The following is a 70,501-nucleotide window of genomic DNA, read 5'->3' as shown; positions in this document are numbered from 1 at the left end:
CCAACAAACCCTCCATCCCAGGAAGGAGCACCCTGCGCCCATTTTTATTTCTTTTCCTTATCCAGATTGTTCAGCAGGAGAAATCTCCACCATTAATGTTGCGAAGTGGCTGATGCTGTGATGTGTCACATCCTGCAGGCTGGGCCAGGCAGGACACTGGGAGATGGAGACAATGAAGGCTCTCGGCTATGCTGGGTGAGGTGTGAGGAGCCACCTGGGACATGATGCTGTGAGTCACTGACTCCAGATCCCCACTTTGCTGTAGCGATCCTCCCAGGTGATTCCCCTTCTGACCCTACCAGGCCACATCTTACAAGGAGTTTGGGGCCTTTCACCCTGTTAGAGAGAGAAGGTCCAACTAAGTGCCTCCCTGATGTCTACAAACCCATTTCTAATTTGTTTGACGTGTATTCCTGGCCAAATGATCCCCATTTCTCCTTGGGTCAAAGTCTTCAGCTCTGAGAGGTTTCACCCCTCCCTGGTCTTTCCCAACATCACTCTCAGCCACCAGAGTGGCACTGAGCATCACTGAGCTGCTGAAGACATGTAGGTCCTGCAGGAGCTGCCTCCCTTGGGGTGAGAAAAGATCTGTCACATTGGGGACCTGTGAAGGTCTAATGGACCATGGACCAGGGCATTTCTCTTCCACAAGCTTCAGCCTCCCCTCTTGCTTTACACTAGCTGTTCCATTCCTATTCCTGAATCCTCTTCCTGTCTTTCTGTCCCAGGGCTTATTTTGGAGATTTCTGATACGAGTCAAACTGCACCCATTGCCTCATCAGGGAATGAAGTGATGTGCCAAGCAGACCCTCTCGTTTTTGACTCTCTGATGAAGTGTGTGGGTTTTTTTTTGCATTAGCCTATTAGTATTGAGTTGCTGGGTTGCATAAAGAGTCCGTGACGAAAACTGTTAGTTCCTTCTCAACGAGGAAGTTGTCTGGAGTAGGAATAAAAAGTCACAAGGCTGAATCAACCAGGAACCTTGATGTGAGGGTGACTGGGGATGCTGCAAACACCAGTTTTGGCCACAAGAAGGAACAGAAGGAACTCAAAGAGATGAAGTGGAAAACACTGATGCAAGGGGGGTTATGAACCACAATTTTTTATTGCCTCCACGTCTGCTGTGAAATAAGGAGATGAATAGCGCTTAATATTTCACAGAGTCAGTGGGTTACGCCTTCAAAGCACGTTACAAGCAAAATGACAGGAAGAGTGGAGACCCATGAGCGACGTGGGACGTGCCGCCCATCGGGGCAACATTGCGAGAGTGAGCAGTTTCCCCTATCCATCCCCACTCCTCGTGTCCTCTACTTTATCTTCCGCGCTGGCACTTTGCAGACCTGCTTTTGCTGCTGGCTGGGGACGCACTTCGCCGCGGGCACGCAGCCTTGCTGCACTGGAGGGGGACAGCTCTGTACGGGGCAGCACTGTGGGATGTGCTGTGTTGGTTTGCTGTAGCACGGCTTCCCCCCCTGGTACCCCGATCCGTGGCATCTCTCGGAGCAGACCGACCTGCCGTAGCTGTGGCATCCCCCCGATGACCCGTAGCTGTACGTGGGTCTTCTGACGCAGCTTGAACCACCTCCGTGGCATGAACCGGAGGACCCTTGGCATCTCTCGGAGCAGACCGACCTGCCGTAGCTGTGGCATCCCCCTGATGACCCGTAGCTGTACGTGGGCCTCCTGACGCAGCTCGAGCCCCCGCCTCCATGGCACGAATTAGCCGCAGCGTAGCCGTGGCATCTCTCAGAGCAGACTGGCTGCCGATAGCCATAATGCCGGTAGTTGTGCCCTCTCATGCCTTCAACGCCTTCACCCTCGCACCCCGAGGAGCAGGTGTTGTAGCCGTAGCGGAAAGGCGTGCGCCGGGTGTCCAGCCAGGACCCTGAGGGATCATACCAGGTGGAGTTCAAGTTGAAGTAAGATTCTCTTCCAGAAGAGTATATCATGTTTGAATTCTTGGAAGAAACCTGAAAAACACACGGCCAGATAAGCTTGCATTTCCACCTCCTCTCTTTTCACTTAATTTCCCATAAAACTGCTTTTGTGAGATATTCATAAGTCAACCTTGCTTATCCTGAAAGCTGGGATCTAAAGGAAATTCTTACAGTTGCCCAATACTGGTCATACTATATCCAAGCCCTCTTCCTGACCTTAGTCTTGATTTTTTTACCCTCCAAGAAGAGAAACAGCCATGGGGCACAGCAGTGTATCGTGGCATTGCTGTAAATCCCATACCCAGGTGCCCCAACAGCTTCTTTCTTGGCTTAGCCCACCACCCTCTAGCCCTTGCGTGTAGAGCATGGTCTGCAGGACAGTGCAAGTGCGCCTGGACCGTGACCTCCTGAATCCAGATACCCATCCAAAAATGAACCTGGCTGCTCCAGGATGTGTCTTACCCAATTCACGAGGGAAGGCAGATGCTGACCGGGAGAGCAGATTGTGAAAAGCAAAGGGACGGAGGCCTTTTATATGGTTCCAAGTCTTCCCCTTGTACATGAAACACGTTGCAGGAACGAGGACTAAATTATTTATTGGCAAAACATCTCCTCCATTTAGATGCTCTTCCCAGCGCTTGGCATGTTCTGCTTGACTCATGATTCCTGATAAGCATCTCTTAATTATAACGTAGTTACCGAGTGGTGCACATAAAGGACACATCGTTTAAGCCACACATTGGCTATGTGAGGCAGGTAATAATGTACTTATTCACCATCTCCAGAGGACCGAGACACTGAGTAGAGGCTGACGGGTGACCTGTGAGTCAGGAGCCGTGATGTGCATGGTGCTACTGTCCCGGCCTTCCCCTTCTCTTACCCATGAGGAGCATTTCCAGGTGCCTGAAGCACAAACAGGTGATTGGGAAGAGCCAGCTCAGAGTCACCAAAAGCAAATCATGCTGATGGGTTTCGGTGATGAAGAGGCCCGCTCTGTGGATGGTGGAACGTGATGGATGGTGCTCCATCAGCTTGTGTGAGCCTTTTGGCACAGTCTCCCATGGCAGCCTTGTAGTTAAACTGGTGGAGGTATGGACCAGATGGGTAAACTACATGGTAGGTGAAAAACTGGCTGATACTGATGCTGTTGAATGTCTTCATTAATGCCCTGGATAATGGGGTGCAATTGGAAAACCTACAGGTGGCACCAAGTTGGGGTGAGTGGCTGGAACTGCTGGAGGATGGGACCTGGGCAGGGTGGAGAAATGCTCCTGCGGCTGGGATGGAATAACTGGGGTGGGAAGGGTGGGAAGGCTGGTGAAAAACAGCTGGGAAGAAAAGATGGACCAAAGCTGACCTGGAAGAGCCAATGTGAGGGCTAAGTTGGCCCTCGGCCTGTGGGCTCTGAGTCAGCCCTTTGGGCACCACGCCGGGACGGTGCCTGGGAACTGCCTTCAGTGAGAAGAAGCTGGGAACAAAATCACAGAATCACAGAATCACAGAATGGTCAGGGTTGGAAGGGACCTCTGGAGATCCCCCAGTCCCACCTCCTGCCAGAGCAGGGGCATCTCTAGCAGTGGCACAGGACACGTCCAGGCGGGTTTGGAATGGCTCCAGAGGGGGAGACTCCCCCACCTCTCTGGGCAGCTGTCCCAGCGCTCTGCCACCCTCACAGGAAAGAAGTTCCCCCTCATGTTAAGGTGGAACTTCCGATGGTCACGTTTGTGCCCGTTCCCTCTTGTCCTGTCACTGGGCACCACTGAACAAAGACTGTTCCCATCCCCCCGGCACCCTCCCTTTGGGGATTTATAAGCATTGATGAGATCCCCCCTCAGCCTTCTCTTCTCCAGGCTAAAAAGCCCCACGTCCCTCAGCCTTTCCTCATAAGAAAGATGCTCCAGTCCCCTCATCATCTCTGTAGCCCTTTGCTGGACCCTCTCCAGCAGTTCCCTGTCCTTCTTGAACTGGAACTAATAAAATAAGGGATTTCTGAAGTTGAAGTTTGTATGTCAGTGGTTTTTCATTTGGTTAAAATTAGACAGGAGAAAAATAAGTTGTTGCATTTTTCTGCGTTAAGAAAACAAGAATGAATTTCTGTTTTCCTCTCTGGTTTTCCTCGGTGGTTGCTTGTGGCTGTGAGGACACTCCAGGGCTATCCTTAGGCAGTACAAAGAAAGAAAAACATATGTTTTAATGCACCTAGTGGAAGGCTTTTCTGGCAAAGTGAGAGAGAAACAGCACTTTATCAAGAGTGCCTGTGATAGCTGGGCAGTGGGGACTGCGGGGGAAGAGCCTGGCATGCATCTTCCTGCACCGAGTGAAAGGCATTCCTGGCATGCACAGACACGCCTCACGTGCTGGGGCGCACTCTTATTATCATAATTAACATTTATATGATGGATGGCCTCCTGGTGCAGCGTTACTACCTAGCTAATGAAGGTGATGGCACACATTATAGAACAAACTGTACCTAGATCACTCGCTGATGGACCATAGTGAAGTCCAACCATTGGTCCTGGAGTGGGTGACCACAGTGAAGAGGGTTTTGCAGCACATAGATGGAGTTCATCCTGGTGAAACCGCTACAGCCAGAGCTGAAATCCTTGTGTATGAACTCTAATTTTGATTCTAAACTTACGAGTTTCCTTTTGAGAATTTGAATGGCTTTTAACATCTTCTCATTGTAATGCTGGGGATATCTTTGGGGGTAAAAAAAAAAGGGAACCAAGTGTCAACTAAATTTTTTCAGTTTTATTCTTGAATACACAGGGAGGAAATAAAGTTACTGGAGTCCTTGATGCTCCTGCAGTCACAGTGTGTACTTTTTCCCCAGTAGAGTCCTGTCTCGGTTTTCCAGCGACCTTGAAATCACAGTCCGCTTAACCCATGGGAGAAGGCGAATCCAAGGCAGGTGGTTTCCCCATCCTTTCTGTTTGGTTTCTCCATCCCCGGGCTGCTCACCTTCTCAGAAGAGGGGAGAAGCAGCTGCTCTACCCTGAGGAGGAGCGAAGTGGGGTTTGGGTGATTAAAGTCTTTTCCCTGGTGGGGGAGGACGCTGGGAATTTAAAGTGCCGGTGCTGGGGTCGAGCAGGGTGCTGCAGACCCCGGATCCAGTGTGCAAAGAGCAGCAACGAGCCACCAACCGCAGTGGCGGCGCTGCCTCGTGCCGAAAGCGGAGGCGAGAGCGTCGGTTTGGGCGAAGAGCGAAGCATCCCCCACGCCGAGCGACGTGTGGGCACGTGCCCGGAGAGGGTGTCCCAGATCATTTCTTCTGCATACAGGGTGGCAAGAGAGGGACCTGCTTTTGCTGGTGCTGTATGGGATGCAGCGGCAGGGGCACAGCGACCGGGCAGCAGTGCTGGACCGGTGGGCGGCAGCTCGGGATGCAGGGGCAGCGATGCTGCGGCGGCCGGGGATGCAGTATCACCGGGGGACAGGCATCCTCCACGGGGCACTGGTCCACGCGCCGCCGGGGTTTGCCGCAGCAAGCCGGCTCCTCGCAGTGCACGGGCGGGCGGTACTGCTGCAGCGGCCGGCGATGGATTTTCACGGGTGCGGGGCAGACGGGTTGCACGTGGCTCACCTCCACCCGCCGCCGGGGCTTGCCGAAATCACAGCTTTGCGGTGCTGGGCAGCAGGTCCGGGGTGGGCACGGCTCCACGGGCTGGCAGCCTTGCGGCTCGCTCTGGCAGGACCCCTCAATGTCACGGCTGAGGCTGCCGGGGTCGTGGCAAGGGGGCAGCTGAGTGGTGGCCGCGGGGCTTTCATGACAACAACCCGTGGAACCATGCCACGTCCAGCCCTTCTCGCCACAGACCGAGCCGTCATGGCACAAGTCCTGGTCGTTGTCGCCTTTACGGTAGTGCATCCTGCGGCAGAGACGGCCAAGCCCTCGGGGATAAACAGTCTGGGAAAAAGAAAAATAATCCACTGATGATTTTTTTTTTCTTTTGCGCTGTTTCTATGAAAAAAACGCAAGGGATCCGCAAAAGCTGAGAGAATCCAACTCACCCTGCAACCGGTGAGGGACGGGCTGAGCAGAGAGTCTGAGTCCTGAGGACAGCGCTGGGGCCGAAAGCTTTTATATGCGGCCGGGCTCTCTTGGAAATGAGGCATGCCATGGGAATTAATAGCTGAGCCGTGAGTGCCACTTCTGTATGTATATTTTTTCTGGCACTTGCTATTGGATTAATCAGCTGCAATTAGCATCTCCCTCGATGTAATGTCAGCTTAGCTCTTTGCATATGCAGTGGCCATTATCTAATTAGTTCTCCCATCGGTCGCGTTCAAATACGCTGTTACCTAATGTTAGTCAGATGAGATCCTGGGATAAGGATACCTGGAATACCGTGATGCTGAGTGATGTGCCCAAAAGGAGTCTCTCGTGGCAGTGGGAAAACCACAAAAAGACCCCGGAGTCTGGGTGTCCGGTCCCATGTCCGGGCACCCAACAGCTCATGCCTTGAAACAGTGTGTTGGAGCGGGGGTACGCGAATGGCAATGGTTTTTCACAGGGTTGAAAGAAAACAAAAAAATCTATTATTAAAAACAAGCATGCTTCCGATCAGAATAAAGAGCAATTAAAAAAAACATTAGAAAAACAGTAAAATTCTGTTTTCAATAGGAAGGGATTGATTTTTCAACTCTATTTCAGCTTAACACCACCCTGACCAGCCCTAAACCAGGAATCGTGTTCGTGGTGTGCTCCACAGAGCTGGGGCTTTTTGCCCAAACTGCTCTGCGGGTGTTTTACCCACAGCTGGAAATCCAGCCTGATGCTGGATGGGATGAGATGAAATGATTTTGCTGCCTCTTCATGCCCCGTTCCTCACTTTGTGCCACGGTACCGTGGTCTGTGGCTGGATGTGCCCTGTGATGGAACAGGGGCTACACTGAGTCATCATCTCTGCATGAATAGAATTAGAAGTGGGAAAACCTCTTTTTATTATGCTAACTTTGTGAAACCGTGATTTTATCTTGTAAAGCAGGACTCCAGGTGGATTTTTGCTTATTGCATATAAAAAATTCTGAATTCTGTATTAGCAAAATTCAGAAAAAACATAGTTTTAAACTTATATTTTAATGCTTCTGTTCTTTAAAAACAGGCATCAGGTTCTAATTAACAATATTTTCCTGATACAATGACCTTTCTTTGTGGAGTACCTTAGCACTGAAGTGGCAGAAGGCATCTAAAAAAGCGTGGAGAGTACAATTAGTTCTTGAAAAACTGCAATTTCTGCCAACCCCCCCCATCTTCTGACACTGAAAATGTTATTAATCAATAGGGATTTTCTTTTTATTTTGTAAGCTTCCATCTGAAAAATCTTTGGCTTCTGGTTTCTTAGTGGAAAGTTGAAGTTTTCTGTGAGAAAACATGGGACGTTTTCCAGTTGGCTTTGTGGATGGGGCCGTTGGTTGGACCTTGTTTGTCAGAGAAGGTCTGTGATATCTGGACACGGTGCTCTTCACCTTCCAGAGCACCGAGAAACCTGACAGCCGGAGGGGTGGTGAGGGAATGAAGGGTGACCTCAGGACCATGATGAACGGCAGATGTTGGTGCCCTGTGTGTAGTACGGATGACTGGAAGAGATGAGATCCAAGTACAGGATCCCTATGGACACCAGCACGCCAGGGCTTGGGGGTGGACTACGTCAGGCTGTGGATGGGGTGTATATTCCTATATTCACCTATTTAAATGAATTAATTCCCTTCCAAGTGAGAAGCACCGTGGTGAAGTGAGTGGCTGCAATACCTAAAGCCCCTTTATGAGCTGCAAATCTGGACCGAGGAGACCACAGAGGAGCCCTGACCTCATGAGCTAACAATTTCAGGCTTTGCCAAGCGCCATATCCACCTTCCTGATATTTCTGCCTTGACTCATTTTCTGCGTAGCCGCTCCACTTTGCGTTGCTGTGGAAGGCCGAGGCATTTTTTAAGTAGCAGCAAAGTATCCCTCATGGCAGCCCCGGGCTGTCGGTGCAAAAGGTATTTCCATGCACTTGCTCCACAGCAGAGCCTCTGGAAGAGATGCTCAGAGGTTTGTCCAGTGGCATTTGGGTTTGAATCACTGGGGAAAGCATGTGCAGAATTCAGGGGTGTGACTCCAGGGCGCGCGCGTGCTTGGACCTGACTACTCTGCTGCCGCTGAGTCAATTTATTCTTTAGCTACAGGAAAAATGTAATTGCCTTGCAGGAAGCCATGGGACCTGCGTGTAAGGACGGAAAAGACCTTGGAATCTGTTAAGGGCCAACAAGGATTTTTGATTTATAACTCATTACTGCCGTCCCAAGATTACACTGGTTTTGGATTTATTTTTTTTTATGTTAGAAGAGATGTTTTGGAGTCACTTCCCTTCCTGAGGATTTTACAGATGACGAAGTGCAATTATTTAATTTCTGACTCTCATCTCTTTAAATTTGCCACATTTTAACAGAATTCCAGGTGAAATTAAATAATATTTCTGAATCCTTCAGGCTAGACTTATACCTCCACATTTTTCACTGTCTCTCTCTCTCCCTGCGCCACGCAGACCATGTGTGCTGGTCTATTTAATCTTACAGACAAGATATCAAGCCTTTTAAGAAGGCTGCTTTAAAGCTCAGCAAATTCGCTGGGAAGATTTCCATTAACAAAAAAAAAAAGACCTTTCGCTCCGGCTTTAGGACCACACAGATGTTTTGATTGCGAACTGTGTATTTTCAAAGTCATAAGCAGGGGAAAGATAGCATGAAACTGCACAGCCAAGCGGATACTCCCGCAGCTTAGATCACATACTGACACTAGCGAGCACTGTTTTTCCCCAGATGAAAGACTGCCCCAAGAAGTTTACTGCATGTGCTGGAGTGCTGTCATCATTAGCACGACAAATAGTTGAAAAAATTATATTGAGAAATTAAGCAAATGCTAAAAAAGTCCCAGATCAGAGCTACAGTTTAAAAGACAAAGATAAATGAATAAATGTATACCAGAAGTTTGCAGTGTCATAACTTGTAACTTTTATTGTCTTTCATGGCTAATTGGAGATTAAAGCAAGAAGAGGGTGTATGATACATCAACAGCATTAAACGTCCCACACACCAAGAGGAAAATTAACAGCAGGACTAGCGCTTACAAAGGAAAATCACACCGATCAACAGGCAGCAACTTCAAAGCACATTACAAGCAGTTGGTGATTAAAGGCAGAGAAAGAAGAAGAGAGATGATCTACAGTCTCTAAGCAAACGATGAAGAGTGTTCAGGGCCATATCCATATCCGTATCCATATCCGACACCGGATGAGCCAGGAGGGAAGCAGCCGGCGGTGCAGCCCTGCCTGCCGCTTTACCGCTTTGCCGAGTGGGTTTAGTTGCCGCAGCAGCCACCGCCGTTACCGCCGCAGCAGCCTCTGTTGTTATTGCTGATGGTGTAGCAGCAGGTCTGCATGGGCATGCAGCAGGTGGAGGGGCAGCAGCACTGCATGGGCGAGCAGCACATGGGCGTCTTGCAGCATTTCGGGCTGCTGTAGCAGCACACGGAGTAGTTATTTCCACCGCAGCATCCGCAACCTCCGTTGGGCATGTTGTTGGTAGTAGTGTAGGCAAAGCTGGAAGGAACAGAGAGAGACTGTCTGTGAGTGCGAGCAGGGTATTTGGAAATACAGAATTAATTCAAAGCTCTGTTTGGGCTAAATTTGGAAAGCGAGTGCTGTCTTGCTTGTACTAAATCTTGCTTGTAACCCTTCTCTCTGTCTTTTTCCTGCAGATACCCACCTACTCATACCAGAGCATCCCTAATGTCTTAGCAAGAATGACACAGAACAGTGCACACAGTCCTCGGTCTGGGCCCTCCTGAAATGTCCTCGGTCCCCTTGCTCTGCATGGCCCTGCTGATACTCCCGTCACGTCTCCATCCTTTAACCTGCTAGCTCACCCCCATAATTCCTAGTACAGAGCTCATAAATGCCCAGTTTCAGCCAAAGTGCCAGTCCAGATACCCACTTATATTTGGGTACTGTTATAAGATATCCATAGCATTTTCCTTTTGTGAAAAGGAAGGAAGATTTAGCTGTTCTCACTTACCCTGTTGAAGAGTGAGGAGAGGAGGAGAGGAGAGAAGATGAGCGAATGAAGTGAGCTGGGCCAGGAGACCTTTTATAGTCCTGGACACCTTCCTCCTGGAAGTGAGACAGCCATTGACCATTCAAGCTTCCCTGTTTACTAATCCAAACCCATACTTTTTAGCGATACGTGTCTTCTGGTATTTACTCTTTGCCTTATTATTTGTGATCACTACCTTTGTTTTGCCTCATAATTGTTTAGCCTGCAGATAATCAAAGGGCTTCTATGAATACTAATGAATTTGTCCTCTTTGCAACCTTGCAAGGGAGCCAAAAAAATGCGTCCTCGTATCTATTTGACAAATGCAGACAGTGACGGCCAAAGATGCTAAGGGACTTACTCAGCAGCGGCTGGTGCTGAATCAGTGTATAAGCCGAAACTGACCCCCTGGTTGTGTCTTTTGGACACGTGATGGGGTGTTTCATTGGACTGGTGTTTGAAACAAATATTTGGAAATTTTCATGAAAATAGGTATGTTCGTTCCCGCTCACAGGACATGCACGTGAGGATGGAGCAAGAAGACCATGAGACCATGTGTTTGGGATGTGTCGGGAGTCACACTGGCTCCTGCGTCTCAGTCATCTGCACGTGACTCCATGCAAGATCATCTTGCCCTCATGCATGCTAAGAACGTCTTTGTGATGCCAAAGTCATCTTTGTCTATTGGCTTGCACAAATTTTTGCAAATCATGCAATATGGGGCATGCGGGCATCACTAATGCAAGAGTGTTTCAGTTCCTGCTCTGTTTTCACAGAATCATGGAACGGTCAGGGGTGGAAGGGACCTCTGGAGATCCCCCAGTCCGACCCCTTTGCCAGAGCAGGGGCATCTCCAGCAGTGGCACAGGACAGCGTCCAGGTGGCTTTGGAATGGCTCCAGAGTGGGAGATTCCCCCACCTCTCTGGGCAGCCTGTGCCAGCGCTCTGCCACCCTCAAAGGAAAGAAGTTCCTCCTCATGTTAAGATGGAACTTCCTATGTTCAAGTTTGTGCCCATTACCTGTTGTCCTTTCACTGGGCATCACTCAAAAAAAAAAAAAGACTGGTCCCTTTGCTTGGACTGTTTTCCTAGAAATATTTTTGAAAACTCTGAATTGAATATCCTCTTCAGAATATTTGGCATTTTAACTAAATAGTTAAGGGGCAGCACTGCCTGTGCAAGCAGCAGTGCAAGGAGTCATGGCTCTGGGACTGGGCATGATGGGCAAGTCAACATGTCCCTCCTGCAGCCTCTCCTCACATCCAGCTGGAACCCTTGTATGCTGGAGCCCTGGCAGCCAGCAGGACCACCCCACCCAGCTCCTCAGCGGGGAGGGAAGGGGTGTTTAGGGTTGGAGGTCGTGCAGGACTCTTTGTGGGTGCTGGAAGTGGTAAATGCAGGAGCCTGGCATGGACCGAGAGGGTGAGAGGAAGACGAAGGTGGGAGAGATATGACAAGCACAGAAAACTGGTCCTAACTGGGGCCATGGAGCTAAGTGGGAGGCAGGGACTCAGAAGTGATGGAGGAAGAGACGTTGCTGAGGTGAAACCATTTTCTGGGAGGGAGAGAGGAAGGGAGGAAGGTCAAGGTAAGGCAGAGCCTTGGGCAACTGAGCCAGGGTGGATGAATGCTTATTTAACGCCAGCCACTGCCTCCAGTGCACTTTGCTGTGGGGCTGAATGCTGGCAGGAACACAGGGTGTTTGGGAGGAATTTTTTCCACGGCCTAAAATTGCAGGTCTCGTTTGAAGACCTCACTGCATTATCCTGAGAGGAGTGCTGCCTAATGAGAGGATGGTGGAGCCTGCCTGGTGAGTTCCCTGCCGGCTGCCTGACATCCCCCGGGATTCCATGGGTGCTCCAGAGAGGACTGCTCCTAGACGAGCTGCTACCAGCCCCAAGGATGCTAGTAGGGACCTTGGTTTGCTTTCTGCACAGTGCAAGGGTGGGGGGATATTGTGATTTTACTGCTGCTTCGCCCCTGCAATAAACGCAGCTGGCTCCTCTCCAGCTTTCCTGGGATGAGAGTAATTCCTTGAGCGAAATGCTGGAGAACCAACACATGTAATTGCAACTTCTCCAGGCGGGGTAGAAGGACATGCGTGGCATTTCCTTTCCATCAGGTCCCCTCTGTGGAGGCATACGCTTGCCTGCCCATGAGGAATGATTAATTTACAAGGAATTAACGGGGCAGAAGCAAAGGGCCACCCTTCACTTGTGCCTCCAGAGGCAAATTTCTCATTGGCAAATCCTGCAACTGCAAGAAGTTATGATCTAGGTGGGTATTTCCCACCCTTGATAGTCGTGTGCAGCCATTCGTGTCACCTAGGCACTCGAATGGTCTTTGGCGGGTGGGCTATGGGTCTTAATGCAAAGAAGGGACTGAAGTGGTGCAGAAACAGAGTCAGTAAAGGGCATTCGACACAGAAGGGGACTGTGGGGCAGACCTTGCGTGCTATGTTTTGGACAACTCTTGCTGACCCAGCTACTCCTTGAGGTTTCTTGCCATTCGTCCTAACACTTCAACTCGATATCTGCTAACCCACACATCTGAGCAGAGGCAAGACCTCCATGTCATAAACGTTAAACTATTTATGGGGACTGCCTGTAGGTTCTGAGGTAGACCTCTATGTGGCTGAAGTACATGGAGCTTTCCTAGTTGGGATGTGCCTGTCAAACTGCTTCAGAAGGAATTCATGTGCTTCGCAAGTTTATGTATACCTTTCTTCCTATTTCTTTGTGGTTTTATAGTGAGAGGAGAAATACTGCTCGCAGAGATGCCAGACACTCAGCTTGTCTTTGAACAGACTCATGCAGGAGCTCAGAACTGCATCAAGGATGCAATGATTTTCTTTGTGTAGGCAACCCCCTCCCCAGTTAGTGCCTTTTAGACAGCAATATCCCAACACTGGAAGAAAATGCAAAGAAACCAGGATAGGTGTGGTAACACACTCTGGATGCACCAGCTAGCAAATGGACAACCACCAGGAGTTGTGCAGGGTCATGAGCTACAGATTTTATTGTTTTTCAGACAGATCGAAGAAAAAAACCAGTGATGAAAAGCATTAAGCATCCCACATACCAAGAGGACAATTAACAGCAGGACTAAGGAAAATCACACTGATCAACAGGCAGCAACTTCAAAGTGCATTACAAGCAGTTGGTGATTAAAGGCAGAGAAAGAGGAAAGATGATCTACAGTCTCTAAGCAAAGGAGGAAGAGCATTTAGGTTGGTATCCATATCCTTATCCATATCCATATCCACATCCATATCCGACACCGGATGAGCCAGGAGGGAAGCAGCCAGCGGTGCAGCCCTGCCTGCCACTTTGTCGAGTGGGTTTAGTTGCCGCAGCAGCCACCGCCGTTACCGCCGCAGCAGCCTCTGTTGTTGTTCATGGTGTAGCAGCAGGTCTGCATGGGCATGCAGCAGGTCTGCATGGGCATGCAGCAGGTGGTGGGGCAGCAGCACTGCATGGGCGAGCAGCACATGGGCGTCTTGCAGCACGACTTCCTGGTGCTGTAGCAGCACACGGAGTAGTTATTTCCACCGCAGCATCCGCAACCTCCGTTGGGCATGTTGTTGGTAGTAGTGTAGGCAAAGCTGGAAGGAACAGAGTCTCTTTTTATGTGCCTGAATCTCCCAGTTGTTTAGGCAGCTTAAAGCACGCTTATCCCAAAGTCCATCCCACGCTGGTTGGGGAAGTCCCTACTGTCCAAAGTCCCACCACAGCCTGTCCCTTAGATCTCCACATTTTTGCCTTGGACACCGGTGCATTTGGCATATTGTCCAGCACTGGTTCCATCAGAAAGAAGCCACCCAGGTGGATCCCCAAACCAATATCCCAAAATTGGTCCCAAACCAGAAAGTACAGACAATCCTGGATGGCTTCCTGAAAAAGCACACAGAAGTACGGTAGAGTGCAAATGGAAAGTAAGCTCTGACTTACCCTGTTGACCAGTGAGGACAGGAGAGGAGAAGTCAAGGTGAGCGAATGAAGATCACTGGGCTGGGGAGCCTTTTATATGCTTCAAAGCTGCCCCCCTGGAAATGAGGCATTCTTTGGCAATTCTGACTTCGCTGTGTATCACCCAGTGTGTGCTGCTCACGTGTCTTCCGGTATTTAATCTTTACCTCTTTCTGGTTGCTCACCACCTCAATTCTGCACCCTAATTAGTTGCACATATGAACAACAGGTGCAAATTTTCTAATGAATTTGCATTAATGGGGACTGGAGGTAGCTGTAAGGTATTCCTATCCACCTCCCAAGGAATGACCTTGAGACACAGAGACACTTAACAATGTGCCTGGGGGAAGGTGGGTGCTGAAGCAGTGGAAGAACCATGCCTGGAACTTGGAAATGTCACCAATCATGTGTCCCCTCTGCACCTGGTTGGGATTTTGGGGCACCAGTGGAAACTATTGGTCACTGTGAATCCTTTTTTCCTGCCTCTGAGAGGTGGCCGTGTGGTCAAAGTTGAGACTGAAGAGTTCCTCCTTTCTCAGTCTTGTTCTTGGGTCTCCCTCTATGGTGTTTGGTCCTCACACCCCCTGCTTTTTATTTCTGCTAAACTATTAAGATTTTTATTTTTCATTTTCATCCATGGAAGAATCACAGAATCACAGAATTATCAGAGTTGGAAGGGATCTCTAGAGATCATCTAGTCTAAGGGAAGGGATGGATTAACTCTAAATTAAGCAACTTTCATAGCAGTAGTGCACACGTTATCTTTTTTCTCTGTTGTTTCTGTACGCTCCATTTTCTGAGGTTATTTCTAAGGTCTGTGAGACCAAGCCAGCTTGTATTTAATGATATTCATGATGATCCCATTTGAGTGTTTCACAGTAACAACTTGATTCTGTGTCACTGTAGGCAAGCATGAGGTTCAAGACTGGAAATCCAATCCTGAGTGCATTTCTCCATGCCTTCCCCCTGTACCTTGGGAGCCCACAGATGTTCTGAGTTCAGGCACCCAACAGGACTTCTCCAGCCATTGCTTATAATTGTTTTGTCTGCAGTGTGCTAAGGCCAAGGCTGCTGTGCATGCACAGCTTGACTGAACAGTCAGGAGACAATGGATAAGATGGTTGGAGTCAAGGCAGATGTTATGAAACAGGCTTGGGGATGGGGGAAAGAACTGTGGCCACGTGCAGAGCCAGGACAGCTCTGTGTGAGAAGAAGGTGGTGTTGATGGAGTTTTCATTTGATGAAAGGGGACACCAATGCAAGGTGACAGTCCCAAGATGCTGAGACAGCATCTATTCATGGTAAATAAAGTCTGCCATCATGTTCAGCAGACTCTCAGTGTGAGGCCGGAGTGGTGGCAGGTGATCCCTGGTGGTTGGGACACGTAGTTTCTTCCCAAGATGCGAATATGACCTCCTATGACGTTGGGTGTCTCTTCTGGAATTCTCCCTAGGGGAGCATTGTTTTGGTCACACAATAATAGTCAGATACCTTCCTGCAGGAAATAATGTCTTCTTTGTGTAAACCCTCAAACATGTCATCCACTGAATAAATCTTTCATTGCCTTTTTATCAGGCTTTATTGTCGCCATATTGGCCAAGATGATCCCTGTGTTATGATCATAGAATGGTTTGGGTTGGAAGACACCTTTAAAGGCCATCTAGTCCAACACCCCTGCAATATGCAGGGACATCTTCCACTAGATCAGGTTGCTCAGAGCCCCATCCCAGACTGACCTGGAACGTTTCAGGGATGAGACATCTCTGGGCAACCTGTTTCAGTATATCTCACCATCCTCATGGTGTAAAATATCTTCCTTCTATCTGGTCTGAATCTTCCTTCCTTTAGTTTAAAACCGTTCCCCCTTGTCCTATTGCTACAGGCCCTGTTGAAAAGTCTGTCCCCATCTTTCTTGTTAGCCCCCTTTAAGTATTGAAAGGCCACTATGAGGTCTCCCCGGAGCCTTCTCTTCTCCCGGCTGAACACCCCCAACTCTCTCAGCTTGTCCTCACAGCAGAGGGGCTCCAGCCCTTGGATCTTCTTGGTGGCCCTCCTCTGGCCCCACTCCACCACGTCCATGTCTTCCTTAGAAATGGATGTGAACCCTGCAAAGCTGTTGCTAATCTGGGTCTTATAGACATATTGAGGAGATACTGGAATTTCATGTATAGTTGGGTCAGAAATAACATCATTTACTCTAAACCCCTTTTATGTGACATGCCATGTTACGGTGTGATGACTTTGTAAACTTCCATGGTGGTTATGTGAATTTGAGAGCTGCAGCACCTTTGTGAGTGGGGAGGAATCTGTCATGGCAGCTTTTCTAGCACATGATGAAATTAATATGCACAAAATTTCCTTAACAGAATGCACTTCTGATGTAGTATGGTCTGGTCTGGTCTGGTCTGGTTGGTATTGGATATCCTTCTGCCAGTGTATGGTACCTGATTTACCTACTAATAAAAAACCCCTGAAGACCTGAGTGATGTTTTCAGAAGAGTCTAACGTGGTAGAGAAGATTATTCTAATGCAGACTCTGTGTATGCGTTGAAGATTTGGTTGAGGGAAGCAATCAAGACAGTGCTCAAGGCATTTTCCTGAGACATGCAATTCAGAGCTGAGTCCTGAATTTTAATACTAAAGGAAGTCCCAGCCAGGTAGAAAAGGTATTGTTGACTCATGGGTGTGCTATTTTAGGAATGAAGCTTTTAAGTTGTATGCTAACATCTGGGTTTCATTCCACTGCTTGTAATCCAGGAACGCCGCGTATGAAAATCTCTGCTGACATAGAAATAATTCACTGATATAAGGTGTTTTCCGAAATTTTATTTTTGAAGATGGCAGTGGAAGAAGATGGTGCCTGCTATTCAGTGAGTAGTGAATTCCTCTCAGTACCTATTGAAATTCCAATTCCAGTGTCAGGGATGAGTTCCTGTACATCTTATGGAGTGGTGTGTTTACAGATGGTGGAATTATGCATGCTTCATTCAGTCTGTGTCCTTTGAGCATTTAACCATTTAGTCTTATAGTAAAAATTGAGCTAACTGAGGCAGATGATCAGTAAGTGCAAGAAGGGATCATGCTGCTCTACTTGCTGTCTTTAGACATCACCTGATTGATGGCCATGGGAAGCATGGCTGGGCAGCTCTTTGTGTCCTAAATGTTCTTCTGTGGCACAGGACACATCTGTAGCCAGCAGGAGCCCAGCTGAAGGCACAGAAAATGGCACCAGAATGAGGACACATTCTGGACAAAGCCATGTAAGAACAACCAGAAGACAAGAGTTTGCATTTTGCTTAATGCTAAATTTTATTGTCTACAAGTCAAGAGAGAAAATGAAGAACGATCACATTAACAGCAAAGGCATCCCAAGTCCCGTACACCAAGAAGAGAATTAACAGCCCCGCTAATATCTAGTAGCTCTTTGCCTTATACAACGGGTGATATATTCAAGTGTGTTGCAGATGTTCGATAATTAAAGGACAGAAAGAAGAAGACAGCTTAAGTTTGAAAACAAGAAGAAAATTGCTAGGAGTTTACTCTGTCATCGTGTGAACCAGAAGCAAATGAGCAGGTTTTCATCTCCTTGTGCCTGTTCTTGTTGCACGCCAGAGATGGGAGAGGGCAGAGCTGCTTTTGCTACCCAGAGTTGGCTCAGCAACCCTTCTTGATGCTGCTGCAGCACTGCTGGATGGGTATGCAATACTTCCTCATGGGAGAGCAGCACTGCACGGGGCTGCAGCACACCACAACAGGCTTCTTCTTCACCACGTAGGAGCAGCAAGACAGACATCCCGAGCAGCAGCAGGGGTAGCAGCCACAGCAGCAGCAGGGTCGTGGGCAAGGATGGCTACAGCAGCAGCAGGACTTCTGGCACACCTTGGTACAGCAGATGGGCTTCTGGCACGGGTCACAGCAGGGCTGCTGGCATGGGTCACAGCAGGGTTTCTGACACGGGTCGCAGCAAGACTGCTGGCATGGGTCGCAGCAGGGCTTCTGGCATGGGTCGCAGCAGGACTGGCATGGGTCACAGCAGGACTGCTGGCATGGGTCACAGCAGGGCTTCTGACATGGGTCGCAGCAGGACTGCTGGCATGGGTCGCAGCAGGGCTTCTGGCATGGGTCACAGCAGGACTGGCACGGGTCGCAGCAGGGCTTCTGGCATGGGTCACAGCAGGACTGGCATGGGTCGCAGCAGGGCTTCTGGCATGGGTCACAGCAGGACTGGCATGGGTCACAGCAGGGCTTCTGGCACGGGTCACAGCAGGACTGGCATGGGTCACAGCAGGGCTTCTGGCATGGGTCACAGCAGGACTGCTGGCACGGGTCGCAGCAGGACTGCTGGCATGGGTCACAGCAGGATTGACATGGGTCACAGCAGGGCTTCTGGCATGGGTCACAGCAGGGCTTCTGGCATGGGTCACAGCAGCACGGGTCACAGCAGGGCTTCTGGCATGGGTCACAGCAGATGGACTGCTGGCATGGGTCACAGCAGGGCTTCTGGCATGGGTCGCAGCAGCATGGGTCACAGCAAGGCTTCTGGCATGGGTCGCAGCAGCAGGACTGCTGGCATGGGCTGCAGCAGACGGTCTTCTGGCATGGCCTGCAGCAGATGGTCTTCTGGCATGGTTCGCAGCAGATGGTCTTCTGGCATGGTTCGCAGCAGATGGTCTTCTGGCATGGCTGGCTGCAGCACACCGTTTTGCTCTTCACGACGGAGCAGCATCCGGTAGAGCAACATCCACTGGAGCACATGTTGTTTGTAGAGTAGTCAAAGCTGGAAGGAGCGAGGATCTGAAAAACAAGGGATTTTCAGATAGAACCAGTCCTTCCAAGAATATAGATATGTTTTATTCTGGCATACAAATGCTATTGTCTCAGCCCATGGGTGATAGCCATATCACGCACCGCTTCCAATTTATTTGTCTTGAGTTGCAAAAAAAGATCCTTAAAATCAAGCCACCTGTCACTATCCCAGCGATATTTGTGCCTCTTTTGAACTATCCTGGCAACTAACTTTCCTGTGCTCATCCATGAAGATCACTCCCTGAATTTCCATCCCAAGAAGCTCGTTTCCCACTGTGCTCTCTCCACCAACTGTCTTTTGCAAGAAGCAATAGCCCAACAGGGAAGGAAAATCTGGATTTCAGAGCGAGCTGTAGATCAAAGAATCATAGACTCATAGAACAGTTTGAGTTGGAAGGGACCTCTGAAGGTCGTCTAGTCCAACGCTCTACAAAGATTAGATACAAAGACACATTTCAATTCATAGCTTGACCAAAACCAAATGAGAACCATTGCTATCAAGGAACGCTACCAGTAGGTAACACTTACCGTGCTAACTGAGTGGTTCAGTTGAGTGAGGAGCAAAGGGATGGGGAGACCTTTTATATGGCTCAAAATTGACCTGCCGGAAATGAGGTACCCCACAGCAATTCCTGATTTACACACTAAGCCTATACTTATTTGTTGAATGTGCCTTCATCTATTCAGTCTTTGCCTCATTGTTTTTGACCAAACCCTCAATTTTGTGTTATTAGCAATTTGTTCAGTAAATTTTTTACAATTTTTTAATGTCAAGTTAATTCTTGTGTGATGTTTGTAACTGCTTAAAAGGTATGTTTCTGCTCATTTCGCATATGGTAATGCTGTTACTCTGAGATGCTGCGTGGCTTGTTCAGAGCTAGAGAGTGCTCAATTAACATAAAAATCATAATTAAGATTGAGAAGCATTGGATTCCAGAGGCATGCAGAGGCCTTCTGGACGTCAATCACTCCTCGATATGATTCTTTTAAATAGAATTCCAGCAAATGTAATTCCATGGCCCTATGTTTTGGTGTTGAATGCAGAAATGGTGAATACCAATGTCTTTCTTTGGGGTGTCTGGTCATCAGAAGGCCAAAAATGTAACAGAAAGTTCTTGATGTCTCATGTCTCTCTTATCCCATCTGTGCATGGGAAAACACATGCCCTTGGCCCTGCCAATGTCAGAAATTTTAGGTGCAAAGGACTGTGTTAATTCATCATGGAGTTTGGGTCAAATCAGAGTCCGTGTTTTTCCAATTCCTTTTTGACCTCTTTAAGTAAAAGGAAAATGCAAAACTTTTCTGGAATTTTTACATGCTGTTTCTGCTTAACATAACTTGATCTGCAAAATTCCTATTCCATTTTTTTTAAGTTCTAGTATGCCCTTGAGTAATGAAAGATCCACCTACGGATGTTATTTTTGGAATAACTCTGTGCTCAGTTCTCAGTCACCCATTGGCAGTCATTAGTGCTGATGTAAATGATCATGTTGTAATTATTCATTAATGATGTTAATATTTATTTTGCAGGAGAGCCTGAAGGCCTCACATGATGTCCTGAGCATTTTTAGGATTTCAAATTAAACTACGTCTTTTTTAAATATTATCTCTCTCCAGTCAGAAGGAATTCACGGGACTCGGGACTGCGACTGACGTGATTAAGTGTTTTGTTTCTGAGATCACCCCGAGGAGGAGGGCAGCTCCTGCTGCTGGAGGGCTGTGCACCTGTGGGACCAGTGCACCGAAGGACCATTGACCACCTTCCCCTGCAGCGTACAGCTTCACCGGAGACACGCCGATCTCTGCTGAGGTGATGGACAGATGATTCAGGCTCTTTCTGTTCATACAGAAACACGGTGCAATCCAGATCACAGATGCTGAGGACAAGATAGAATCATAGAATGGTTTGGGTTGGAAGGGACCTTGAAGATCATCCCGTTCCACCCCCTGCCCTGGGCAGGGGCACCTCACACCAGCCCAGGTTGCTCCAAGTCCTGTCCAACCTGGCCTTGAACACCTCCAGGGATGGGGCAGCCACAGCTTCTCGGGGCAACCTGTGCCAGGGGCTCACCGCCCTCACAGGCAACAATTTCTTCCTAATATCTAATCTAAATCTCCTTTCTTCCATTTTGAAGCCACTCTCCCTTGTCCTATCACTACATGCCCTTGTAGGAAGTCCCTCTCTGGCTTTCTTGTAGGCCCCCTTTAGATAGGTCATTGTGAACCTTCACTTTGACTTCGGGTGACATAAAGCACCTGTTTCCACTCAGTTTCTGTTGGGCAGCTACTGTTTTTATTTGCCTACATCCCACTTTTTAGAAAGCTACCCAGTCTTGCATGAAGAATTCAAAGGACCATGAAGTCACCACTTCTCCGGGAAAGCTCTTTCCAAGGTCATTGTGCCTGTCTGCTGAAACATAGGCTTCATTTCCTATTGAGTTTGGCCTCATGCTAATGACCGGGTTAGACAAGGTCACTGCCACCCATTATAATCTAATTAGCAATAGAGATTTACAGCAGCTGAGTACCTGCATCTCAGCTAGCAATAAAGGAGGCTCATGGCAACCTGGGAGATGGTCAGGAGGGGATTTCTGAGCCTGCAGAGAAATGGCGGGTAGTGCTGATGTTAGAAATGTGGGCTATCCTTAGCAGTGAGGTAAAGCGAGAGATGATAGTCAAAATGAGCCAGTTTTCTGTGTGACTTTGCACGGACCTGGTGCACCCACTGTACCTCTGAGTCAAAAACCTCCTCCTGCTGTTAGAGCTGGATGTGAACATCAGGGATGTCTAAAGTCACATGAGACCGATCCATAGGCAGCTGGAAGACCCATAACTGATTTTACAAGACGAGTTTTACAAAAGAAAAGATTCAAATTAGATCCAAGAAAATATCCCAATTAAATTTTGCATTGAGGGAATGAACTTAGCAGGCTCCGTAAGATGCCCAGGGTGACGCCGCTCTGTTTGGATTTGGGAATTGTGGATGCAGTGAAGCAATCCTCACCATGAAACAGCTAAGGCAAATTCCTCCTCATTAAATCCTTAGGGTTTTGCTCAGAGTTTATCCTGGTTGCGGAAACTCACTCTTACGTTATTTAACATGCACTCAGCAGAGCAGAAATGTTCCTCTAAGCTGTCTACAGCGTTAGGTATAGAGGACGACTTCTCTTACCAAATGTCTATGTTCTCTGATTAAAAAAAGTATTCTAATGAGGTAAAGCATTCATAGAGCCTTTGGTCTTTAATGTTCCATGTGTCAAACCTCTCCAGGGCTGACAAAAGCATGGAATGGAATAGAATAGAAAAAAAAAATATGACCTTTGTTCTTGTTTCCCCATTACTGCTGCCATTTCTCATCCTCAAGTTAACGGGAACTTCAAGCTTGAGCACAGAAGAAAGTGTAACTACTCCAGAGGTTTTGTGCCTTTCGTTGGACTTGGAAAATGAAGAGGAAATAAAATATGCAGTGATTAGTCATGGAGTAGAAAGTTGGAGGCCTCGGGCAGTAAGGGAAAGTGAACTTGAAGACAAAACCTGTCCTAAGGACGGAAAGCCTTATTGACTCAGTACCCAACTGCAGAGAGGTGAAGAACGAGTAAGGAAAAGTTTTTAATGTAGCTGCCAGGGGTCGCGTGAAAATGAGCCATCACTTAGCAATGGCAACAACTTGGATGTAGGTGAGTAATTAATTGCTCTCTGCATCCTGTTTGCAACTTTGCTTTTTAGCAGGCTGTTCCTCTATAAGGACAATTTTCTCCATAACCCATAAATAACTAATTCCAATTACTTATTTACCAACTAGTCATTTACTGGGTACTTGCAGAGCTCGGCTCATCCAGCCTATTTCCCATGTCTGCTCTGGGAAGGATGAATCACGCTGGGGAAACCTTCTCTCGTTTTACACTCTAGAAATTGTTTAATTGAGGGTGTTCCGAGGCAGGTTCCAAACCCTGCAGGATTTGCTTTGTTTTGTTTCCAAATATACCAGTGGCTTTTAAAGATCATGTCTGGAGTAAAAACAGGAGTGTGCAGGCCGGGGGCCCCCGGCAGTAACTCCGAACCCCCCATTGCATCTGCTGAGCTCAGGGCAAATATTTGGTTTCACCAGGAATTAACCCGACGTGTTTCTCACAGCCCTCTGTGTGCGGCGCGGTGCTCCTGGCATCACTGGTGGGTGCCCCGGGCATTTTCCTTGACTTTCACGTTTCCTTGGCGTTCCTCCTACTTTAGCTATTTCCACCAGTGATTAAAGTATGGCTCTAAAACCACAAGGGAAAAAAAAGATGCCGCCAGACAAGCAGATATGATGGAGCGGTGACTAAAAACATCCAGAACTGTTAGGTAGGCTTGAAATATAATTTTTATTGTCTTGCTGGAGAATGAAGCAGCAGGGCAAGAAAGAAACTATTTGCAGCGGACAGCGTGCCTTGCGTTGGCAGAAAGAAGCTCAAAGCTCCTTGAACAGAGAGGCTTCATTCTAATACCATGCTGTTAGAAGCATTTTTTCGCAGAGAAGCGATGCATGAGGAGACAAGCTCAAGGCTTTGGGTGAGGAGCGAGCCGGTGGGTCCAGGTGCCGGGGCCGGATCCTGCTGTTAGTATTTGGGGCATGTCGGCGGCAGCTTGCAGATGTTCTTGGTGTACTGGGGACAGTAGGGGACCGGGGGGCAGTAGCGCTGGACGGGGGGACAGCAGGGCTGCACCGGGGGGCAGTAGCGCTGCACCGGGGGGCAATAGGGCTGCACGGGGGGGCAGCAGGGCGTCACGTAGCTGTACTTCTGCACGGGCTGCCTCTGGATGGTGTAATGGCAGGAGGGTCCCGAGTCGTGGCAGGAGGAGCGGGATCCATGGCAGGAGGAGCGGGATTCATGGCAGGAGGAGCGGGATCCGTGGCAGGAGGAGCGGGATCCGTGGCAGGAGGAGTCATAGTCATGGCAGGACCCGCGGGAGCACATCTTTCTGGAGTATTGGCAAAGCTGTCAAGAGCAAGAGATCAACGTGGTGAGAGAAGCCTCAGATTCACTTCTTATATTCCCTCCTCTCTTTTCTTTTTTTTTAATAATATTGTTCTTGAACTTCCCAGTGAACTGCTGGTCTCTTTCTCTTTGCCTGCCTAATCCACACCGAATGCACCCTTGATCCTGCCTAATCTGCAGGGCTTGCTCTGGCAATTGCTGTTGGAAGCTATGTCCCCGCAAGCCGATACGTGAGCCCCATGAACCCATCCCAAACCCCATCGTCCTTGTCGAACAGCATGGAGCTGGTGTCACCCAAGGATCCCTTCGTGTCCCCTCGTTGGACCTTCCCCAGTGATCCTGGTCTTGTGGGAGGTGTTGGAAGTAGATGATCTTTAAGTTCCCTTCCAACCTAAACCATTCTATGACTCTATGATCCCCATCCCTCCATCTGCTGCTAATCGTGCCTGCCTCCGAGTACCGCAAGGGTGCAAGGAGAAGGCATTTAGGTAAGTCCCAGCTCCCAGGAGGTCCATAAAAACCTCTAGCAGAGGTTTCTTCTCTCTCAGCATGAACAGAAATAGTAAAATTGGTCTTACCCTCTTCAGCTACAGGGGGAAGTATCTGGAAGCGAAGGCGAGCGACTGAGGAGGACTGGGCTGAATGGCCTTTTATATGGCTCCGAAAGGTTATCTCAGATATGAGACACCTTTCTGCAATGACAATTTAATTATTTCCGCACTCAATACCGCAGATGTTTGCGCTATCCTATTTTTAGTGTTTCCACTTTGACGCACCGTATTTCGTCCCATATGTAATTCCTAATGCATTTCCCATAAGGATTTTGGAAAGCATTTCTCTCCCATTTCCTGGAGACTGACACTAATCTCATGGATGTTAATTAGCTTGCCAATAGGCAACCGGGATTGCATCAGTGACATAAAGGTCTTTAAGTCTCAGAAATGCTGACTCCTGGGGTAGGCCGACCATTTTGTGCAGGTGACAGCTCAGGATTTTAATTTGCGTGTTGTTGAATGCCAAGAGGAAATGGGATTACCGGCTGCAACTCATGGATATGGCACGATGCTGGGAAGTCTGGTATGATCCTCTTGGTTCCCTGGTATGGCAAAAAATATAATATTTCTGATTCTTCACAGGTTCCTTGACTTGCCAGGTGACTTGGCTGAACCCATCGGGTTGTTCCACATGTATCAAAGGTTATTTTGTACTTAAGATCAGATAAAAATGTCTGGCAATGAGATCTGTACAAGGTATGAGTATGTTAAGTTTTCCTGTTCCTTAGTTTCTCCTGATTTCACTGATTTCTTATATTTTTTTCAGCTGACCTCACCTGCACAGGTGTCTGGGAAAAAAAGAATTCAGAGAAAGGGAGCGTTTGAGCTGAAGTTTGAGCAAATATTGGGTTCTGTCACTAATGGTGAAATTATGGGAACTGAAGTTGGATTTATAATCCTGTTCGACTCAGTCTTTGAAGCATACGACAATGAAACCTGTAACCCATCAACTTTGGAAAATGTTACCCATTAGAGTAATTTGCTAACTGCTAACGAGAAGCTGTCTCTAAAGTACGGGTGTCCTACAGCTTTTCTTAAGGGTAGAGGCGATATAATTGCTTGTGGTGAGTTTTGTGTAACAATGGAGGATTGCACGGATTCCTCAGGGACGTTTTGTGACTCAACTGCGGGTCCAAAACCAAGAGAGGCTGCGGCCGCCCAGTTGGCGAAGCCGGTGCTTGTGTGACGGTTCTCCTTTCCTCCGTGCTTTGGCCTGGAGCACCACACCAGTGTTCCACTGAAATCTTTCTACCTCCTCAACAGCCTTCCAAAACTGGGGTGTCTTTGGTTACACCCACTGAAAAAATGTTTCTGAATCTTTCAAATTCAGATCCTGCTGAGGAAAACATGACCTCTAAAGAGCTGTCATCCATTGCTTGCATATGACAGTATGTAAGAGAAGCCCAATCGACAGTGATGAAATGTCATTTTTAGAGCAATGTGGGGGTTGATACTTGCACAGTTACATTCTGCACTGTTGGATTTATGAGCTCTCCATAATAACATATTGTGGTGTTCAGATCTGTGCTGTGTGAGTGAACAGGAGTCTTACATGAGATGGACCTTCTCTGGGCTAACCCATTTCTCTGCTTCAAAGTACATGCAACAAGCAAGAGAAGCAACACTGGAATGTGAAAAAGAAGTTTGTGACTTCTGTTTTCAGAGGCTCAGAGGTATTAAGATATTTGAAAATATTTATATGACCAAGTTCTGAAGCTGAGCTTGGAGTAATTTATTGCATGTATTGAGTAAGAATGTTAGCAACTGTGAACTACTTATTCTACTTATTCCTCTTTCATTTAACGAGCTATGTTTGTCTCCAAAACAAAAGAGTTTGTATTCAATTGTCTTTGATCTCATTGTTTTCAAAACGATGGGACAAAAATCTGTGCAGACCAGCTCATTGTCTGGTGTAAGCAGGGGAAGCTTTGTTCTGCTCAGCCCTTTATGTCCATGTAGATTTTTGGTAGTTGAGAACTTTTTCCTCTACTAATGTGTCTGTTTTCTCCAGTAATGCATGTGGGAATTGTTGTTATTGGCCACCAACTATTGGGGCACTTTGAGAATATGAGGGAATTTGCCTGAAGAATCCAGAGAAAAAAAAAGTCTACAGGAAAAAATGAATAAAGAAATTGAAAGACAATGCAGGTTTCATGAATTTTAAGGTTTATTGTTTCCCACACCCAGATGAGTCTGAAACAGAAGTGCATGGCATAGAAAGATTTCCAACAGTTAATTATGCTCTGAATAATTAGAAAGGATGTTTCCTGAATAATTAGAAAGAATGACACCCTGAATGATAATTAGGGGAACGCTTCGTCCCGACCAGCGGTGAGGCACATGGCAGGGACCCAGGGATTTCAGCAGGAAGAGACGATCCATGGCTGCAGTGTCCAAGGGAGGAGCGAGCCGGTGGGTCCAGGTGCCGGGGCCGGATCCTGCTGTTAGTACTTGGGGCATGTCGGCGGCAGCTTGCAGATGTTCTTGGTGTACTGGGGACAGTAGGGGACCGGGGGGCAGTAGCGCTGGACGGGGGGACAGCAGGGCTGCACCGGGGGGCAGTAGCGCTGCACTGGGGGGCAATAGGGCTGCACGGGGGGGCAGCAGGGCGTCACGTAGCTGTACTTCTGCATGGGCTGCCTCTGGATGGTGTAATGGCAGGAGGGTCCCGAGTCGTGGCAGGAGGAGCGGGATCCATGGCAGGAGGAGCGGGATTCATGGCAGGAGGAGCGGGATCCGTGGCAGGAGGAGTCGTAGTCATGGCAGGACCCGCGGGAGCACATCTTTCTGGAGTATTGGCAAAGCTGCAGGGAGGAGAGAGAGACCATCAAGCTGGCACGGCTGCCCCACTGTAACCTTCCGTGTTTTCCTTGGCTCTTTTCCTGTAGTGGTCTGGGAGATTTTGTTTTCCTCTCTTTTGTAACATATGGGATATCTTCACACTGAAAGTGATACTGCCTTGTCTTTTCGGGGTTACTCTACAATGGTCCAGCTCTGATGGGAATTTTCCTACCAAGATGCTACTGTTGGCTTTTAAAGGTAAAATTTACTTCTAAAACTGCACTGACTTGTCTGAGAGATCTCTCCCTCCACCACCAGCTAGTCTGGGAATTAGTTCCTTGCTGGGTCCCAAAGACTCTGTGTCTTTGCAGATCTGGTCCTTCAATTACTCCTATTTTTCTGTCGTCCCATCTGCTGTGGGCAAACCACGAGCACCCTTTGCGTAGCTTACAAGTTCAGGCACCCAGTGAATGAAAATAAGGAATTTCTAAGACAAAGGCAAGGTCTAAATGCAGAACTCGTCAGCTATAATTCCTATCTGAGGAGACAAATCAATATAATCCAACCTACCCTTTGTTGGAACAAGCGAGAGGAAGAGCACGGAGAGCTGATGCTGAATGAAGGAAGAACAAGGGATGGCGAACTTTTATATCTTCCAAAGGGTTGTCCGAGAAATTATGCATCTCTTGGCAATGCTAGCAATTAATTAAGTAGTCACATTCATATTTATCTTCTGTGTCTAGTTTTTAGCATTTCCGATTTGATACTGTCAGGAAAAGCAATTATGACTTTTTCCTTAACGTCTTAATAGGCAATGAATTTCCCAATCTGCTTTATAGGGGAATTTTGAAGGCAGTTGCACATTTACATATTAAAAGCGAACCTAACCCTAGCGTTATTAAGTGATTTGTCGTTGGGCAACCAGTATTGCATCAATGTACAATTCAAAAGTGTTGACTCCTACTTTGCATGCTGCCCCTTGGTCTGCATGGCAGACTCACATTTTGATTGATATGTTTTTTTTCGTGACACAGGGGACTGTAATTAACAGCCACAACTCACATGGACTCTACTTAGAGGGAAGGCCTGGTGACTGGCTGGAACGCACCTAACGCCTCTACACCGGAGATGACGCTAGAAGGACGTCCCCAGTTCCAATTTTTTTTCATTACGTCTGTGAGTCCACCAGCCATCAGCTGTTTTTTCCCTTGTGCCACAATATTATCCTGTTTACGTTCCTCCTATAAGAAGGGGATTTCAAATCCTAAGCAGGAAGGAGTTGTGCTGCGAAGCTATCGCTTATTGGCAACCTGTTTTCAGATCCCAAATTGCTTCGGGCTCCCGTCTTACTTAAGCAGTTTTGTAATTTTTACTCATTGCAATGTTTCACTATTTACCACAAAGTTTCTCTCACAGCGGCCCAAGACTTTACTTTAGGACAACGAAACAGGTAATTGTTCCTTTCCTGTGACTTTCATCCAGGTGGGTGCTGCAGGAACTCCTCGGGAGCGTCCCATGGGTCAGTTCTGATGGAACTAGAAAAAGGGGGTCCTAAAAGTTGCTTACTGAGTTCAGAAGGCAGCAGCTATCCCTATTAAGATGGTCTTCATATCTTTCAGGGTTTATTTTCATGACAAATTTGGGGAAAAAAAGAATAATTTGCTACTCTGCCAGCAGTTTTGTGAGATGCTAATTCATTCTGGATTTGAAAATACATCCAGGGAAAGCACGGTTTCATGTTCTGCTTGGGTATTTTTTTCTTTATTTTTCGAGGCCATGATTGAGCAAACAATAAAAAAGCTTTTCGTAAAGTCTTTTAGAGCTAGCCCTTGTTTAGGGAAAACTCACCTGCGGTATTCTGAAATGTTTTGTGAGTTATGTGTAATGTAGAAATGGTTCATCCAGGTTGATAAAATGGTATTTTTGGGGAAGGCCCTTGTAGAATGTAATGTAGAAATGGCTCATACAGGTTGATAAAGCGGTGTTTTTGGGGAAGGCCCTTGTGTCAGTTCTCCCTCATGCAAGGTGCATTCATCTCACCCTTTTCTAGATACCCAAAGTTAACAATTTCAGCTGAAACAAGTTGTCAAGCCCTTTGTGAAACCAACGCAGAGAAACAGGCACTGGCAGAAGGAAGCCAACGATCCTGTTCTAGAACAGATGTCTCAGCTAGATGGGCTGGTGACTGGGGAGATAAGGATAGTCTTAGGTTGTAAAAAGTAGAGAGATTTAGCATTTATTTTTAAGTGTGTGCAGTTTTCATTGAAAACAGTAATTTGAAGTTCAGTGGAAGAAGGAGGGTTAGAGAAGACCTCTAGGCGCCTATTTGCATTTATTAGACGCTTCAAAATGTTTGTAATTGTGAGTCAGAATGACAAATGAAGTATGAGGTGCTACTGGAGTAGGGAACTGAGAAAGACAATCCCGTGCTACATAGGGTACAGATGAGCTCCCTGTCCATAACTGCATTCATCTGCTGCAGAAACGTGTCTACAATGACTGTCTTCAATTCATTTTGAAACTTTAGGATATGGACATTTTGTGATAAGTCTGAGAAGAAAAGAATGAGAAGCAGTGACTAAGAAGTCAGAGGTAAAGATAATTCTCAAGCAAAGAGGGCAAAGAATAAACAAATCATAAACTTTTTCTATTTTTGGAAATGAAATTTTATTGTCTCATCGGCACAGTTTGGAGGGTGACACGTCATGTGTAAACCACTGCCAGCAGAAATCATTCCCAGCCTTTTTGGAAAAGGACATCAGCCGGGTTTTGCATGCTAAGTAAATTAAAACAGATCTGATTTATATTTTGAAGAAAATTCAAATCACAGTTGAGGTATTAGAGGACTCACGCAATCCGAAAATAGGAAAAGAGAACCAACGATTCAAGTTTTAGGCATCGAGAGTATTCGAGGGAGGAGCGAGCTGGTGGGTCCAGGTGCCGGGGCCGGATCCTGCTGTTAGTACTTGGGGCATGTCGGCGGCAGCTTGCAGATGTTCTTGGTGTACTGGGGACAGTAGGGGACCGGGGGGCAGTAGCGCTGGACGGGGGGACAGCAGGGCTGCACCGGGGGGCAATAGGGCTGCACCGGGGGGCAATAGGGCTGCACGGGGGGGCAGCAGGGCGTCACGTAGCTGTACTTCTGCACGGGCTGCCTCTGGATGGTGTAATGGCAGGAGGGTCCCGAGTCGTGGCAGGAGGAGCGGGATCCATGGCAGGAGGAGTTGTAGTCATGGCAGGACCCGCGGGAGCACATCTTTCTGGAGTATTGGCAAAGCTGTGGGGAGGAGAGAAACGTTCATGGTGGTACAGCGGCCCCAATGTACGTGAGCACACCTACATTCTCTAATTTGCTCTGGAATTGCCCAGTTTTCTTCCTCATTTCTAGTTCTTCGGGGATAAGAAAGTAATTTCAATGTCAATTAGGTATTGGGAGATGGTTTATATCCCCCGCTGAAAACATGACCTTTTATGGATGCAATTTGCTTTTCAGAGAAAAGTTACTCAAAACATCCATTGCCCACATGCAGCTCCAGACCCTCCAGTGCCTTCTGCTCAAAAAATTTGAAGTCTCTTTTCCATAAAGTCCTCTGCCTCCCCTCTCTCTCTGTTTTCCAGTCTTTCTGTTGTTTTGGTTCGGCTTGAGCCCCTGCCTGCTAAGCCTACACCCCATGTGCCATTTGCGTTAATAAAACAGCTCTTGTGGGTAACGAGAACTTGGTCTCTGGCATGACCGAGGTCCAGAGATGAGGAGTGAGTATCATACTCCAACTCCACCAAAGCTTGTATGAAAACAGCTGGTTTCATAAAGAAACTCAAGAGAAATAAAAAAATTGGACTTACCCCTTCAGCAACAGGAAGGAAGGTTTGTCGGAGCAGAGAAGCGAATGAAGGGAACTGGGATGAGAGACCTTTTATACTCTTCCAAAGGGTTATCTGGGACATGAGACATCTTTTGGCAAGTGTAACCTAATTACATATCCCAGTCCATTTCTATCCGCTGTATTCAGCTTCCGACATTTTCCCTTTGATGCACTGTGCTTTTAGCATTGTAATTGTCCCATAGGCTATTAATAGCACTCTAATTCCTTTGCCTCCCTATGAAAGAGATTGGAAGGTATTTCATGCAAAGTGACGCCAATACCGAAGAAACCAATGGATCTGGTCATGGACAACATGTATCAAGCGGAAGAGATGTTTGGAATTCAGAAGTACCGATTCCTTAAGCTGTGCCGGGACGTCACATGGACCGAGAGCTAAACGTGACCACAGCTCCATGTGAAACAAAAATGATTACTAATGTTAACTCATGAGGATTATGTTTAGGGCAGGAATACTCCAGCTGACTTGCCCGATGGTACTGGATATTTTAATGAGACATTTGGCATTAGCCCAAAGATGTCCTTCATTGACACCTTCAACCTGTCTCTATGATGTGTTCTGTCAAGGATTTCTTTTATTCTTGTTATAGATTCTGTTTGAGTCTAATTCTGCAATACGGTGTTGGTGGCAGCGACATCAAATCCCAGAGAAGAATGGTTTGAGGTGAACCCACCAGCCTAAGTCCTGCTCATGCTCCCAGAGGTGTAGTTATTTTCTGTTCCTATTTTCCTCTGCCCTCCTTTAATGTACTTCTAAATTTTTACCCCAACATTTTAAATAAAACCTGTCTTTAGTTTATTCTGATTCTGGAAATTTTTAGCAGTTGAGGTTGTGAGAATGTGGGCTGTGTGCCTGTCTCCAGAGTAAGGTTTCAGATCTTTAATTTCACAATAATGTTGAAGATGATATTTGGAGTATGAGCTGGGACAGAGCACTAGTACTGCTGTCCTGCTTCCAGTACTCAGCCATGGCATCTCTGCAGCTCTTCTGGAAATACCCACTAGACAGAGCTGTCACTGAAGAAAAAATAAACAAAACATCGTAATGTGGTAGAGGTAGATGCTTCTGAGCCTGGATTTTCCCGTGAATCATGGAGGAACTTCGGTCTTCTTTTCCATGTCTACATACAGGTCATGCCCATCTAACCTGGCAATTACATTTTCTTGTCCCATAAAAGGTAAGAATGTGTCAACACCGGGTTGGCATTGTGGATTAGACGTCAGGCACAATTGATTTTGGGTGATGCTCTACTGACTCACTGGGATCCCTCAAACAGGTCCATTCACATCTATGCTTCAGTATCACAATGTACAGAATTAACCGACAAATACAAAGTTTTATGTAGGTGGTAGTTAAGGCAGCACCTTTAGAAATCTTTGATCGTGTATGGGAGTAAATCTGCTGTTGTATAAAAGAGAGAGGATGGTAAAAATAATAATAATAAAAAGAAGTGCATCTGGTGTAAATATGGGGAACCAATGGCAGCAAAAAAACCCTGGCTGTGGTCAGGGGAGAGCAAACCCCCCATTCTCCAGGAGTGCCTCACTGCTGAAGCCTCCAGCTCTATAAAGTTCCCTTGTTTCAGGCCATTCCCTTCAGTTTGAGTTTCCTTCTCCCCGTTGTCAACTAAGGTGCGTGATTTTACTGATGATCTGGTACATTTTTGGAAACTTATTTGTAGACTGTAGCTCTGTGTTTATGCACTTGACTTGGCTCTGCCTGAAACAAAACCGCTTGTTTATTGTAAATAGTGTAAATAGATACGTTCTATGGAATATTTCTTCTAGTTTATTGATAAATGATATCTACTTTTTGAAAATAACAAGGAAAATTAGGGTTTTGGATTTAATATCTCACTCGCAGGAAAAATATTCCAGTATCTAATATGTCATCTAGAAGATATCTGACAGACAATGGTGAAACAAGGGGGAAAAAAGTCCAAATTTGCTGTATGTAAGTCAGTCCTCTACCCCTGGTTGGCCCTGCTTATCTTGAGGTGCAGCAGATAAAAAAATTGCGTAAGAAGATAATGTCTTGCTTCCATCACCGAGCTACCTTTCCTTTAGGTGTACTCCACAGCCCCAAATGGTGTGCTCTTCTGGGAGAGAAGCCTTCTTCAACCTGAACTCAACCTGGTATGACCCAGAGGGCTCCTGGCTGGAGACCCGGTGCACACCCCTCATCTGTGCCTATGGCCCCGGCACTGCCCATGGCAGAGACTCATTCCGGAGCGGCCACAGCTATCGGCACTACGGCTACCGCCACTCAGTCTGCTCCGAGCCGGCACCGTGCCAGGGAAGCCGGTCTTCTTGCTGCGCCAAGAAGCTGAGGAGCAGCTATGAGGCGTGTGGAGCATGCCATAGCTATGGGGGATGCTCGGAAGGGTGTTACGGGGGAAGCTGTAATTAATGGGATACAGGGTTGAGTAGGACCCTCACCTTGGTGTGGTCCGGGACTCTCACGTTGCAGCATCGCTGTAAGCAGCCGCAACGGCACAGCCAGAAATGCCGTGTGGGAGCTCGACACTTGCCCAACACTTGTTTAGGTCTGAGAAACGTGCTCTGCATGCAGGGTTCCCTTGCCTCTTGCTTTTCTAATGTGTGCTTTGGGGTTATCATGCTTTTTTGTGGTCTGTTTCTCACCCATTCCTCTCCTGCTGACTTGAATGTCCAGAAAAATGTCCTCTGCAGAAGCACAGGTGTCATTGCTGCTGTGACCTTCGTGGCAGGGGGAAGGTGGGGACAATTTCCTGCTGAATTTATGCAATCTGCTTTCCTGCTTCCCTTCCCAGCCCTGTGTGCTGAGGTAACCAAACTCCAGCTCGGGAGGTATTTGCTTCTCTGTTCCTCAGGCTCTTCCTGAGTCTCTCCTTAAACGAATGACACAACCTGCAGAGCTTTGGCTTAGCTGAGAGCGTAGGTGAAAACTTGGACTGCCTAGAAAGAATTAAGATAGGAGATTTTATCTCCTCTTCCCGCAAACACTTTCAGCCAGACTCAAACCCAGCCCTCCAGTCTGGCTTGGTTTCAACCTCCCGTTTGGCAGAGGACGGGTTTGGCACTGGCAGAGAGGTGTCTGGGGGGGACAGGGACCGTCGGTGGCACCGGGCGATGCCTTCGTGCCTGGTCAGAGCTGCCCGTCTCTGACCCTGACGTTCATTCCTTGCACCTGCAATCATGGACCTTGCATATGGGAATGATGCTCCTCGTTATTTTAATTAACAGTAATAATAAAACAAGTGCTAATAATAAGTGTCTTGTTCCTTTCAAAGATTCAGTGCAAACCCTTTGCTAATTAAATATCTGGCGCATTACACACAATACAGCTCTCATCCCACAGAGGCACAAATTCCTGCAGCTATCTGCCTCTGTGCTGGTGGACACCAGAGGAGACCCTGGGGCTGAATCTGGTGCAATGGGAGATACAACTGCTGATTTTTATGGCCCTCTGTCCATTTGATATTCCTTTTTTTCTACATCTACAAGGGAAGCTCAGAACTTTTGTGGTTTCTGCTGAGAAAAGTTAGCTTAAACCTTGGTAGGAACTGGGAACATTTTTTTTTTCTTTCTCAATATTTCTCTTGTTTTCCAGACAGGCGTGGCGTTGACAGGACTGGAGTTCACAGTGGGAGTTGATGCTGCAATGCACGGCCTGACCTAAACCCAGTTATATTTTGCATCAGCCAGTATTTCATCTAGGCAATATGGACCCTTGCTGGGGTTATCAGAGTTACCTTTCACAAAATATCAATCTAAATCCATATTCCTTGTTTAGAACAGGTCAGAAGGAACATTAGTATGATGTAGCCCTTCCTTTGCTTATACCCTCTTGTTTATGGTGATCAGTGATTTTCAGGCTTCCTAGACGGAGACTGCTTTTGTGCTCGCCAGCCACGTACGCACTACAAAGCTGAAGTTTTGCTTTTGGCTCCTTCAAAACGTGCCTGTGAGGGTCTGAGGCTCAGGGCCCATTGTCGCAGAGCCAAGAGCTGGGATTGACAAGAGATGCTGATCTGCGCCTCCAACCCCAGACAGCTTTTCCAAACCCGGTATCTGGATGTGTCTGGCAGGTGCGCAAGGTGCGGGGATTGGAGAGCAGACACAAGTGCAATGGGAAGGGGGGGAGGCTGTGAAAAGCAGCTCTCGTTAATAAAGGTAGGCTTGGGAATGATGCTGAAGATAAAAAGGAGTGTAATGGTGGAAAAACACTAGGACACGAGCACGTTTTTTTGAGCTTTAGGTTTTAATATCACATCTTTGCTACTGGAGACAGAAGCGGGAAATTAATGGATTCAAATTCTCGCGCGCGCGAGGGCAAATCACGATTCTGCCATGCTAATGCCACTTTGCGTTATCAGGAGCAGGGAGAGGTCATATGTGCTGGAGGGAAGGGGCAGGACCTGCCCAAGCTCAGGACTGCGTCTTGCGGAGGAGCGGGGACAGGCGCAACCCCCCCAGGGTGTGCGCTGACCGCCGGCTCGTCCTCACCCCTTCACTTCTGCTGCTGTGGGGGCCACTGCACCGGCTGCTTGATCTGCTGCTGCTGCTGGCAGGGAACGGGGGCCACCGGCACCTGCCCGGGCACGGTGACCACGGGGCACTGGGGAGGGAGGACCACCACCGGCGTCACATCCTGCACGGCGCTCACTTCGTGGCAGACGACGCCCTCGGAGCCATGGCAGGACCTCTCGCTGTCGTGGCAGGAGGAGCCTCCGCTGTGGCAGGAGGAGCTCTCGGCGCTGTGGCAGCCTCTGTCAGCACGGGAGCACATTTTTCGGTTGATGCGGTGAACCCTGGGGAAGGAGAGACCTTTGTCGTTAGATGCATGAAGGGCAGCATGCTTTCCCCACTCGGCCTTGGGTTCAGCTTTCCCTGATGTGTTTAGAATCCTGGCAGGGATCAGCAGGATTTGCCTGTCTGTCTGTACCATTTACCCTGCTTGGAGCTTGGTTCCCACAGTGCTGGATCATCCCCCACCATCTTAACACTCTCGCGACCCCCCCAGCAGCCCCAATCCCCATTTCTGCTGAGCTCCATGGGTCGTTTCTCTGCTCTCCCTTGCTGCATCCCACCAGCATGCCTGCAAGACGCCCTGGGATTATCGCAGGGCTGTGTAACGGAGGAGGAGATGCGCCGTGAGCTGCCAGTTTATGCTGCACCAGCAAGAGGCATCTTGGCAAGGGTCTGAGAAACTCGCAGCCTCCAGGAGCCCTGGCGCAGGCGGTGAATTTACAGCCAGGGCTGGTGGTATTAAAGCCTTGGCAAAATACGCTTTCAAAGCCAGGCGCTCAAAATGAAGAGATCCCTGTGCCTTCCTCCCTCCTTGTGTCTCTGTCCCCTCCGTGCCCCGTGGACCCTTGGCTGGCCAGTGCCCCATTTCCTGAGGCACAAGGAAAATCCTCCATGCGCATCTAAACCCCCTTCTGAGGAGAGCTGAGATTTCAAGGAGGCAGAAGGCGTCCAGGATGCAGCCAGCTGAGCTGAAGGCTCTTCACGCTACTCCTTCCTCTCACAGCTTAAATTTGCCTTCTCAGTTCTTTCCTATATTCCTTCAAGGACAGTTTAATACTTTCAGCTCCTGAAGATTTCTATTTTCTAAAGGAGTAAAGGAGTAAAGGAATCAGGCTCGTAAGTGCAATTAAAATTCCCAGCTTAAACCCAAGGTTCCTTACGAAAGACAAGCCTGCCATCTCCCATTCATTCCCAAATCCCATTCTTTACTTTTTTTCATTTCCAGTTTGTCCTTTGGAAACTAAGAATCCTGAGCACTGAAGTAATCCAAATATATCTACGTGTGATAAGAACAATTAATTTCGCTTCTTAGCATAGACAGCCTTGAGATCAATTTTGGTAGCGCAAAATTGCCCCGACCACCAAGGCAAGAACTTGGCTCTCAATAATCCCAGCACCTGCGGACAGACCTGTCTTTGTAGGAGCATATCTCAGCTCAGCTCAGCAAATTTTCGTAGGAATGAAATATTAGCGGTGTAGCAGCAACTTACCTTGGCTGTGAAGGCTCTGAAGGAGTGGAGCTGAGTGAATGATGTGCTCTCCCATCCCAGAACTTTTATACGGTTCCTAACTCTCTTCCTGAAAATGCAATAAACCCCTGGGGAAAAATGACCAAAGTATTTACAAAACAGCCACACCTCTAATTACCCACCACCTTCAAAAGCTTATTCAACCCGGTTTCTTTGATTGACTTGTCATACAGTAGATTGTCTTCCTTGTGTTACACAGCTTTAATTGCCACCCTGCCCCACGCAGGTTGTAATGCACGAAGAGTGAAAACCGTGTGGGTGGCTTGACTGTCTCACCGTCATGCCAGGATGAGTTTTATATTGCAAAATGGATGGCAAAGGTGGCGCTTTTTGGGGTTTCCATCCTACTGAAACCTCTCACCCAAAGTCTGGTAGGGAGGAGGAGTCACCATGCCCGGTCACCTCTAGCTGCTCTTGGCAGGACCGGGGTCTCACGCAGCGGATAAGAGCCACCGCTATCAGGTCCCTGCCATAAAACAATAGGAAGTTTTTAGAAAGTCCTCATCACGTGTCCTCTGAACGCATCTTCAAAGTTTTCTTCACCCCGTAAGGCAGATGCCAGAGGCTTAGCAGCTGAGGGTCCCCTCTTGACCTCCTCTCTCTGTCTGTCTCATTCCCCAGAGCAATAAAACCAGGATAATGAAGCCTGTGGCCACTGTGGCGGACTCTGAGAGCTGCGACTGGAAAGTGACCGGTCCAAGTCAGGTAGCGGTACAGGCCGCTTTTGGAAGTCTTGGCTTATACCTGTGAACACCCCAAAAATGTAGTGTGGTTTCTCGAGCTGTGTCCATCTACTCCACATCTGATTTTAGTTATTTCACTGACATTGGCATAGTTACCACTAATTTGCATTGCTGACATTTTTCCCGGCCAATACCAAATCTTTTAAAATTTCTGTTTTTCTAATATTTTAATTTAATTTTTTTTTTTTAATTGCCTGCCTCCGAAGCAGCCATTGTCCGTGGTGGGAAATGCGTGCCTACAGAAGCCGCTTGGGCAAACCTTGCCTTCATGAGTAAGCTGTGAGTAAAGGGCTAGCTCAGAGACCGGGTACCCGAGCTCACCGTGCACCTCGAGCTCACCCAGCTCTTCCCTGGGGTGGGACGGCTGCACCCTGGGCTCAACGCAGCGGAGTCCCACGAGCCCAAGGTGCTCACTGACCCCGCTGCAATCAGCCATGCAACCATGGCTTCGCAACAGCCCCGGTTTCTCCTTTTCCTTCCCATCAGCAGCGTGGCCAGGCAATCTCAGCAGGGCTCGCTCTGTTTTTTTTTTTTTTTTTTTTTTTTTTGACTCATTTTGTGCCTTGACTCCCTCTGCAAACATGGGAGTCACAAAGTTTTGCTGGGCAGAGATCGTCTGAACATCTGAAGCGGAGGGGTGGCTCCCACCCCGCTATCTCTAAAACAATTTCTTTAGTTTCTATCCAGAGGCGCCAATTAGCGACTTTCATCGAGGAGCCAGGTTTGTGTTTACCGTTCAGCCTGCCTGCTTACAAACAGCCGCAGCAGAGGGGCCATGGCTTCTGCAAGCACCCACACGCTCGTGGACGAAGAGTCCTGCGCTATCACAGTTCCTCGGCCACGAGGGATGACTCGTTCCTCCCCTCGTTGCACAACGAGCCGGGAGGAAATCTACATGTGCAAATGAGCATGGGTATATAAAAAATCCATCCTCGTACTGGAGGTGAGCTATGGCCGCTCTGGCATGGTGAGACCAGTGGTGGGACGCAGCCCCAGCCCCTCGTGTTCAAGCTCTGGATGCAAGAGCATCCTCCTCCTCCCGTGGGTCTATTATATTATTATTTAATCTAGCTTGCTTAACATCCAACCTTGTGGAGTGTTTTTTGATATAATTCTCAAAAGAACCAGCCAGGTGGGATAGTGATTAAGCCACGTACTTTTAAAGTGTTTTCTATTTTCTTTTTTTTTGGGGGGGAGGTGGGGGGCAGGGACTGAAATGTTGGGATGGTTTTTTTGGTCAGTTAGTTGAACAGACAAGAAGTGTTTGAATATTCCGGACTCTAACCACTTTTCTGCAAATCTCTTGGAAGTCGTTTGAGCTTTCTGAGTTGTTTTGCTACTGCTGATGTTATCAGGGGAAGTAGGGAAAATAAGAGAAATCAGTAAAGGAGTGGTAGATTTTAGAAATATAAGTAGGTGCAAATAAATGATAACGCTGTTTAATTTTAGAATGGAATTTAATATAGCTGGTGACAAAACCTTGTGTAATGTTCCTTGCACCGCAGATCTCCAGTCGTACAATATTTTGGAAGGTAGCCATTGTGGCACCAAACACGGGGCTAGAGCTCAGAGTTTTTTTTTTATTTTTTGTAAGATGTAGTGTTTTACAAACAAAAAGTTTTCTGGATTTTTATTGAGCTGAAAGGGTCAAAATCCCCACAGGTGGGTGAAAGCAGGAATGGTAAAAAATATTTTACAGTGTAGTTTTATGCCCTTTTATCCCCTTTTTAAATGGGCACAGACCTATGGGTGTTGTTTCCCTTCATTACCAATATTTGGAGGAGTCAAAAAACCCCAGAGAACAGTCCCCAAACACTAAATATTTAGCAAATACCATGTAACAACCTTCACAGGATGCTCAAGCCTGCCCCGCACTGTCCCACTGGCGCAGCACAGAGGAACCATCTTCTCCCTGTGCTTGATTTAGGGCCTGATCCTATCAAAAAATGTCATGAAACAGGTTACTGCGAAGGAGCAAATGAACTCGGAGTTGCCTCATGCCGCTGGTGCAAGCATAAGGGTTACGTGCTCCAGCTTACAACATCACCTGCAATCTCTCTGGGGCAGGAGCCTGGCGTGTCATTGTTTCCAGGTAAACAACCTTTCACTCCCAAGGTCACGCTGTAAATAATAATCAGTCGGAAATCACCTGGGAGTTTTGCATATCTCCTTAACGAAGCTCGCAGGGTCTGGCCTGCGTGCCCATGCAGAGGGTCTCGGCAGGTCCACCTGATGGGAACAGTATGGGGGAAGCTCTGACTTCAGCAAGAGCAAAATCAGGAACCTTCTCTTGCTGTTGCAAAAGATGTATTTTAATTCTACTAAAATAAATATTACATTTGAGTATGGTTGTAAAACATATAGCAAAAATGTTGGAAGATAAATCTTGTGTTGTGAAGTAGACTCCTTGAGTATGTATTGAGTGAAGGAGCCAGAAATGAAAGAAATCGTTCAGATACTGGAATTTCCCACACACTATGAGGTTTTATTTTCCAACCCATGAGCAAAAGGAGATGGAGAGAAGAATCTTTCCGCGGCACCAAAGCACAAATCCTCTTTCCCAGCGGTGCTCACTGCAGCACTACTCACACAGCCCAAGGCCAGGAATGCGAAGCTCCCTGGCCATAACAACACATCCTGGGCACTTTTCCTTGAGCAAGGGGGGGCTGCTGGGTCAGTCACTTCTTCTGGCTGGGGGGCCAGTGGCTGGTCTGCTTGTTCTGCTGAGCCTCCACGGTGGGGACAACCACGGGACATTTCTGCTGCATGGCCTGGAAGGACCCACCACCTCCGGAGCTGAGCTCTGCACCTGAGCATCCCCCCATGCCATAGCCCAATCCTCCGCTATAGGAGCCTGACCCACCACTGCCCCCATATGTTGTTAAGGCCTTTTCTCTCGGTGACGCATCGTATCCGTATCCGGAGCCTCCTCCCTCAGTGATGCCCAATTTCCCACTGTGGCAGCTGGATACTCCACCACCCCCAGAGCTCTCAATGACATCCTCACTACCGCACCCTATTCCGCTCCCAGTGCCATAGACTGGGACTGTCCCCCCTGCAATGCCCCAGCGAGAAGTTCCCCTGCTATCATCACTGCTTATTGCAACAGATCCCTCACCGCCACATCTGTACCCCCCTTCAATGCTGTAGGTGGAGGATCTTGGCAAGGGCTGGCAGAACGAAGGTCCCCGGCTGCAGCTGTACATGACCGAGCCCTCCCCACCACAGAAGAAGGAACCATGTCCCTGGAGGGTTGGGAAGCCCCCACCACTACTGCAGTGTCCTCTGTGGTGTGAGGAGATCTCATCGCTGTAGCCCCTGTTCCGCCGGGTGCATCTCCTCCGGAGGCAGTGATAAATCTGAAAGAGGAAAAAAAACCAAACCCAAACCTGCATCATTTTGCTTCATTTTTGCACCATGGCAGGTGGGGAGGTTTCAGGCAGTGTGGTCAGAAAAGCTTTGCCAGGACCTGAGGCAGTGCCAGTGCCTTGCTGTTCTTCAAATGCAAGAGTATTTTGACTCTTACTGACATAGCTTTTCTCTTTCTTATCTCCAGGTTGTATTTCCAGAGAACCAAAATATGAAATATATTCTTTTAACATCTAATACCTGCCATGGTTTTCCCCACTCATCTTCATGACCGTAACCTCAGAGATGTAAAAATAGCAAGGATTACCCTTGCTTCTGTTTTTAAACTGTTGCAAGAGCGGTGGATCAAAATTTCCATGCACGACGATGTTGCTGGCTGTATTACTGCCATCGTTGCGTAGCATCCCCAAAGGTCTTTTACATAAGGTAATTGGCACAGCTGTAGTGGTGTGTAACCATTATGAAGTACAGCATAGGCTTGTTCTTAAAGAATATAAAAAACACATCCCACGCGTTGCAAACACGTTCAAAACTGCAAAGACAATGCAATCATCATATGCTGGTCCTGCTATGGATGCATCTGGGTTTTTAGCATCCTCAGCCCTATGGCTTCCAGTCCAATGACCTGACTTCACCTTGCTTCTGTTCTGCACCATAGCAAGAAACCGTACAGATGCCGAGAACTTTGCTATGGATGCTGAGGCAGCGCGGGTACTGCTGCAAGCACATGTCAAAATCTCAAATGAAGCTATCACCCATGAATATGAAGTAATAAAGTCTCAGGAAAGAGCAGACTTACCCGCCTCAGCCATTGGAAACACATTTAGAAGATAAAAGTCGACTGAATGAGGAGCTTTAACAGACAGGAACTTTTATATGGTGTTTAGCATATATGGGAAATGAGACACCCTAAGGAATGGCAAGGATTTATTTATCAAACTCTGATTCCAGTGTTTGCTTTGACTCATGACATCTGATCAATATCTTTCCTTCACACTGCTTGTTGCATTGCATGCGGCAGTAATTGCTACTTCTGCTTAATGATCCTATTCCTGTGCTCCTGCCCTGAGCTATGGAGGACCGCTTTGGCCCCTAGCGAGGTGGCACCGCTGGGGGAGACTGGGAGAGGTGGGTGGAATCGTGGGCATAGGGAAATGCTGAGCAAGAGGATTAGCGAGTGTGTGGCAGAGGGTGGTGGGGACCAGGTCCTGGTCAGGGAGGCTGCGGTTCGTCAGTGTGGCAGTGCTTGTGGCTTGGGGCATCACTGTCAGAGTGGGTGTCATCAGTGGGTAGCCGGGAGAGGGGAAAGCAAGTGCTCAGAAAGCATCTGGTGGCCACAGAGCACCTTGATCCCTCCAGCATCTCACTGGTGGCTCCAGTGGGAGATTTTCTGAGGAAGACATTTGCATCCAAACCAGAAGCTTGTCAAAAAAAGTGAAGCGCCCAGCTTGGGTATTTTTCAAGGGTGCTAGAGATGCTCTGAGACAGTTTAGGGGCCATGGAGAGAATTGCGGGGGTGTGAATGTCCTAACACTTAAACCCACTGCTGCTGGATAACTCCTCTAATGAAGGATTATGACTCCAAATAGCTGCCTTCTGCATTTTCATACGCTGTGTCCTTCCTCTGGCTTGAAAAGAGCACCAATGATAGAATCACAGAATGGTTTGGGTTGGAAGCGACCTTAAAGACCATCTCCTTCCAGGCCCCCTGCCATGGGCAGGGACACCTCCCACTAGACCAGGTTGCTCAAAGCCTCATCCAGCCTGAAAAGTTCCTCTCCAGCTTTCTTGTAGGCCCCCTTCAGATACTGGAAAGCTGCTATAAAGCTTCCGCGGAGCCTTCTCTTCTCCAGGCTGACCCCCCAACCTCTCCCAGCGTGTCCTCACAGCAGAGGGGCTCCAGCCCTCTCAGCATCTCCGGGGCCTCCTCTGGCCCCGCTCCAACAGCTCCATGTCTCTCCTGTGCTGAGGCCCCCGAGCTGGAGGCAGCACTGCGGGGGGGTCTCCCCAGAGCAGAGCGCATCAGAGGGGCACAATCCCTCCCTCACCCTGCTGGCCACGCTGCTGGGGATGCAGCCCGGGGTGCTGGGGCCTCGCTGGGCTCCAGCGCACGGTGCCGGCCCGTGATGAGCTTCTCATCCACTAAACCCCCACGTCCTTCTCCTCAGGACTGCTTCCATCCATTCTCCACCCAGCCTGTACTTGTACCAAACACCAGGGACTCCAGGGATACTGATTCAGAGGGCTGCAGGGAATATGTGTTGTGGCCATGCTGGTAGTGTTGTCCAGCATGATGTCCGTGCTGCGGTTTGTGGTGCTCCAGCTTGGCCCCGCAGCACGGCTCTTGCAGGCTGGACTAGGTCTGCTCAGCTCTGAGCAATTCTGCCACGGGGATGATGAGTCTCGGCTTTGGCAAAAGGCCACGTCTACCGGGCAGAAAGCAGCACACAGGGGTGGTGGTGTTGCCCGCGGCATTTCAAAACAGATTTCAAAAGGTTGGACCAGGAGGGATTGAGGCCTGGAGGTGTGATTTGGAGGGTGTTGAGCTGCCTGAGGGACTTGCTGCTGGTTTTATTTCCTTCTGCCTGGCCCAGGGCTGATTTGGCTGACTCAGCATGCAAGGCTTACCCTCTAGGTAGAGATGCCCTGAGGTTTGCAAAGCTGGGATGGAAGGGGGATGATGGCAGGGACGTGGACATTGGCATGGTGTTATTGGCCACCCTGGGCAGCAACAGCTGCTATTGACGGTTGGCTGCAATCACTGCTCTTAAGGACTGAGACTGATGGGCTTGGCCATGTCTCCCGGCAGCGCTGCCCTCTCCACACACATGGTCATTGGGTTCTGGTACCTCAGAGGACTTAGAAACCACGACTGAGCAACCTGGTCTAGTGAGAGGTGTCCCTGCCTATGGCAGGGGTTTGGAACTCAATGGTCTTCAAGGTCCCTTCCAACCCAAACCATTCTATGATTCTATGATTCTGTGACGGGGATGGCTGCACTGGGCACAGCTCCCAACCCCAAAGGGATGTTGGGAGCTGTGGGTGCTTGACGTTTTAGGCTCTGTTGTTACTCTGTCATGGAGCCCAGGGGGGGAAATGAAGGTTCAAACTCTCCGGGCGTATAAACTGGATGGCTTTAGAGTTGCATCTACAGCAATGCGCTATTGAACACATCACCTTCTTTACACAGACGAGGAGTGAAATGTCTCATCAGATAGATTTCCACCTTCCAACAGCATAAGATGATGGTTGACAATACAAGAAAAAAACAAACTCCAAAAAAAAGGCAGCTTTGACATACTATTACATTTATTAGATATAAAAAGTGCTCTTTCGAAAAGCAGCAGAGCCTTATCAAAGACATCCCAACACCAGCAGCAGGGCACAAGGCTGTTAATCCTGGAATTCTCAGCACAGGGATGCAACATCCAGGGAAGAGAAGAGGACATGCTGTGAAGAAACAGGCTAACAGACCTAGGTCTGGAGGGAAAAAGGTGACAGGGCAGAGGCAGGGCTGTTCTTGATGAGAACTGGGGCCGGCTGAGGCTGTTACTTCTGGTGGCTGGGGGGCCAGTGGCAGGCCTGCTTGGTCTGGTGGGACTCTATGGGGGGAATGACAATGGGGCATTTCTGTTGCATGGACTGGCAGGAGCCTCCGCTGCCGCCTCCAGAGCTGATGATGATTGCATGGCCCGAGGAACCACCACTGCCACCACTGGATCCTCCACTGCAGTATCCAGAGGATCCCCCGCTACCTCCACCACCGATGATGATCTTGCTTCCTGAAGACCCACCACTGGATCCCCCACCGCAGCATCCAGATGAGCCACCTCCTCCACCACCGGAGCTAATAATGATCTTCTGGCCAGATCCCGCACTGCCACCGCCATATCCTCCTCCCATGCCGTAGCCTGAGGAGCCCCCACTGCAGCACCCGGAGGATCCTCCACTGCTTCCACCTCCCATGATGCTCTTTGATCCTGAAGACCCACCACCGTATCCTCCTCCCATGCCATAGTTTGAAGATCCCCCACTGCAACATCCAGATGAGCCACCTCCTCCACCACCGGAGCTAATAATGGTCTTCTGGCCAGATCCCCCACTGCCACCACCATATCCTCCTCCCATGCCATAGCCTGAGGATCCTCCACTGCAACATCCAGAAGATACTCCACTGCTTCCACCTCCAATTATGATCTTTGATCCTGAAGACCCACCACTGGATCCCCCACTGCAGCATCCGGAGGATCCTCCACTGCTTCCACCTCCCATGATGCTCTTTAATCCTGAAGACCCACCGCTGGATCCTCCTCCCATGCCATAGCTGGATCCTCCACTGCAGCATCCAGAGGAACCCCCACTACTTCCACCTCCAATGATGATCTTGCCTCCTGAAGACCCACCGCTGGATCCCCCACTGCAGCATCCGGAGGATCCTCCACTGCTTCCGCCTCCGATGATGCTCTTTAATCCTGAAGACCCACCGCTGGATCCTCCTCCCATGCCATAGCTGGATCCTCCACTGCAGCATCCAGAGGAACCTCCACTACCTCCACCTACAATTATAATCTTGCCTCCTGAAGATCCGCCACTGGATCCTCCACTGCAGCATCCAGATGATCCTCCGCTACCTCCACCTCCCATGATGCTCTTTGATCCTGAAGACCCACCACTGGATCCTCCTCCCATGCCATAGCTGGATCCTCCACTGCAGCATCCAGAGGAACCCCCACTACTTCCACCTCCAGTGATGATCTTGCCTCCTGAAGACCCACCACTGGATCCCCCACCGCAGCATCCAGATGAGCCACCTCCTCCACCACCGGAGCTAATAATGATCTTCTGGCCAGAGCCCCCAATGCCACCACCGTACCCCCCTCCCATGCCGTAGCCTGAGGAGCCTCCACTGCAGCAGGTTCCACCTCCTCCACCACCAGAGCTGACAATGATCTTGCCAGAGACCCCGCTGCCTGAGCCTGATCCCCCGCAGCAGGAGGAGCCCTGTGACTGGTAGCCAGAGGAGCTTCCCCCGTGGCCACAGCAGCCCCCACTGTGGCATCCACTGGTCTGGGAGGACGTTTCATGGCAGCCTCCGGAGGATTGTCTTGAGCACATCTTTGAGCAGTGACCCTGAAAAAAACAGTGCTGTCAGAAAGGAGCTGCTTGGACATGCTGCTGGACCTTCACAGCAAACCACAAATGGAGTAGTACCCAGGAAATACCACATCTGCCCCATCTTCTGCAGTCCTACCAGAATGGCAGCTTCATAAACTCCCTCACCCTTCTTAGCAAGAAAGACCTGCAATGAAAATCTCCCAGGGACCGGTCTGCAAATCACAACAGTTACAGAAAAACTCTGCATGCAGGAAGATCGCGAGCACTTCTAGAGATGTGTACACAGGCTCTGACATGCTCAGAGCCGACAGTCTAAAAGCTTTAATCCCACTGTAGTTCCATCTGTATGGATAGACTGCTAAAACTCACAGCAGTTGAAAATTCAGCCATATTTCTGTGCCCTGAGAATATCAGCTACAACTCCCTTCTGTAAGGAAGGCAGTCCTGTTCGCACACCAAATTGGTTTTCCGAGAACCCTGTCCGGTGTCAAGCCGGCGTGCTTCCCCCCTTCAAAGCATGCTCAAAGACCAACTGGTGGAGCGACCTCTCTGCACAGGGATTCAAGAAGTTTCCGTATCAACGGGCTTACCTTCAGTGCAACTGGAAATGCTTGCAAGGCTCGTTGGCAGGTGAATGAGGAGCCTTGGGATAGGTAAGCTTTTATATTCTGTGCATTGTGCTCCTAAGGGAAGTGAGACACCCTAAGGAATGCTGATAGATTTATTTACCAAGCCTGGCTTTAGCTACCTCCTTCTTTGACTCACTTGCAGCAGCGGATAGGTGATACGAAGGAGATGTATCAATTATGTTCTGCATCGCTGTTGCTAATTCTACTTAATGATTCATTTCCGGGAGTCTTGTTCTGAAGTGTTGGGGGCAAACAGCTTCTGGGGGTCTATTTTGGGTGGTCCTCAACCCACTTCTGCTGGACTTCAGCTTCTCGGGTACTCAGCAGAGAGTGGAGATGGAGCAGATGCTAAGGGATGGAGGATGGAGCTGGTTGGGGCTAGAGCACGATGGAAGGACAAGGGTAAAGGATGCTCTGGAGCAGAATCCCAGGGAGTTTTCAGGGGAAAGAGGGTTTCTTCAAGGACTGGTGAGATGGGGAGCCGCAGGGGGAGCAGGAGTATGTCCAACCCACTGGGAAGGCAACCATGTGCTCAACAGGCCAGAGATACCACCTCTGATGGGGCAGTGCACCACTTTGGAGCACCTCAGCCCAGATCCATTTCAGAAAGCCCTGTGAGGGTGGCAGACACACGAGGGACTTTTCCCCTCACCCTTTTGGGAGCCCACGGTGGCCGCTGCTGTTGGATTGAGCAGAGAAGTCTGTGCTCCAGCTTTCCAGGAGTCCTGGTCACCAGACCGCAGCGGGCAAAGTCTTGAAGTCTTTCTATTTTCAACATGCATTTGAAGGCCATCAAGACTCTACCCTCGAACTCTAGGACATTAAACATTTCCTCTGTCTCAGCGGGATCTATTTTCTGAGGGTCCTACTTTGCTGGTCGGCCCACCCACACCTGCACCTGGGGAGACATCTGGGTATTGTGCTTGTTGGGGAATGACAGTTTGTCAGCACAGTTATCACAGAGCTGGCTGCTGTGTTTCGCAGCAGCTTCATCCTGTCACTGCGTCACGCATGCTTGGAGGCTGACAACAGCATCCACCCTCGTGGAAGATTGAGTAGAGGAAAGCATAATTGGGGGGTTTTAGCCCAGAGGATGAATGACAGCAGCAGCAGGCTGCCCAGCCCTGTCACGATGAACATAATTTTGAGCATGCACGCAACTCCGTTGGTATGGGGACCGGACAATCAGCACCAGGAACATGGGTGCAGGGGGCTTTGGTCTCTCTCCAGTGGCCTAAGCTCCACTCTCGTTGCCAAAAGGAAATCTAAGGTCTCACTGCCATTCTGGCTCTCACCCGTGAAGTGTGGGCGTTGTCGCACTGAGCATCGCAACACCTTGATCCCTTCTGTGAATTTAACCTGTAGGGACTTGCACAAAGGGGCACCCAGGATTTGCAGCTGAGCAGGACCCAGGGTGCGAGGGAAAGCTGTGGAGGCTTTGGGCAGGGGTGGTGAGATGTGCTCCTGCAAGCGCTGGTGTGTGGAAACCACAAGGCCGGACCCTGCAGGGAGTGGAAACACTGGACCTGTAGCACAGACACACGTGGGGTACTTGCCACACATGGGGGAAGAGTGTGGCTGGGACCAGAGCTGCTGGAGGGGATGGCGTTGCCACAACTGCCTCAGGTTAAAGAGCAGCTTTAATACCTATGTTGAGTAAAGGCAAAGGTGGATGCAAAAGTCTTCAGTTGAGGCTGCTCCAAATTTGGGCCACTCTGCCTGTTTTCTGATGCTCTGTCTGGGCCCTTTTCTGCCCTGCAGTCCAGTCAGGCCCAGATGGGCTGGCAGGACACATTATCTTTCAGTCTCATCACTGCAAACACCTTAGTGGATGGTGCCTTGGCGTGCCTTGCTATGAGAGGGAGAAAACCTTGGCCAGATCCTACAATCCCAGCAGCTTCCTTCATGCACAACAATGCTAACATTGACAGCATGGGACATGATGAAGATACTGCTGGTGTGAGCAGAGTTCTCCAATTTTTCTGCAAAGGGATAAGCCGGCCAGTTATGATCCCTCAAGCATTTGCACGGCTGATGATCCCTTTCATTCCTAATTTTGTTTCTTGCCTACCAGTTATGTGTGCCAGATGGACAAAAAACTCACTTAGCTTAAAATTTACTGAGATGCTGAAACTTTTGGAGATGCTGCTGGACCTTCACAGCAAACCACAAATGCAGCAGTACCCAGGAAATACCCCATCTACCCCATCTTCTGCAGTCCTACCAGAATGGCAGCTTCATAAACTCCCTCACCCCTTCTTAGACAGCAGGAAAGACCTGCAGTGAAAATCTCCCAGGGACCGGTCTGCAAATCACAACAGTTACAGAAAAACTCTGTGTGCAGGAATATCGTGAGCACTTCTGAATGCAAGACTGTAATGACACCTGTCCCAAGGAGGACTTGCTGCTGACTTCAGCACAAATGCTACTGAATATTTCCTACCATGATTAACGGGTTTCTTGTGATAAGAGAGATGGAGTATGTAAAAACCCAACTCTATTTCAATGGATGCTGCTGTGTGCACAGGAAACCCTTGCAGTGAAACCCAGAGCTCGTGGTCTGCTTCCTTCTCTGGGAAGGGGAAACCTTTCCCCTTCTCTGGGAAGGGGAAACCTCTTTCCCAGGTTAAAGTTGCAGCCTTGGTGGACGTTATTTGCAAGAGGGACAATGATCAACTACTTAAACAACAAAGTTTCTCTTAAGCAAGATCTGTTAATAACCGTCTGCTCCAGCACTGCAGGCTGAAAAAGATTTCACCACTGAATGCATTTGATTCATTATTCACTTTTTGAAAGTAAACAGGTGACTGACAAAAGATAAAAGCAACCTCGAACAACCAGTTCTTTCTGTACACAGTAATCTTTATTTGCCTTCATATGGATGGGTGAGAAGAACCATCTGGGAGATCAAAGCACAAGGATGCAGCATCGAGGGAAGACAAGGGAAGAGGACACGCTGGGAGGAAGCAGGCAAATTTGGAGGACAGAGGCAGGGCTGTTCTTGATGAGAACTGGGGCCGGCTGAGGCTGTTACTTCTGGTGGCTGGGGGGCCAGTGGCAGGCCTGCTTGGTCTGGTGGGACTCGATGGGGGGAATGACAATGGGGCATTTCTGTTGCATGGACTGGCAGGAGCCTCCGCTGCCGCCTCCAGAGCTGATGATGATTGCATGGCCCGAGGAACCACCACTGCCACCACTGGATCCTCCACTGCAGCATCCAGAGGATCCCCCGCTACCTCCACCACCGATGATGATCTTGCTTCCTGAAGACCCACCACTGGATCCCCCACCGCAGCATCCAGATGAGCCACCTCCTCCACCACCGGAGCTAATAATGATCTTCTGGCCAGATCCCCCACTGCCACCACCGTATCCTCCTCCCATGCCGTAGCCTGAGGAGCCCCCACTGCAGCACCCGGAGGATCCTCCACTGCTTCCACCTCCCATGATGCTCTTTGATCCTGAAGACCCACCACCAGAACCTCCTCCCATGCCATAACTGGATCCTCCACTGCAGCACCCAGAAGATCCTCCACTGCTTCCACCTCCCATGATGCTCTTTGATCCTGAAGACCCACCGCTGGATCCTCCTCCCATACCATAGCTGGATCCTCCACTGCAGCATCCAGAGGAACCTCCACTACCTCCACCTACAATTATAATCTTGCCTCCTGAAGACCCACCACTGGATCCCCCACTGCAGCATCCGGAGGAACCCCCGCTACCTCCACCTCCCATGATGCTCTTTGATCCTGAAGACCCACCACTGGATCCTCCTCCCATGCCGTAGCTGGATCCTCCACTGCAGCATCCAGAGGAACCTCCACTACCTCCACCTACAATTATAATCTTGCCTCCTGAAGACCCACCACTGGATCCCCCACTGCAGCATCCGGAGGAACCCCCGCTACCTCCACCTCCCATGATGCTCTTTGATCCTGAAGACCCACCACTGGATCCTCCTCCCATGCCGTAGCTGGATCCTCCACTGCAGCATCCAGAGGAACCTCCACTACCTCCACCTACAATTATAATCTTGCCTCCTGAAGATCCACCACTGGATCCCCCACTGCAGCATCCAGAGGAACCTCCACTACCTCCACCTCCCATGATGCTCTTTGATCCTGAAGACCCACCACCGGAACCTCCTCCCATGCCATAACTGGATCCTCCACTGCAGCACCCAGAAGATCCTCCACTGCTTCCACCTCCCATGATGCTCTTTGATCCTGAAGACCCACCGCTGGATCCTCCTCCCATGCCATAGCTGGATCCTCCACTGCAGCATCCAGAGGAACCTCCACTACCTCCACCTACAATTATAATCTTGCCTCCTGAAGACCCACCACTGGATCCCCCACTGCAGCATCCGGAGGAACCCCCGCTACCTCCACCTCCCATGATGCTCTTTGATCCTGAAGACCCACCACTGGATCCTCCTCCCATGCCGTAGCTGGATCCTCCACTGCAGCATCCAGAGGAACCTCCACTACCTCCACCTCCCATGATGCTCTTTGATCCTGAAGACCCACCGCTGGATCCTCCTCCCATACCATAACTGGATCCTCCACTGCAGCATCCGGAGGATCCCCCGCTACTTCCACCACCAATGATGATCTTGCCTCCTGAAGACCCACCACTGGATCCCCCACTGCAGCATCCAGATGAGCCACCTCCTCCACCACTGGAGCTAATAATGATCTTCTGGCCAGAGCCCCCACTGCCCCCACCGTAGCTGCCCGAGCCTGATCCCCCACAGCAGGAGGAGCCCTGTGACTGGTAGCCGGAAGAGCTGCCTCCGTGGCCGCAGCATCCCCCACTGTGGCATCCGCTGGACTGAGAGGACGTTTCATGGCAGCCTCCGGAGGATTGTCTGGAGCACATGTTTGAGCAGTGACCCTGCAAGAAAGAGCATGGTTTTTATTCAAGAGCAGCCACTGTTGTCATGGGAGTTTCCCCCAGGCAGAAGGACCCGTGCCCGGCCCAACCACGCTGGCGGACAGTCTCCAGAACTAAAGAACTTCCTTTCCTCTGAGCACTTAGTGCTCCACGGATCCCAGCCACGCTTAGAGCCTTTTGCTAACAGGAGATCACCAGATTGCAACAGTTAATCAACCCATCATTTAAAGGCTTTTATCCCATAGCTGTTCCATCTCTGTCCCTACACTTGATGAAACGCATGACTTTCAGCAGCACAGGATGGTCCTACTTCTGGTGACATCCACAGGAGATTTAAATTCAGCAGAGCAACCTTCCTGCCCTTCAAGCCACCACCCATCAGGCGTGCTTTACCAACGCATTTACGTCTTGCAAGCGTGAAAGTAAGAGAAGAATCGGTCCCTTTAGCAGAAATGGACTTACCCTTCTTGGCTCCAACAACGCGTACTGCAGAGCAAAGCTGAGCGAATGAAGCACTGCGGGATCTGGCGACTTTTATACCGTTTTTATTTTTCCCGAGTGGGAAGTGAGGCATCCAAAGGAATGGTGATAAGTTTATTTACTAAACAAACTGTCCTCCTTCAGCCCACTTGTCCTGACTCATGGAAGCCGATCAATGCCTCCTTAGTGCATCACTTCCTAGGCTGTCTGCAGTTTGGCTGCAGGTATCACATGTGAGCTCAGCTCCCGCTGTTGACTTTCAAGGTAGGATTGTGGGACTCCAGCTAACACCCTCCACTCGAGCTAGGCGACGCTGCTGGGGTTGTGACCGACAGCAGAAGGGGCTGTGGAGGCTCGTGTTTAATGCATGCTACAGACCATGGAGATGTCCAGGGGAACGGATGGGGCTGCACTGGGCAGGACTCCTGTTGCTGGGGCAGCAAAGGAATCTCATGTGCCTGAACTTCCCCACTACATCACGATTTTTGTTTGAGTGCACCACTATGGACAGTACAGAGGTCAGGCAGGTTTTACTCTGCCTCTGGGAGGAGGGGTGATGCCTATTTTAGAAAGGAGTTGGAAGTGCTGCAGGTAGAGGGTACCAGATCCAGCATCCAGCCTGTTTATCAGCATCTTGATGGATATTCACCAAAAGGATGAATTCACAGAATCATAGAATCACAGAATGGTTTAGGTTGGAAGGGACCTTGAAGATCATCAAGTTCCAAACCCCCTGCCCTGGGCAGGGGCACCTCCCACCAGCCCAGGTTGCTCCAAGCCCCGTCCAACCTGGCCTTGAACACCTCCAGGGATGGAGCTTCCACAACTTCTCTGAGCAACCTGGGCCAGTGCCTCACCACCCTCAAAGTGAAAAGTTTGTTACTAATATCTAATCTAAATCTCCCCTCTTCCTGTTTGAGGCCATTCCCCCTCATCCTATCACTCCACGCCCTTGTAAAAAGTCCTTCCTCAGCTCTCCTGGAGCCCCTTTAGGTACTGGAAGGCCGCAATAAGGTATCCCCAGAGCCTTCTCTTCTCCAGGCTGAACAACCCCAACTCTCTCAGCCTGCCAGTTCACCCCAGTTTGGGAGATGGCTCTGGTGTTTCTGAAGAAGGAGCAAGAGCTGAGGATGCCCTGTGCCCCTGCTGTCCCCCTGAGAGCCTCTGAAACTTGGCTGCTCGCTTTCTTGGTCCTGGGCCATTTCTGGGTGCAAGGACGTTCAATGGCAATGCTCCCACCTCCTTGAAGTGGGACCCCAAGCTTTCTTTTAGCACCGTGCAGGCAATGGCAGTGTTTATGCAGTCCCCGGTCTGTGATGTTTTAGCACCCAGTGACTTTCCATAATAAAATCCCATGCAACTCAGCTGTTCCAGTGGCAGCACTGGCTGGAGGAGCGTGTCCGGACACGTTTTGAGAATGCGTGCATCCCTGGGGTCGCCAAGGAGGAGAGGACAGAGGGTAGAGGGACAGGTAAACGTGAAGCTCTTTTAACTTGCTATAGGTGTGGGTCACTCCTGTCTCTTCTGGGACACTTCCAGGCGTCTGTCATCTGCCTCATGGAGAATAGTTCAGGCAGAGAAGGTTTATTTTCCTTTCCCTGCTAATTGCTGGAATATACCACATCAAAGAAATCACTTCCCACAGGGAAACTCCCTGGGAAGACTCATGCCTGGAGCTGTGTTTTATTCCTTGTGGGAATGAGGAGATCCCTAGTTACTCCAGGCTTAGCAACCTTAGCTTGGAAGGGGATTTCCGAAGTCCTGTCCCTGCTGCTGGCTCCACTAGGGGATCAGAGCTGGAGTAAGCGTTGGAGATACCCCTCATTTCTCTTCCACAGCTGCTTGCAATCCTTTGTACTAGACTTTTTGCATCTTTTCTCTCCTAACTCATCTAAAACTTTCTTAGGCCTTGCATGACATTTTGATGAGGTGGAGAGACTGCAATGTTTAACTTTGGGGTACCTTACCCTATGGGCAAAAGTCAGGGTTGTGAGTAGCAACAGACATTAAAAGATGACCTAGGAATATTTAGTGAATCTAGCATCTCTTTTACACGTCGTTTTTTAATGCACATGAGTTCTGGAGGTTTATTAGAACAGCATCAGCTCAGAATAAAAACGTAGTAATGGAAATACTGCAACCGTTGTGGTGTAAAGCAAAATCCAACCACTCACACTGAAGCTCTCTAGAACTGCAAGTTTTATTGTCTTGTGCAAGCACTAGAAAGTTGAGGCAGATAACAGACATATGAAACAACCCTGGCTAGGAGTTACTGATACACACCACCAGAGGTTCTGGTCAACTGGAGAGCTGAACAGAAAAATCCCAAAGAAAGAAGAGAAAGGAATAATGTAAATATTCTTAAATTTAATAGATAAAGAAATGTGAGGCATGTTTGTATCTTGGGCTTTCTTGATCTGAGAGTTCCTTCTGCAGACACTACTTGTGTTTAGTCTGTGGTGGCCAGGAGATTTTCTGGGTCTGCTGTTGAATGGGCAGACCTTGAGAACCGGACGAACCACCTCCACCGCCGCCTCCTCCAGAACAGGATGATCCCTGGCTCTGGTGGCCTGAGCCACCTCCTCCAATGATGCAGATGGGACCTTGGCTCTGGTGGCCTGAACCACCTCCACCTCCTCCACCACCACCACCTCCACCAATGCAGATGGGACCTTGACCCTGGTGGCCAGACCCACCACCTCCTCCACCGCCACCTCCACCAATGCAGATCGGACCTTGGCTCTGGTGGCCTGAACCACCTCCTCCACCACCACCACCTCCACCAATGCAGATGGGTCCTTGTCCCTGGTGGCCGGACCCACCTCCTCCTCCACCACCACCTCCACCAATGCAGATTGGACCTTGGCTCTGGTGGCCTGAACCACCTCCTCCACCACCACCACCTCCACCAATGCAGATGGGACCTTGTCCCTGGTGGCCTGAACCACCACCTCCCCCTCCACCTCCACCAATGCAGATGGGGCCTTGACCCTGGTGGCCTGAACCACCTCCACCACCTCCACTTCCTCCACCAATACAGATGGGACCTTGGCTTTGATGACTTGAGCCACCACCTCCTCCTCCTCCACCACCACCACTGATGCAGATGGGCCCTTGGCTCTGGTGGCCTGAACCACCTCCACCACCTCCACCACCACCACCACCGCTTCCTCCACCAATAATGCAGATGGAGCCTTGGCTCTGGTGGCCTGAACCACCTCCACCTCCTCCTCCCATGCTACCTCCTCCCATGCTACCACCTCCAATGCAGATGGGGCCTTGGCTCTGGTGTCCTGAACCACCTCCACCTCCTCCTCCCATGCTACCTCCTCCCATGCTACCACCTCCAATGCAGATGGGGCCTTGGCTCTGGTGGCCTGAACCACCTCCACCTCCTCCTCCCATGCTACCACCTCCAATGCAGATGGGGCCTTGACTTTGGTGGCCTGAACCACCACTGCCTCCACCACCACCTCCTCCTCCTCCAATAATGCAGATGGGTCCTTGTCCCTGGTGGCCTGACCCACCACCTCCTCCTCCACATCCGCCGCCGCCACTGATGGATCCTAGGCTTTGGTGGCCTCCTCCTCCTCCTCCAAGAGAGGATGATGATATGTGGGTCTGGTAAATAGCACCACCACCGCTGCTGCCACCGCCTCCTCCTCCTCCTCCTCCATGGCAGGACGATCCTTGGGTCTGGTATCCTATAGATCCTCCTCCACCACCCCCGTGGCAGGATCCTCCTCCACCACCCCCGTGGCATGAACCTCCTCCACCACCACTGCCATGGCATCCACCAGAATGCTCAGAGATGCCTTGTCCGTCGCCCTTCTGCTGGTGGGAACCCATCGTCCCAGGTGTCAGAGAGTCCTCCAAGAGAAAGAAAAAATAGGCCTTAGAAAAGCTGGGGGAGGAAAGCTTGTGTTCCCGTGCCTCCCAAATCCCTTCTAAAGGCAGGCTGATCTAAGAAAATGTCTTCTGTTCCCTTTGTGCCCCCCATCCACCTCTGACAGCTAATGCAAAAAGGTATTGTCAACCTCAGGAATGTATTTAAATTAATTTAAATAACATTAAAGTAATTTAAATTAAAATGATTACTAGGAAGGACCTGTGAATTTTTCAGCTCATTCCGTATCTCTTGATCAGGTCTTCTACAGGACCTCCTCTATCCAGATATAACTGATCTTTTATTTCTAGGGCAGGTGCAACCATAATCATTCCTTAATGATTCCTTCTTGCAGCAAGTTGTCAGAGCTGCATGCCTCTTCAAGAGGTGTACAAGGCCATGGTACACCAGAATTACCCTTATCCAAATGTGGTTTGGGAATTTTGCAAGGGCTGTAATGCTCGGGGATAGGTATTAATATTCCATGTCATATAAGAAACAAAAGAACATGGGTCATCATTTGCATAACAGTAATTTCATTACACTTTGAAATTCTTCAATCTCGGTTTCAGAAGACCACAGAGACTGTTTTATTTCTTCTTAAAAATCAGAAGAAAGAGGAACAGCCAGTGGAAAAGATATCAGCGATGCAAAAAAAGCCAAACAAACAAACCCAAAAAGGCAGCTGCACAAAACTTCACTGGAATGCTCTTGGTCACCACTTGCAAGGGCTCGATGGGTGCCTGTACCCAAGGCTGAAACCTTGCTGTGAGGTTTGAGCACTTGTTTGGCACTTAACCTCCCCCCCGCCAGCCTACATGCTTTTCTGCTGGCAGTAGGAATTTATTATTCCTCTGACAGGAAAGTGACAGCTCTACTAATGAAAAGAATCTACAAGTCAGCGGGCTGAGGTGTCCAAACCTGCCAGAGGAGAAAATGGTTCCTCCGAGAAAAAAAAGGTGGTCAAAAGAGAAATCTTTCCAATTTAGACAAAAGGCTGGAAAACGAGAATAGACACCCATTTTGTATTTCAGTTCCTTTGTTTCCCACTCTTTGCAAAGTACCTGCAAAACCTCTTTTTCCTGCCCATTTTCTTAAGATTTACATTCCAAGAGTATTTAAGACCTGCCTGTATACAGCGGTACCACATGGTGTTGGGCCCAGAGAAGTCAAAAGGGTTCCAAAGACCATATTTGCTCTGTCCCAGCTCTCCCCCTTTCCCGTGTTATTAAGTAATCCCAAAGACGGAATCATTAGGAAAAAAAATAAGACTGTAAATAAAGAGGAAGTTTTGGACTATGAGACCAAAAAAGCCGTATTTACTCCCACCTTTTCCAGTTTAGCATTCCAGGGCTAATCAGCCAATTTAGCTTTCATCAGTAGCATGAAATATCTTACCGTGTCCCACGGCACGAACCAGCAGAAAGGAGTCAAATGGAGTGAGGAAACGGTGTGTGTGAGAACTTTTATATAGTGCCTAGTCCTCCTCTTGGAAAGAAACAATCATTGATTTATTTATCAGCCAAACCCAACCACAACTACCCACCCACTTGGCACAATCTTGGGATTGTAACTTCTGATTGATATCTCCCTTCCACCACCTCTTTTGTTTTCGGCTATATTAAAGTCATTGGATGGCTCCACCTACTACAAGCAGTGTGAAGAAATGGGGAAAGGCAGGCATGCTCTCGGATGTTCAGAAAAAACAAGGAATTTGCTTTCACATCCCCCCTACAGAGGGGTCCAAAAGCCCAGAAAGGAAATGTGAGGGAGGGAAGAGGAATTTTTGTCTTTACAGACATAGATAATTTATGTCTCATTCTAGAAAATGGTTCTGAACACCCAGACGTGGCTCTGGCATGTCATTATACTGTGTTGTAACTGGCGGACTGATAGGAGCGTATTATGTTTCTAATGACACCCACATTATTGCGAGGGGGTGTAGGGACACATCGAACTCTGGTCCAGTGAGTTTAAGCTCTCCAAAAGACAACACATGCCTATAGAGCCGGAGGCTCAAGTGATGCAAATCTGGGAGGCTCCAGGTGATTTACAGCCTTGGAGGGTTTGACCTACAGAGAAATGGAGGAAAGAAACCCAAACAGCCAAAGAAGCAGCGAAGAGGTCTTCATGTAGGCTTGCAGTCTTGTAAGAGCACCTGAGTTAGGATTGTTTGTGTTTTTAACCACGCTGGCCTGCAGAGACCTAAACACGAGAGCAGAGGGGCTGGTTCTCCTCCCTGACAGTTATGGCAGTGAGCTGGCAGCGCTGCGAGAGCACGGCCACCATATCCCGTCACATCATGGGAGTCATCCACAGCCAGCAGAGGCACTGGAAGAACTGTCTTTGCCCTCAGGGTGGTGGACCGTCATGACTTCATTGGTACTTCCCAGTGTTTTTGCTTAGACTGTGCCTGACATAGCCAGGGGACACGGCCAGCTTACATAATTTTAGCTTTAAAGAAAGTCCAAAAGCTGCTTCATTGCTGTGTTTGCTGGTAGTTATGTACACAATAGCAGTGAGAGATGCTCAGATGCTCTGGGCATTGACTGTGTTGTCATAGGCAGAGTGAACACGACCGAAAAAGACCAGTTTTGAAAAAACAATCAGGCCAACACTGGGAATTTTATATCCAGTGGGGAGATAAATAAGCAACAGGCTCTCTTTATACCTCTCAGGAGCACATAAGAACAGGGAAAGCCCTTCTTGCTGAGAGAGTATCATTTATTGCAGGCTGCGCACAGTACTTCGCTACATTTACTCATGGGTTAAGAGATAAAAGGGGTCACCTTTGCCATTCCCCTCTTGTAGCACCTCATTGTGTAAGGGCTGCTGAGGAACTCACTCTGGAAATACAGTTTGCTCACACTTTTCATGTCTTTCTTCTGCCAAACTGGAATTATTACAAACAGCAGCAGCAAGTTCCTCCAATAAAACCCTCCAGCTCCAGGCAAGCTTTTAAGTGGCAGTGCTGGAAGGATCTTTCACTCAGATATAGCTGATTGAAGCAACCATAGCTTGCTTTATTATTTCAGAGCTACACTTCATGACAGAGAGCCGTAGGCTGTGCCACCCGTAGTCTCCGCTAAGTGCTTCCTTCCTTGCTTTGCCCATGTGCCTTTCTTGCCCTGGAGCCTGAGACCTGCTCAGCCTTATCTCATCTTTGCACTCCTGTCTCTCAGGTGATGCTCCAACAGCAGTGCCAGTCATACAATACATTCCTTCCAATCCCACTCTCTTGGGAGGAAGGAGGCATCACCAGTGGTGGTGGGGGACAAGGGACCCTTTCCCCAGCATGTAGTGCTCTGTCAAAGGGTACCATCTGAAAGGGCTCCAGGATAGCTGGGGAGGGACTCTCGGTCAGGGAGGGGAGTGATAGGACGAGGGCGAACAGTTTGACACTGAGAGAGGGGAGATTGAGATGAGATGTGAGGAAGAAATTCTTCCCTGTGCGGGTGGTGAGCCCCTGGTGCAGGTTGCCCTGAGAAGCTGTGGCTGCCCCATCCCTGGAGGTGTTCAAGGCCGGGTTGGATGGGGCTTGGAGCAACCTGGGCTGGTGGGAGGTGTCCCTGCCCAGGGCAGGGGGATTGGATTAGATGGTTTTAAGGCCCCTTCCAACCCAAACGATTCTATCATAGAATCATAGAATGGTTTAGGTTGGAAAGGACCTTGAAGATCATCAAGTTCCACACCCTCCGCCATAGGCAGGGACACCTCCCACTAGACCAGGTTGCCCAAGGCCACGTCCAGCGGGACAGCTGCAGGGTTTCGCCTGTAAGAGGCCCCAAAAGGTATTTCCACTGTCTATTAGAAAAAACTTATAATCAGCCAGCCTGAGCTTTCACAGTTGAAAAACATGCAATTTGCAAAGCCATATACTGGGTAAAAACCAAGAACTCTTAAATATTCATATCACTAGTGTTTTTGCTCTTTCTTTATCCCAACAAGGAGACAGACAGTAATTGTACGATGTGTAAAATAAGGGAATTAGACAGGGATGGCAACCTTGTCCAGGAAGAAGGGAGAATGACTGAGGCAAAATGTCCCCCTATAATTACTGGTTTTTATAAAAGGCTTGCCCAAAACACAGTTCATTGCTGCCAGTCAAGAGGAGCCCAGCAGATACCTCAGTACCCGGTGTCCATTGTGTAGCCCTCAAGTGATCCCGCACAAGGCAGTCATGCACACCCGGCTGCGAGAGTATGTGGATAAGTGTCCAAGTGGATAAAGCCAAATAAAGTTAAATTAAAAAAAAAAATAAAAAAAATCACTTCCCCTTCCTGCCAGGTCTTTCAGTGAGTTTTAGTGCAACATTTCCTACAACACAACTCCCATGTTTACATATAGAACGACCCAGCTGAGCCCATACAACTCCTAATGTGGTGGAGACACAGTCACAGGTAACTTCAAAGCCCCTCTGTGGTGTGCCTGGACCGGGGAGGTAAGTAGGGCAGGGAAGATAGATGTCAAGGGATTCACTGTTTGTCTGAAAACCAAATTAAGGGCTGTGGTTGTAGCATATACTTAGCATATCTAGAACAGCTTGTTTATCTCTGCTATTAAGATCAAGGGCAGTCAGGATGCAGTAGTAAGAGGTTTAGCATGTTCTGGCACATAAAAGATGAGTCCTAGGATTTTAGGTACGTGTGCTGGGGAGCGGGGCATAGCAAAGCTTCGTTTGTTTGCTCTAAATGAGGGTTGTTCGCTTGGCTGGAGAGGTCAGAGGAAGACAGAGGTGCTGCCACTTTATTAAAGGACTCATTGCAAGCAGCAAACCAGTAGTATTTTCAAACTGTTAAGACACAGTAAGAAAATCAGAATTTGACACCATATTCCTGAGATTCAACAGCGAAGTTGAATCTCCTATTAACTGAAACAAGCTCAGCTCGCATTAACTGAAATTAGCTTTGCAGCCAGTCTCAGTCCCGGCTGAGCTAACTGACGTCTTTCGTCTGCTAATTATAAAAGTGTTTTGCTTCCAACCAACTGCTCCTTCCCACTACTGAAGGTCCCTTCTCCCAGGGCTATAAATGGCAGTTTCGGTACCAAAGACTGATATCGGAGAAAGCAGAATTATGGCCCCCATTTTATGCACAGGGGCGAGTGATTTGGGAAAGTCTCAAACCTGGGGCTTAACCCAGAGCTTTGAAATCTCAGCCTAATGCCTCATGCCCAGATAAAAGCCCTCCATAATGAAGGAAAATCACCCTGCAGAGGCAGAGCTCCCCAGCAGTTGGGGGTCAGAGCTCTCTTTTCTTTAAGCGATCTCATGCAGAGACCCCCAAAGAACACTGAGTATTTTTATTCCCCGTGAAGCACGGTTTGTAGCTACCAAAGCCGTAGCAGCAGGGTGGAGTATAATTGCCACAGAGGCATACGTGTTCTCATGATGTGTTTGCTCGATACCTCCTGATTATATCCTCTGCGTGGGTTATGAAAGAGGTGTGATCCTCACATCCGTCCTGAGTGTAGGAGAGGGCCACGCTTTTGCTGTACGACAGATAGCAGCCGGGCTGGGTGTCGGTGCGACCCAGGCACGCGGGAGATCTAGCCAGTTTCTGAAACCCTCAGATTATTTTCTGTTTGATTCTCTATTCCAGCTGGGCATTTTGCACATCACAGGCTGGTGGGTATGGATGGGGAGGTAAAGGCAATGTGGCTGGTGGGATGGAGGATCACCTTCTGTTCCTTGATGTAAGCCATCTCTCCCTAAGGCTTCAGTTTCTCCCCCACCAGGTTAATAAGGCAAAATATTTAATGAAATGGACTAGTGCACAAAACACCCGTGATGTCCAGCATCCCCATATGACATACATCAGGGCACTGTGGGACACCTGTGCTAGTGAGGTGGGCACAGAGGTGGGCAACTCTCAGGGCTAGGGGAGCATGACGTCCCCCTTGTGCCCTCATCTGCTCTGAGCCGTTAGGGACACGGCTCAGCAGTCCTTGAGAACAGCAGTGGTCCCTGAGGAAAGTTCAGAACAGCTTTATCTCCTCATCAGCTAAATGCCACCAAAGCAAGACCAACCCACTCTCCCCCCAGCAGGCAGCGTGCCCTTGCTGCCAGATGACCTGGCGATGCAAGGTTTGCTGCTGGGCATGATGGACACCTAGACGCAGGTGCAACCTTGTGTCATCGGCGGCGGCCAGGATTGATGCCATGCTTTGTTCGGTGGTGGTCCCTGCTCTGGTGCAGCCAGCACCCTCCTCCTGAGGACACGGATCCACCTCTACTGAGCAGAAATGGCTTTTCTCCTTCCCACAGTAGTGCTTCTTTTTCGTGCCTGTTTCCTCACCCCCCATCTCTCCAGGCGAGGCTCAGCCTGCCTCCCTACTCACTTAATCCTTGGTGCCAGATTGTTTTTTAGGAAGGATTATTTTTAATCTGGAAGTGTTTCTGCCTCCACCCCTTGTGTTCTGCTTCTATTTCAGGGATCAAAGCTTTCAATCCTTTCCTCTCCCCTGTGGCAGTTCTTCCCCCGGGTAGGTCCGCCGAGAAATTGTCCTTTTGCCCTTATTACAGTACTTAACCACCTATGATCTTGGCTAAGGCTCTTTCTGTGAGCATTTCTCCTGATTTCAATGATTTGTATCTTGCTGACAAGGAATGTGGACACAGCGATGATGAGGTTTGTGTACCCCAACAAGAACAACTTTCCCCAGTAATTAATCCACAATGGCTTTGGCAGTTGAACAGTCAGTTGTCCACCTGTGGCTTCCTTTCCTGGTTTCACTTTTATCTGGTCCCCGCTGTTTGCCACACGCATTAAAGCCACGGGCACGCCCTGTTTTCGATTTTCTTCTTTCCCCCATCTTAGTTCCTCATTCTTCCGAAGCTCATTGGGAAATTATCGGTGCTACAATGGAAGTTTGGGAGATATGAAATAGGATGACTCGGGCCTGCCCTACCAGCTGCAGCAACACCTGCCTGGCACTGCAGCTTCGCGATGGCACCAAGCAAAGCTCACGCTAACACAACTTTGTCTGGCTTTAAATCACAGCATACCATAGAGGCTACGTCAAAGAAAGGACCTTGAGATCAAAGTGTTTCCAACTGGTCTGTTTAATACCTGACGAAATTCAGTGGTGGACGTGCTTGGATGCTACGCAGCTCCTGGACTCTGCGGGACACCGAAAAACTGAGCACCTCAAATGGTTTTTAGCCTCTCTAGGTTATGTATGGAAGGGGTGTACTTTGCCTCATACCTATATCAAACTTAGAACACAGGATAAATGTTCTACCTATCAAAAGAGGGAAAATATTTTTTATTTGGTTATTTCACTTTTTTCAACCAGTGTTTGCTGAATGTGATAAGAAACAGTGGTGTGGGCAAACAGAAATTATTACTTTTAAATAACTGAAAAGCATAACATTTCTGAAAAAGTGGAAGAACATTTTGAACAAAAAAACCCAACCAAAAACGTGCGCATTTTCTGTTTTCTCTGGCATACCTCAACCTAGAGACAAGTCTTACCAAGTGGGATAGCAACAGGCAGACAAAGTAAAGAGGAGGATAAGTCAAAATTGAGCAACAGCCCTGCGACATTAGATATGCAGATCTCTTATCGCACCCACAGTCTCATCACTGGCAGATTTTGTAATGACAGCAAAGCTCGGAGCACGAAGGGGAACGTGATGAAAGGTGCTGCGGTCATGGTGCCCACGGACACCGGGGTTGCCTTTCCCCTCCATGGCTCTAGTGCCGGCAGCCATGAGGCAAGACAAACCCAGACATGAGCTTCATGGTGGAGGGCGACGAGGAACACAACAATGCATCCTGTGTGAGAGCCTGCGTCACGGAAAGCACCCAGTTTCTGAAAGCTCATTCTTGGTTTGCTCGCACACGTACAGCACCCCACAATGCCTGGGCATAAAGCAACCTAAATCCCACAGAAAAAAGCCACTACCTTCCTTCAAACGTCAATCTTTGGCCCATATTGTTCATATAATTCCAGTTCCAGTCAAATGAGCCCATTATCTCCGGTACTGGAATTCCCACATGTGAGATGATTACCAGAGAGAGCCCCCAAGACCATCACCACCTTATTAGGTGGGAAAAGACCATTTCCTTCTATTTACAGATGGGGAATGAGATACAGAAGGGACCACCAGCCCACATGCACCCCAGAGTCCTGCGAGGTGGCTGAACCCAGAGACATCACCTCCTGAGCCAGACTTCCTGCCCTGATAAGGAAAAATGTGGTTTGCCAGGCAATTACGGGACATTCAGGCTGGAGATGACTAATTCATTCAGCTCAGGGCTGTGGCTCAGACACATCCACGATTTTGGAAATGGACATGTGACAGGATGCTCATGGGAAGCATCTGGCCACTGTCCAACCCACCATAGCATTGGGTGCAAGCAATATTTTAAAGTCCTTTGGCTTTAACGAAGCTATTCCTGGGTTGTGGCAGTGTGAGAAAAGCTGGGCCTTCCATTTGTTCACGGCTTATTTGCACCGTGGGCTCTCCTCATAGAAGGTAATTCTGCTGTCTCCCAGTAAGCCCAAGAAGGCAGATCATGCCCTCATTAACTCAACATTTCAAGATCTTCTAAAAGGGAACAGCATCCACTGCAAAGGCGGGGGCAGAAACCCATGTGATTTTGTCGTTTCACTACCCGCACCACTAAATATTGGAGCAAGTCTTTATTTTATCCTCCTTCGCAATGAGCCTTTGATCTTCACATGCAGGAGTTTTGCAGAACCCATGCACAGCACCCCATGGGACTGGGTTACAGAGGAGACTGGGGTGGTGACGAGGTGATGGCCACTGCCTCAGCACCTCGTTCCCCAGCAGAACCTTTTCAGCAGTGGGCATTTTTCTCATTCTCTCCTCTCCAACAGGGAACGGGAGCATTTCGGAGATGCCAGGAGAGCATGCTTGAAGAACATGTAATTTGTCACCTAGGCATCAGCAGCACTCAAAATGCGTCATGGCCAACCTCATTTTAGTGCCCAATATGGATCCACAGTGACAAGGGCTGTGCACAGGACAAACTCCTTGGGAATACAGTTGGAGCTGCTCATCACCCGGCAAGTTTAACTGCATAGCCTCCTATTTTTATGATCCACCCAGCTGTTTAGTGGGTCATCTGCCCAGTTTTTACCTATGACACTGATGCAGCTTCCTTCCCATGTTATTCAGCTGGTTTGCACCAGCCCATTAAAATTACAGTCATCAAATGGAAAGTCTTAATTGCTCCATTCATTATCATCAGTGGTCATATCCGACAGTTAATTTATTTGCCTGGGAACTCCCCACAGGCTTCACAAGAGAGCTTTTAGGCTAAATCAAGATTAGCTGGTGTGGCAGTAAGGCAAGGACGGTTGGAGTAAGGAATGCCACCAACACAGGGGACCCCTTCCAAAGACTCCCCGCTCATGGCACCATTTGGGCATTTACTGACCATGCAGCTACCTTGAGTCAGGACACTGGGTCCATCAGAACCAACGCTGATTTTAAGTTGACAGATTTGGAGCAGGGGGAAGCCTCATAGCTCCAGGGCATCATGGTTTTTAAGGATTATGGAGAATTTCCCCTTCACCAACAGTCGATTCTTAGTTGCTTATATGTGGATGTCAGTAGAGGACAGCCAAACCATGACCTGTTTTGTAGGACACATCACAAACGTGATGTTCTGCATGGGGTAGGAACACCTGAAGAAGGTCTCCTTATGGCTCACATTTCAGGGGGAGAGTGTCCCCCAGATTTTCCTCCTAGAGTTACACACACGGCACAGCTGTATGCCAGTGCAGCTCAGCCCTCCTCACTCTTCTCAGCCTCATCCTATCAGCACCACCCAGAGAAAGCTAAAGGGAGTTGGGGTGGAGAGGGAGCGACGCAGTCCCTTCAGACTGCAGCAAACCTTATTTCTTCCTGCAGTGAAAAGACTTAATTTACTCAACTGAGTGCAGCAATGGAACAGGATTTTCCCCTTTCAAAGCCTCCAGCTGCTGGTCACATCCCCATAGGATATAAGCAGGGCGATAATAGGACAGGCAGATGCATAAACCGATGGTATGGACAGCCATGTATAAACTCACAGAGATTCAAGTCAAATAGCAAGTCCCTCAGGAGTGGAAAGGAGCCGGCACATTTGGATCAGGGATTTGTGAAGCCTCCACATTTGGTCACCCTCCACAGCTGAGGAAGGTTTAAAATTTGGCCTTTGCAGCTGAAACCCTGTGTTTCCCACAGCAATTCGATATCAACATTTACCAGGTTTGCCACTTCTTTCCTTTTAAAGCTAGCCCATTTCTCCACCGCGTCACATAGTCATGGGCAAACCAGTACCACCGCATCGGAGTCCCTAGCGTCACATACCTGCTTTTCTACATCCCCACGGCTGGCTAGCGTTGCATCACTTTATCACTGACTTCACAGCCAGAAGTTTGTCATCAGTGCAGCAACTTGCAATTTCAACAGCAAGGCACACCGGTCCTGTGCTGCTTTGCCTTCCCACACCCACATTAATTCTTTAACTGCCAAAATCTCCTTATGCAAGACCTCAGATTCTCCATTTAAAGTGAAGAACAAAAACTGCAGGTGAAACACTGCATCTTTTACTGATGCAAGTGAGGGGCTGAGCTCTGCAGGGTTCCCTGGGGAACACCAGACCTTCCACAGGTGGTGTGCAAATAGCTCATCTGCCTGTCTCACCCCTCACTGGTTTGCATCCACAGCAGTATCTGGGCTCAGCATCAGCTGAGCTCTGGTTATGCATCAACTAATTACAACAAGCACCTGCAGCTCTACCAGGAAGGAGGGGGGGATGAGTCAGAAAGGAACACATTCCTCCTGCTCAGCACCTGCACTGCCACAGGATGGTGCTCTAGGATCATCTAGCTCATTCTTTTTGCGTTGAGGATGACTTTATGTCTTTCTCAAAAAGCAGGATCTCCCCAATACCACAGAGTTAAGAAGTTCCCACACCTGCTAGAGTGATTAGGAATTTTAAATAATTACATGAACACACGAAGAGACTTTCCTTAAAAGCTATGCTCAGCCAGCTTTTACCATTTCTCCCAAACCTATCAAAACTATAGAATCATAGAACAGTTTGGGTTGGAAGGGACCTTCAAAGGCCATCTAGTCCTACCCCCTGTCATCGGAAGGGACATCCCTAACTAGACTGGGTTGGTCAGAGCCCCGTCCAACCTGGCCTGGAATGTTTCCAGGGATGGGGCATCCCCCACCTCTCTGGGCAACCTGGGCCAGTGTCTCACCAACCTCAACATAACAAATTTCTTCCCTGTATGTAGTCCAAATCTTCCCTTTTTCAGTTTAAAGCCATTACCCCTCATCCTTAGACGCCATCCTGCTGTAGGTAACCCTGCTCTGGCAGGGGGGGTTGGACTAGATGATCTCCAGAGGTCCCTTCCAACCCTGACCATTCTGTGATTCTACAATCCTATTGCAACAGGCCCTGCTAAAAAGTTTGTCCCCCATCTTTCTTATAAGCCCCCTTTAAGTACTGAATGGCCACAATAAGGTCTCCTCATATAGACACAATAGCCCCATTCAAAAACAACAAAGCCCACAGTTAACTCAGCTTCTAAGATGTTCTGATTTTCAAAGAGATTTGAGCAGAAAAGAGCCCCGTATTAAGATGTGGTATTAGATTTGCAAACAGCATCTGAAGCAGTGGGAGCTGCGACCAGGTTTCTGCACTAGAGAGAAACCAGCAAAAGAACTCTCCTCAAAGGCAGCGCATCAAAGATTTCACAGCACCTATCTCAATACTATCCAACTTGCTCAATAAGCTCCTAAAGCCACACTGCAACTCTCGCTTCAACAACCAAAAGGAAGACCTACGTAGAATACCTGCCATGAAAGAGAAGCCCCTCCAGAAGTAAACCCAACAGCAACAAATGCTGTTGCTCCAACCCTCCCCACCTACAAACTGACATATTAAAACCAGCTGCTGCCCCAAGCTATGCCCCTTTGGTGTCTGCTTGGAGGTCCTCAGCTGCCCCAGGCTTGTCAGCCAATCACCCAAGAACCCGCTAAAGATAACTGTCCCCCCTTGAGCTTTTGCTCTTTCTGATCCTGGAGGTCTTTTGAGAGAGCTGTGGGTATAGAGGTTAGTTACTAGTAGGGTGTTTTATTTGAGCTGGTGTTATGAAGCTGACAGATATCTGAAGCTTAGGAATGGAAAAACTCACTCTGAATACAGTAGAAAACTCTGTTTTTCTTCTCTGTTCCTCTCCGTAATGGATTGAGGGAGTAGTGGTAATTGGATTGGCTGAACGGTGGAGAAAACTCTGCTTTGACTCCTTTTTCCAGAAAGGATTTCATGTTTGTATCAGTTTATTTATCTGAGAGCTGTTTCCCTACTGAAACCCACCCAGGGCTGCCTCTCTTTACTGAGGGGGAGACTTATCCAAGCAAAACACTTAGGAGTGAATAAGACCCTGCAAGCCTGTGGCCAGCTCTGCTCTGCAGTGCTGCCGTGAGACCACCACACATACTAAATTCCCATAGCAGGAGCTGGGGTGAAAAAATGGTTTCAGATGGTTTTAACGTGTGCTGTTACAGAGTACTGCACTTCACTGCTGCTGTCTGTAGCTGGAATAGTCTTGGGGCTGCTCTAGTTCTTGGTTTTCTCTACTGGATGTTTCTGTGGTTTTTCAAAGCCTTGACTTGCAGGATCCTGTCTGATACCAGGGCTATAGACTGTTGAGAGAAAGTCTGGGAGTCTTCTACCTGCTTTTCAACCCCTCTGTGGCATCAAAGCACCTTCCTAACGTTTTGGAGAGCATCTTAATCTTTTGCTTGCTCTCCTCTGTCACCAGGATTTTGGGTGCACCATTGGTCTCTGCTGGGCAGCTGCTCAGTTCTGGGCTGTCAGTGCTGAAGTGTGTCCTTGAGCTGGCCCATTTTGAGGAGGCAAGGAGCCGCTGTCTGCTTCTGAATCAAGTACAGCTTGGCTAATTGCTGATCGTGGAATCATAGAATGGTTTGGGTTGGAAGGGACCTTGAAGATCATCTCATTCCACCCCCCTGCCCCGGGCAGGGACACCTCCCACCAGCCCAGGTTGCTCCCAGCCCCGTCCAACCTGGCCTTGAACACCTCCAGGGATGGGGCAGCCACAGCTTCTCGGGGCACCCTGCGCCAGGAGAGAATTTCTTCACAATATCTCATCTCAATCTCCCCTCTGTCGATGTCAAACCATTCCCCCTCATCCCATGGCTCCCCTCCCTGACCCAGAGTCCCTCCCCAGCTCTTCCGGAGCCCCTTTAGGCACTGGAAGGGGCTCTGAGGTCTCCGCGGAGTCTTCTCTTCTCCAGGCTGACCCCCCCACCTCTCCCAGCCTGTCCTCCCAGCAGAGGGGCTCCAGCCCTCCCAGCATCTCCGGGGCCCCCTCTGGCCCCGCTCCACCAGCTCCATGTCTTTCCTATGTTGGGGGCTCCAGAGCTGGACACAGTGCTCCAAGTGGGGTCTCACCAGAGTAGAGTAGAGGGGCAGAATCACCTCCCTGGTGTTTCCCTGGCTTCATTGCTGCTGCAGACCCTGTAAAAGCCAGGAGCTGCGTTAGCTGGTGGTGCCCAGAGGAGGGCATAGCTGAGCTGCATGAACCAGGCTGTGGTTGCAGATGTGTTTGGGTTAGCTGGGATGCTCTCTGGGCTGTTGCAAATCCCGAGCCTTGTTTCTGGTGCAAGAGGCTGAAGTACAGGCGCACATCCACCAGGTGACGGCTGTGAGCACGTCAGGGAGATGCTCCAGTGTGAAATTACCATCTGCAGCAAGATGGGCTTTTAAAATAATGGCCAGCCTGATAATGCCCTGAAATAAACGCAGCTAGTGTGCTTCGTGAAGTCAGATAACACAAAGCTGGTTTCCAGTATAATAATAAAAAAATAAGTTTGAAAAACAGTAATAAACTCTGAATGGCACATGTGAAATGGTAGTAAATGGAAGGCAGGTTTGGGCTGTGGCTGCAGAGCCGATGCTGGTCCAGGGTCAGGGAATGCAGCTGTGGGGCACACACAGGGAATTGCCGTCCTGTGGATGTCTCCTCTGATGCCCTCTGATGCAATGGGTGGTCTGGGTCATGCACAGAAAGCGCTTTCCATCACATCCGGGCTGGAAGAGGAGCCTGTGGGTCTGCTCTCCGATGGATTGTTGGCTGCTGTGTGCTAGAAGCAGCTTTGGATGTTTTACTGCTGGTGTTGGAGGTGGCATGATTTTTATGGTGTGGGGGTAAACCCACCAACTACTAATGTTTTGAATTGGACCAGAAATAAGGACTAAGGAACAAATCCCTAGCAATGAAATGCTCCTGGTGGCTTCAGCTCTTCCCTGGTAGAGATGGTAACACTGATCATTAAATCCCACTTCAGTCCTTCGCTTTGC

At 48.9% G+C, this 70,501-nt stretch overlaps 8 protein-coding genes across 8 annotated transcripts; all 8 read right to left on the bottom strand.

Annotated features, from left to right (window-relative positions):
* Window positions 1-1,307: 1,307 nt before the first annotated feature.
* Window positions 1,308-1,949, bottom strand: LOC309682103 (uncharacterized protein; the record flags this gene model as incomplete). The annotated part of the gene is made up of 1 exon (XM_082496121.1): window positions 1,308-1,949. The coding sequence occupies one exon, from the start codon at window positions 1,947-1,949 to the stop codon at window positions 1,308-1,310; it is 642 nt and encodes a 213-aa protein (XP_082352247.1).
* Window positions 1,950-5,199: 3,250 nt separating this feature from the next.
* On the bottom strand, window positions 5,200-5,805 carry LOC309682072 (uncharacterized protein; the record flags this gene model as incomplete). The annotated part of the gene is made up of 1 exon (XM_082496090.1): window positions 5,200-5,805. One exon carries the CDS (start codon window positions 5,803-5,805, stop codon window positions 5,200-5,202), a length of 606 nt encoding a protein of 201 aa, XP_082352216.1.
* Window positions 5,806-17,635: 11,830 nt separating this feature from the next.
* Window positions 17,636-18,736, bottom strand: LOC309682071 (uncharacterized protein; the record flags this gene model as incomplete). The annotated part of the gene is made up of 1 exon (XM_082496089.1): window positions 17,636-18,736. The coding sequence occupies one exon, from the start codon at window positions 18,734-18,736 to the stop codon at window positions 17,636-17,638; it is 1,101 nt and encodes a 366-aa protein (XP_082352215.1).
* A 4,646-nt stretch (window positions 18,737-23,382) lies between these two features.
* On the bottom strand, window positions 23,383-23,742 carry LOC309682012 (uncharacterized protein; the record flags this gene model as incomplete). The annotated part of the gene is made up of 1 exon (XM_082496025.1): window positions 23,383-23,742. The coding sequence occupies one exon, from the start codon at window positions 23,740-23,742 to the stop codon at window positions 23,383-23,385; it is 360 nt and encodes a 119-aa protein (XP_082352151.1).
* A 6,315-nt stretch (window positions 23,743-30,057) lies between these two features.
* Window positions 30,058-30,354, bottom strand: LOC309682013 (uncharacterized protein; the record flags this gene model as incomplete). The annotated part of the gene is made up of 1 exon (XM_082496026.1): window positions 30,058-30,354. The coding sequence occupies one exon, from the start codon at window positions 30,352-30,354 to the stop codon at window positions 30,058-30,060; it is 297 nt and encodes a 98-aa protein (XP_082352152.1).
* Window positions 30,355-35,471: 5,117 nt separating this feature from the next.
* On the bottom strand, window positions 35,472-35,750 carry LOC309682000 (uncharacterized protein; the record flags this gene model as incomplete). The annotated part of the gene is made up of 1 exon (XM_082496007.1): window positions 35,472-35,750. The coding sequence occupies one exon, from the start codon at window positions 35,748-35,750 to the stop codon at window positions 35,472-35,474; it is 279 nt and encodes a 92-aa protein (XP_082352133.1).
* An 8,931-nt stretch (window positions 35,751-44,681) lies between these two features.
* On the bottom strand, window positions 44,682-46,247 carry LOC309682070 (uncharacterized protein; the record flags this gene model as incomplete). Its single annotated transcript, XM_082496088.1, has 1 exon — window positions 44,682-46,247. One exon carries the CDS (start codon window positions 46,245-46,247, stop codon window positions 44,682-44,684), a length of 1,566 nt encoding a protein of 521 aa, XP_082352214.1.
* A 3,659-nt stretch (window positions 46,248-49,906) lies between these two features.
* Window positions 49,907-51,760, bottom strand: LOC309682068 (uncharacterized protein; the record flags this gene model as incomplete). Its single annotated transcript, XM_082496086.1, has 1 exon — window positions 49,907-51,760. One exon carries the CDS (start codon window positions 51,758-51,760, stop codon window positions 49,907-49,909), a length of 1,854 nt encoding a protein of 617 aa, XP_082352212.1.
* Window positions 51,761-70,501: the final 18,741 nt, after the last annotated feature.

This window comes from Vanellus vanellus, assembly GCF_965231255.1.
Source record: "Vanellus vanellus genome assembly, chromosome: 27".
Classification (NCBI taxonomy): Eukaryota; Metazoa; Chordata; class Aves; order Charadriiformes; family Charadriidae; genus Vanellus; species Vanellus vanellus.
This window is presented reverse-complemented; position numbering and strand designations above follow the sequence as displayed.